The sequence below is a fragment of the Takifugu rubripes genome, chromosome 10, assembly GCF_901000725.2.
Source record: "Takifugu rubripes chromosome 10, fTakRub1.2, whole genome shotgun sequence".
Lineage (NCBI taxonomy): Eukaryota > Metazoa > Chordata > Actinopteri > Tetraodontiformes > Tetraodontidae > Takifugu > Takifugu rubripes.
Genome location: NC_042294.1, coordinates 2,706,377 through 2,766,944, shown reverse-complemented (window position 1 = coordinate 2,766,944; position 60,568 = coordinate 2,706,377). Strand labels below are relative to the sequence as shown.

General features: G+C 44.0%; 3 long non-coding RNA genes and 2 pseudogenes across 3 annotated transcripts; 2 read left to right on the top strand and 3 right to left on the bottom strand.

The window, feature by feature from the left end:
• Window positions 1-424: 424 nt before the first annotated feature.
• Window positions 425-5,091, bottom strand: LOC115251256 (uncharacterized). Its single transcript, XR_003889825.1, has 4 exons — window positions 5,053-5,091; window positions 3,311-3,424; window positions 739-840; window positions 425-468 (listed from the first exon to the last, which is right to left on the bottom strand). It is a non-coding gene; the product is annotated as an uncharacterized lncRNA (long non-coding RNA).
• A 3,374-nt stretch (window positions 5,092-8,465) lies between these two features.
• LOC115251251 (uncharacterized) lies at window positions 8,466-10,282 on the bottom strand. Its single transcript, XR_003889819.1, has 3 exons — window positions 10,222-10,282; window positions 9,917-10,090; window positions 8,466-9,724 (listed from the first exon to the last, which is right to left on the bottom strand). It is a non-coding gene; the product is annotated as an uncharacterized lncRNA (long non-coding RNA).
• A 2,901-nt stretch (window positions 10,283-13,183) lies between these two features.
• On the bottom strand, window positions 13,184-15,913 carry LOC115251247 (uncharacterized). The gene is made up of 3 exons (XR_003889813.1): window positions 15,854-15,913; window positions 14,089-14,256; window positions 13,184-13,245 (listed from the first exon to the last, which is right to left on the bottom strand). It is a non-coding gene; the product is annotated as an uncharacterized lncRNA (long non-coding RNA).
• A 4,360-nt stretch (window positions 15,914-20,273) lies between these two features.
• LOC115251334 (acetylcholine receptor subunit delta-like) lies at window positions 20,274-26,475 on the top strand (annotated as a pseudogene).
• Window positions 26,476-37,479: 11,004 nt separating this feature from the next.
• LOC115251238 (general transcription factor II-I repeat domain-containing protein 2-like) lies at window positions 37,480-39,229 on the top strand (annotated as a pseudogene).
• Window positions 39,230-60,568: the final 21,339 nt, after the last annotated feature.

Sequence of the window (60,568 nt, the reverse complement as noted above, 5' to 3'; positions counted from 1 at the left end):
GTTGCTCAGATAAGACTTTGAAGATGTCCTGGCACTTGATTGGAGTGTCCTGGATGTTCTTCTTGGAGGTTCTCTCAAGCTGTCTCACCTCATGTTGTGTGTCCACCTCCTCACTTTGTCCCTCAGTGATGTAGAGCTCAGTGTAGATCTTGTTCAGCAGGGTTCCACTTCCTGCTTCATTAGTTCCTTCAGTCACATGTTCACATCTGCTCTTCAGACTCATCTTATGACCTTCTCTCACCTCCTGCAGATCACCTCCTGAAAATAAGTAAACCAATGATTTCCATCTATAATAAATCATCAACACAACTACAAATTCATGACATCACTAGTTCATTTTTATATTTAACAATTTTACTTTGTTTGGGCATTTCAGCATCTCCAGATCTGCTTCCAGATTGTGAACAAGAGGAGTCTCCTGGTGGAGCTGACTGGTCCCAGTTTGATAGGATGTGCTCCCCCCTCTCACTATGAAACAGATCTCTATTAGTCCTTTGATTTATAGGATGAAAAAACCTGATCAAGACTCAATATTGTTCCAGCATTTATGTCTGAATTCATCTTTCAGTTTAAACATGATTCTTGTTTCTAATCAACAATATTCTCATTAAGTATGTAACTATATGACTGTCTGAGGTTTAAGTGTTAAACATCTCCAATAATAAACTCACAACCTGCTGCTGTTAATGTGACTAACAGCTGTCACACAAACACATCATCACGCTTTAGTTTTCTTACATTTTCTCTGAACTTCTGAAGGTTATTATTACACCTTTGGACCAGTCACTCTTCAGGGACACACAGCTGGGCACTGTGGACTCTGCTCTGTCCTCGTCCATCCTGAGGAAACATCAGAAATAGTGATGAGACTGTGATGAAGGTAAATAATCTGGAGAGGTTGTAGTTAAATAATCCCAATTCACTGCATTTTTATCAAACAGGAACATTTCAGATCAGGGGGGCCGTTCTTCCCAATCACACCTCTCCAGGTCTCACTGTCGCTGCCGACTTGAGCATTGAAGTCACCCAGGAGGAGGAGGGAGCCCCCAGGAGGAGCACTCTCCAGCACTCCCTCTAAGGACTCCAAAAAGGGTGGATACGCTGAACTGCTGTTTGGGCCACAGGATTCGTCCCCCCACCCGAAGGCGAAGGGAGGCTACCCTCTCATCCACCGGGGTAAACTCCAATATCCAGGCACTGAGCCGGGGAGCAACCAGAATTGCCACCCCTGCCCATCGCCTCTCACCATCGGCAACTCCAGAGTGGTAGAGAGTCCAACCCCTCTCGAGAAGACTGGTTCCAGAGCCCTTGCTGTGCGTCGAGGTGAGGCCGACTATATCTAGTCGGAACTTCTCAACCTCGCACACCAGCTCAGGCTCCTTTCCCACCAGAGAGGTGACATTCCATGTCCCTAGAGCCAGTTTATGCAGCCGGGGATCAGACCGCCAAGGTCCCTGCCTTCGGCCGCTACCCGACACACAATGCACCCGACCCCCCTGGCCCCTCCTGCAGGTGGTGAGCCCACGGGAAGGGGGTCCCATGTTGCCTCTTCGGGCTGTGCCCGGCTGGACTCCATGGGCAGAGGTCTGGCCACATGGGGCTCGCCAACGTGCCCCGCCCCCAGGCCTGGCTCCAGGAGGGGGCCCCGGTGACCCGCATACGGGCAAGGGAAACTTGGCACCAATGTTGTTTTTCTTCATTAGGGGGTCCTGGGCTACGCTTTGTCTGGTCCCTCACCTAGGACCTGTTTGCCATGGGTGGCCCTACCAGGGGCATAAAGCCCCAGACAACGGAGCTCCTAGGATCATTGGGACAGGCAAACCCCTCCACCACGATAGGGTGGTAGCCCAGGAGGGTATTGGACTTCTGTGCTCGTCTCAGATTGTCCATAACAAACATCTTGTTCAGGAATAAAGGCGTCCACATGTGCACTTGGCCCCAGGACGCCTTAGGCCGCAGATCGATGATCGACTTTGTGGTCGCGTCATTGGATTTGCGGCCGCATGTTCTGGACACTCGGGTGAAGAGAGGGGCGGAGCTGTCAACTGATCACCACCTGGTGGTGAGTTGGCTCCGATGGTGGGAAAGGATGCCAGACAGACCCGGCAGACCCAAACGTGTTGTGAGGGTCTGCTGGGAACGCCTGGCGGAGTCTCCCGTCAGAAGGAGCTTCAACTCACCCCTCCGGGACAGCTTTGACCATGTCCCGGGGGAGGCGGGGGACATCCGTATCTAAATGGAGAGCTGTAGCACTCTGCAATGATGGATATTGTTGGGAAACTTTAAAATATATGCCTAGGAATTTTTGTGAGATGATGTTAACCCATGTAGGAGAAATGACCAGTTAAAAACACAAGCAATTATCAGTTTTAAAAGATTTACCACACTAAAATTAACATGGGAGTTAATGGGAGCAAACGCCTGACATGTTGGTGCACCGTTTCATTTTAAGGACCTGATGAATTTCATTTTTCACGATAGTAGAGGCTAATACCCACAAAATGATGTTTTGTATGGTTGTGAAATGTTCTAAGGCAGAGTTATTGTTACGATACATGGTGGTAGCGGACCCGAACGCAGGCCAGGACACAGTGGTGGAGAAGTCAAGGGCTTTATTTACAGGGAAGGGGAGCACACAACAGAAACAGTCCTCCTGGACCGCATGGGGATCGGGAGGCAGCGTCCGCCCGTCCCAGGTCCATCGGCGAGTTCCCAAACCAGACGCAGTCCCCCTGGACTGCCGGGAACTCGGAACACCGGTGAGTCCTCCACACGCTGCAGTCCTCCTGGACCGGCGAGGACCCGGGAGTCCGGCGCGACACGCTCGCCTCACGAACGTGCCCCGAGACCCTGAGGGCAGAGGCAGTCCTCCTAGACTGCAGGGGAGCAGGAGCGGTCCTCCAGGAGACACGGAACAGGAACAGGAGAGGCCCTCCAGGAAAACCGGAAGCTCGGGGACAGGAGTGGCCCTCCAGGGCAACAGGAACACAGGAACAGGAGCGGTCCTCCAGGGAAACCGGAAGCACGGGAATAGGAGCGACCCTCCAAGGCAACAGGAACACAGGAACAGGAGCCAACACCAAGGAACCCAAACTAGCTCCCAACACGAACAGACACCACACACGAACAGACACCCCGGCACTGACAGGCAGGCACAACCTGCTTAAATAGGCAGCAAGATGTAAATTGCCTACAGGTGCGCCCACCTGCAGTGCCAGCTGCACCCAATTGTGCTCAACACCGCACCCTGCAGGCCAAAGACAGACACAACCCAGAAATCCCAACAGTTATGTGGTTCAGAAAACCTTACTTTAAAGGTGAGCCTTGAGGTCCGATACCGAACTTTAAAGGTTCGTCTTTGGACCGGTCACTCTTCAGGGACACACAGCTGGGCACTGTGGACTCTGCTCTGTCCTCGTCCATCCTGAGGAAACATCAGAAATAGTGATGAGACTGTGATGAAGGTAAATAATCTGTAGAGGTTGTAGTTAAATAATCCCAATTCACTGCATTTTTATCAAACAGGAACATTTCTAATACATTCTGGATAACAACTGAATCAATAAATCAATGATGTCTCTGTATAATTTTCATGTTTTCAGAGTTTAAGCTGCTTTTTTTAACTGTTCCCTGCAGTGAGAAAAGAACTGGCACCTTTTCCAGCCCCTCATCCTGCAGCACTGAATGTGCTCTAAAGTTCTTTCCAGAGCAAACGTCTCTGCACTTGCAGCAACATGTTGTAGTCATGGATCCGTGAGGAGAACCGGATACAGGAAACGCCCCCACTTTGATCCCAAAACCCAACTGGTGGCCAACGGTGGTCCGGCAACGACGGGGACGCTGGTCCATCGGGCCCACAACGCTGGTTTTCCACAGGCCAACATGGTGAAAGGACTGTCTTCAGCTCAGCCAATAAATTATCTGGTGCTACATAAACATACTAGTCAGGACTTTTTAACTTCCCTCATTTGTTCCCCTCTTCAATTATTTCTATGATCCAAGTCCTCAAAGATCACTGCTCTATTTAAAATAGATGAAAGCAATGACACCCACTCCTGCATTTCTTTCACAGTGGTTCCACAACATAGAACAATAAACCACTGTGAGAAAACGTGCAACATGAACCAAAATCCTGTTGGTGTCCTGTGATCCTGTGTGGATTTATTTATTTAGTTATTTTTAAAGTTTTCTGTCTTAAATAATACCAAAATATCCAGCTGTTACCTGGACTGTTGAACAACTCTAATAACTCAACGACGGGGACGCTGGTCCATCGGGCCCACAACGCTGGTTTTCCACAGGCCAACATGGTGAAAGGACTGTCTTCAGCTCAGCCAATAAATTATCTGGTGCTACATAAACATACTAGTCAGGACTTTTTAACTTCCCTCATTTGTTCCCCTCTTCAATTATTTCTATGATCCAAGTCCTCAAAGATCACTGCTCTATTTAAAATAGATGAAAGCAATGACACCCACTCCTGCATTTCTTTCACAGTGGTTCCACAACATAGAACAATAAACCACTGTGAGAAAACGTGCAACATGAACCAAAATCCTGTTGGTGTCCTGTGATCCTGTGTGGATTTATTTATTTAGTTATTTTTAAAGTTTTCTGTCTTAAATAATACCAAAATATCCAGCTGTTACCTGGACTGTTGAACAACTCTAATAACTCTAAGAGCTTTTCACCTGTCACATAATGTCACTCTTCCTGCTTCGTCTGAACAGAATACTTTCACTTTTAAAACCTAATCAACAGCTTTATGGCGTATATATTACTACCATTAAAGCATTCTGGGAGGGTTTAAAGTTCTTTTAGAATCAGTTGCAAAGAGCAGAAAAATAAACTAAACTTCACTTAGAAAGACTATTCAACTATAACTAAAGCCAGACTATAAGAAAGTTAAATAAGACCGATTCATTTATAATATATAACAATGTTTTGTGCTGAAACTCATTAACTCAGTGAAGTCTCATTAATTCAAATCTTGATTTTATCTCCAAACACAACTGTCAATTCTTTTCAATAATACTCTTCGTTTCCACTCACCTTGTCGGTCTTCAGTCTTCCTGCTTAGTCTGAAAGGAATACTTTTAAAAACTCGTTTGTTGGGTTCCCAGTTTCTGGGACCGTTGTTGCTGGTGTCTACCTGCAGGGGGCGTGGAGGAGCCGCTCATCAGCCACAGCTGGCCCCGCAGACACACGCACCTGCGGTCTCTCTTCAATCTCCCGTTAGATTTAAGGACAGAACTCCCGTCTGCCAGCGGCGGAGTGTTTTCGGCCTCATCGCCAAACCCTGACTTCTGTGGCTTGACTATTTTTGAGAGTTTTCCTCGCGGACTTGTTTTGGACTCTCTCGAGGTCTCTCCGCCTCTCTGTGAACGCGGACCGAACTGTTCTTGTTCACTTTAAAATAAAGACGCTTTTTGGACACCATTCTCCACCATTATTCAACCTGGTTAAATAAATAAGATTCATGATGCGTCACAGATTTTGAAAGACTTGTAAAAGCAGCACATTTCTGCAGCCCTGGAGTCCAGGAGGAGCAGCAGAGGTCAGAATGTGTCGGAGCGCGTTTAACTATTGTCTGCAGTTCCAGGCGTGTCCACCGGGTGGCGGTAAAGCACCACATGATATTTCTCCTTTTTGGAACTTCAGCTGCGTTGAGCTTTAAATCTTCACCTGTCGCTCCCTTTAAGCTCTAAACTTTGCGGTTCTGTGTGTAGTTTGTTGGTTTAAATATTTTTGATGAATCCTGATGACGACTGAAACTGTCAATGACCAATAGAAAGTTCGTCCATTTTTCTACTGCGTCACACATTTTCATTATTTATTGTCATTTTTGGGTCTGAACTGGACCAGTTCTGTGAGCTGTTTTGCATTTTCTGTGGACCAGATGTTCCAGGCAGGTTCCATCATCGGACACAGATGGAGACAGGTCACGTGACAACAGTCAGCCTTTAGTTCTTTATTACAGGAGGATCTGGTTTATAAACAGACACGTATCTGCAAAATACTAAAAAGTATATGAACCCAAAGTACTAAAAAGTCTACATACACGCACACGCGTGTATTAAGTGTTTATACACACGTTTGCGCGCACGTGCACTCTTTATATTCATATAATAACTGTTAGTTTCTAAAACACCAAAGTAGAGTCACTGAGGCACGGCTTCACCTCCTTTACACCGAGGTTTCCCTGAGCAGGTGTGATGAACTGTTGCAGAAGGAAAAGCATGGAACATGTTAATAATCGGACACAAAAACACTCAGGTTTATTGTCTGGACCTCGCCATCCCTTTGGGGAGGATCATCTCATTCTTCAGCTTTGAACTGTCAGAGTTCAAAGGTTTCTGACCTCTAGTGTCATATTTTCATCTCTTCAGAAATTATCATGTTGAACATTTTGTCTTCCAAATGGAAAAGAAAAAAAATTCTTCCCATCTGAAATTCGGGGCGAGACAATCCGAAAAAGGCAACTATCTCCAAATATGAGCTTTCTGAGCGACTGATGTGAAGCTGGTGAAACCAGTTTGACGACCATTGTGAAACCAGGAGCAGTGTAAATGAGGGGGGGGGGGGGGGGGGACAGTGAGTGGATGCTGCATTCATCAAACACACAATAGTCAGAAGAGAAGAAGGAAGAACAGAAGCCCGTGTTCCTCCGTGTTGGTGTGGAGACGCCTGTTTGGAGGAGCAGGAAGCAGGCTGGACTCTTCCAGCTGGCTTTAATGCCACTTCTCTTCTGAGAACCTCCCAGCAGCTTTCTCTCCACCATCTTTTTACGCTGAAGGTTTTTGATCATTTCAGGTCAGATGTTCTTGGACTGAGGTTAAAAATGTTTGTTCTTGTGCTCGGAGCGAACCGATGATCCTCTAAAGTCAGGCATCCTAAAGGTGGATGTTTTCTGAGGCGTGGAGGCTTTAAAGTGGCGCTTTTACCCACTTGTCCTCATTCTGTTGGAAACTTGATACAAAAACCTTTTCTGGAGCTTCATGTTCTGCTTTTTTGAAGGAATGAAGGAATTTCATCAGCGCTGCCGGGGGCTGAGCAGGCTTCATAAATCTGAAGCTCTGAGATCCTTTAAAGATCTCCTGGAATCAGCAGATGGGGTTTTGATCAAAAACTGTAAGAATCAGTCAAGCTATCAAATCTTGACTCAGTCCAAGCGTGAACCAGTCCATCCAGAGCTGATTATGGCTCAGCCAGGAGGAAAGCACGGCCTGGGGGGGTTCATATGGAGCAGGCACACTCTGGCTCTATTGCTACTGAAAACAGCCCTTCAGCACAGCAGCCTGGAATACAGTTCTGGAGAACACCTGTTCCCAACAGAACCTGTTTAAAACGGGACCAGTAAAGATGCCCGGCGTGACCACGACCACGGGGAGAGGGGGGGGGCAGAGACAGGCGGTAACGCCGCTGCCCACCGATTCACCTGAAAAAACAAAAACCCCAGCAGCTTGGACCCAATATGGCAGCGTGTTCCTCAAAAACGCTCCTCAAACTCTCCCCACAGCTTTATTTTTTTTGTCCGTGCTAAATGGAAAGTGTTTGTCCTTTGGTGGTCCAACAGGACCACGATTTGGATGGATGGATGATTTGATGTTATTGAGAATAAAAACAGCTGAAAATGGAAGCGGAGATGTTTCAGAGCACCAGAGCTCAGAAAGAGATCGGGAGACAGGTTCTACACTTCTCAGGTCCAGCAGACGGCGTGAAGACCTTAAACGTGCCGGGAAGACAGAGCAACAAAGCCGCAACCCTCTGGCCCTGATCGCCAGGCGCTCCCTCCTCCAGGTGTTAATTGCCCACAGGTGCGCCTGCCTCAGCACCAGCTGCCGCCAATTGAGCTCCTCACGCCCCCTGCAGGACAAACCAGACACAACCCTGGACCCCAACATTTAAGGGTCGTTTTCCTTCCACTTCTCAATCACCGACGTGTCCAACTTCACAGGACCTGCCCAAAGGTTCCCGTTTCTGTCATCCTCGCAAAAACGGACTAAAAGGACGCTTCTCCGGGTCATCCAGCTCACCTTGTCCAGGCAGCTCACTTTCTTTGTCGGGTAGACGATCTTCCCACAGCGGGCGCACTGAGGGTTCATCCTCGGAACCTCCTCCGCGGTCTCCTCCGCTTCTTTAAAACAGATATAGTTGCCGTCGCCGGCAGCCGAGCGCCACAAGTTCCAGCAAACGTTTGACAACCAGCAGCGACGACAAAATGTAGAGATACAAGTCAGTAGGAGACAGACGGAGCCTCTGTGGACGCACGAAGGAGCCGCGTCCGGGCTGGAGACTCGCTGATGCTGCGCTGACAACCACCGTCAGTGACAAGCTAGCGAGACTTAGCTCACGTGACCGCAAACTAGCGACAGCAACCGGAAGTAAACAAAGACAATTTTGCGTTAAAATTTCATTTAAATCTGTCAATAAAGAGTAAAATAACAAATACATTGAAACTTATCAGAAAATATAAGGACTCATCAACTTTATTTGTACCCAAAATGTAGTTTCTGTCATTACATAAACTTCCTCATGCAAATATTTTGACAGTATGATATTAAACTATTAGCATTACACAAATGTACTTTAAGTTATCCCATAATATGCATGTAAAAATGTTTCGATCCTAAGTCATATAACACAAAGCAGATAAACACGTAAGCAAACACAGTAAAGTTTCAAATTAAAATAATATCAAATCTAAGTTCACAAAAAAGAGCATTTAAATTGAGAATCTTTGACTGCGTACTGCACAATCCCTTGCTTATTCTAAGCTTATTCTTTTTGTTGTTTTAATTATTCCGTTTTTAGAATAGCTTATGTTTGAAGCCAGAACCTCAGAAAGGACGCAAAGCTTGACATGTGGAAAGAAAATGGGTGAGCTTCTTAATCACAGAAGAGGAATTTTAAAGTCCTGTTTAGAGTGAAGACAGATAAATAATTAAACTATTGGACTATTTTAGACACTTTCAGCCTCAGCTGTATTTTTTATTGTTATTTTATTTTTACAAAAAGCATCTTTACTCTTTGACCCCATCTACTGTCTGTTGTGTTTCTAATTTGATCAAGCTGGTTGTGTTAGCTTTACCTGTGCAGAGGTTCCTGCTACAATCAGGAATGAACTTCACTTGTTTATTCTCACAGTCTGCTGATAAAATCTATTCTTGTTCTCCTAAAGCTGCAGAAAGCAGCAGTGGGCCTGACTTCATGCTACACCTACAAACCTGAGAATGGAGCGGAGCTCCAGCAGGAATCACTGATCTCACTCAGTTGTGGGATTCGGAGTTACCACTGACACCACCTGGATAACAGCACATCCAGGGACACTGTGACCCTGACCTCAGTAATTCCAACATTCCTTGTGTTCTTGTCATCCTTCACACAGAGGAAACGTAACTGCTGATGATATAGACTAAAGAAGAATTACTTTCATAAATGATTTTATGGCAGTTATGATCTGATTGAGTTTTTTTTCTCAAAGATACGGGAAACACATTTATTTAATTGCGAGTTGATCCAAATCAAAACCGACTTAAATCATCTGCTGACCAGAGTCTCCAGTTTATAGATTGGACTCTCCACAAGATCAGACAGCGGCTTCACTCCCGAGTCCTCGAGATTGTTGTCATTCAGCTCCAGAACCCTCAGATGGGAGGGATTGGACCTCAGCGCCGAGGACAGACAGTCACAGCTGATCGCTGATAAACTGCAGTCAATCAAACTAAAAAGGAAAGTGAAACAAATAAATTATAGGCAGAAGAGAATGAGGGTGAAGGTTGGAAAACATTGGATGATCCAAATTAAATACGTTTGATTTCCAACCAACTATATCATGAGCTTGGACGTCTACAGGTGAATTAGAAATCCACAGATGAAACACAATGTTTGTGGTCAAAACAGACTCAGAGCTGACCTGAGAGTCTCCAGCCTACAGAGAGGATCCCGGAGAAAACCACAGAGCTGCTTCACTCCTGAATCCTTCAGCTGGTTCCAACTCAGGTCCAGAACCCTCAGATGGGAGGGATTGGACCTCAGTGCCGAGGCCAGAAAGTCACAGCTGATTTCTGATAAACTGCAGTCAATCAATCTAAAAACCACAATAAATCCCATTTGTTTCAGTCAGACGTGTTCAGATTTTGCTTTGCTCAGTTACAAATAAATCTGCTTGGAATCTTTGTTGATGAATGAAATACGGACTTTAGACACAGCTGAACTGACCTGAGAGTCTCCAGCTTACAGTTGAGACTCTCCAGTCCAGAACAGAGCAGCTTCACCCCTGAATCCTCGAGACTGTTGTAGCTCAGGTCCAGAACCCTCAGATGGGAGGGATTGGACCTCAGCGCCGAGGCCAGAGAGTCACAGCTGATCTCTGATAAACTGCAGCTGCTCAAACTGAATAAAGACAAAATACAACCTGTTAGATATGAGCAGATATGTTGAGTCGTGACACTCGTTTCTGAAAACCTGAACAGGAAAACAGTCGATAGAACATCTGGTGTTTCAGATAGTCACCCAAAAATAATCGGTCAGAAATGGAGATGTTCTTCAGGAGGTATAAAACAGAACAGAGATGGCTTTTAAGTTAAATTCTCAGCTGTAGCTGAGAACAAGATGACCTTTAACCTTCATAGTGAGACATAGAATTTAAAAGCTTTTAACACTGGACAACACGAAAAGAACAAAGTGTCTGGTGAGATCACTCAATGGAGGCTTTTCCTGACAGAGTCACTCATGTCTGCTGTTAACAGCCTGTGTTCTTAATCACATCTGGACTTACTCGGCCTTCCTGCAGTTCCTCACAGCTGGAATCAGGCGACGTCGTCCCTCCTCTGAGGTGTTGTACTGCTGCAGGTTCAGCTCATCCAGAACCTCCTCTGACATCTGCAGCAGGTAGGCCAGAGCTGAACAGTGGATCTCTGACAGTCTCCTCTCTGATTTCTTCTCTGACTTCAGGAACTCTTGGATCTCCTGATGGACTGACTGATCCTTCATCTCTGTCAGACAGTGGAAGATGTTGATGCTTCTATCTGGGGAGACTTTATCACTGTTCACCTCCTTCAGGTTGTTGAGGACCTTCTGGATGGTTTCTGGGTGGCTGTCCATCTGATCCAACAGTCCACCCAAGATCCTCTGATTGGACTCCAGAGAGAGACCATGAAGGAAGCGAACAAACAAGTCCAGGTGGCCATTTTTACTTTCAAGAGATTCCATTAGTGCTCTCCTGAGGAAGTCATCAAGAGATGTGACTGGATCGTTATTTGTGTACAACCATGTAAACCCGGAAATATATTTTAGGAACTGATTTATAACCACGGTGTCTTTCCTGGTGTAACAGTGGAACATGTAGACGGCAGCCAGAAACTCCTGAATGCTCAGATGAACAAAGCAGTAGACTGATTTCTGGAAGATCACACTCTCTCTCTTGAAGATCTCTGTACAAACTCCTGAGTACACCGACACCTCGGAGACGTCCAGTCCACATTGCTCCAGGTCTTCTGAGTAGAAAATGATGTTTCCTTTCTCCAGATGTTCAAACGCCAGCCGACCCAACTTCAGAAGGAGTTCTTTATCAGCCTCAGTCAGTTCCTCTGGTCTCTGCTTTCCTCCATACTTCTGCTTCTTCCTCTTTATCTGAACCATCAGGAAGTGTGAGTAGAGGTCAGTCAGGGTTTTGGGCAGCTCTCCTCTCTGGTCTCTGGTCATCATGTCCTCCAGAACTATAGCAGTGATGCAGCAGAAAACTGGGATCAGACACATGATGTGGAGGCTCCTGGAGGCCTTGATGTGTGAGATGATTCTCTTGGACAGATCTTCATCACTGAACCTCCTCCTGAAGTACTCCTCCTTCTGGGAGTCAGTGAAGCCTCGTACTTCTGTGATCCTGTCAACACACGAGGGAGGAATCTGATAGGCTGCTGCAGGTCTGGAGGTGATCCAGATGAGAGCTGAGGGAAGAAGGTTCCCCTGGATGAGGTTCACCAGGAGCACGTCAACTGACGATACTTGTGTGACATCAGAGATGACCTGATGGTTGTTGAAATCCAGTGAAAATCTGCTTTCATCCAGGCCATCAAAGATGAACAGAAGTTTCCAGACAGTCAGATCTTCTGCTCTGATCTTCTGTAATGTTGGATGGAAAACATGAAGCAGTGAGAGAAGACTGTGCTGCTCATCTCTGATCAAGTTCAGCTCCCTGCATGAGAGCGGAAGCACCAGACTGATGTCTTGGTTCTCCAAACCTTCTGCCCAGTCCAGACAGAACTTCTGCACTGAGAAGGTTTTTCCAACGCCGGCGACACCGTTGGTCAGAACCACTCTGATGTGTCTCTGTTGCTCAGATAAGACTTTGAAGATGTCCTGGCACTTGATTGGAGTGTCCTGGATGTTCTTCTTGGAGGTTCTCTCAAGCTGTCTCACCTCATGTTGTGTGTCCACCTCCTCACTTTGTCCCTCAGTGATGTAGAGCTCAGTGTAGATCTTGTTCAGCAGGGTTCCACTTCCTGCTTCATTAGTTCCTTCAGTCACATGTTCACATCTTCTCTTCAGACTGATCTTATGACCTTCTATCACCTCCTGCAGTTCACCACCCTCTAAAACAAACCATCTTTTAAATCATTTTACAATTGTCATCTACAGCAGGAACACAGATGTCCTCAACTGGAAAATATTCTGTCATGTTTGAATGATAGAAGCAACAGTCGGGTAATGACCCATCTTACTGTCAGTTTGAAATGTTATGTCTTCTTATGTAGACCTATTCTTTTATTTCATTGGGTTTCAATGTAATTTAGTACATAACAACCATTTCCATGTCTTCCAAGAGTTTGCTTGGACTAAACAGCTGGTAAAAGCTGGATGATATTTAGAAAAACACATCAAACCTTCTCCAAACACATCATACTCAGCAGACCCATTGTCCTGTAAAGGTCACCTGCCTTCAGCTCTTTAACACTTTCCAGAACTAAATGACTAAATGTTGCTAAATACTGTCTAAGCATTTAGGAAGGTCTTCAGAGGGTTTGGTTCCAGTGGAACCAAACAAGTGCTCTCTGGATCTTCTCTTGCACATTGTAAATACACAAGTTGTTCCTTTATTCCGACCCAAAAGTATCTTATAAATACAAATGTACGAGCTTACGCGAGACGCTGTTGTTCAGGTCGGCGGTCTGCAGTTCAGTTCTCCGTTTCTTTTCACCCTTGGGACAGGAGGAATCTCCAATGGAAGCAGACTGTTTCTGACACCTGTCAAAAATGGGAATAGTGGTTATACATGTCTACTGGGCGTTAGCAACACCTAAGAAAGGCTGCGTTCACTTCTACTTTCAGTTTGCTTTGACAGTTGAAGATTGAATGAACTCTGAGCAAAAAATATAAAGTTATTTACGTTCTAACAAGCTCGTTTAGTTGGAGAAAAGTGTAATTGATCTAAGTGTTTAGTGGCTTTTCTTCATTGTGAATTTATGTTAAAAATAAAAGTGCCAAATCAGGAATATAAACTCATAGAATAGAACAAAAGTTCTACATTTATGCTCCAAATACAGTAGTCTGGTCTCTGAAACTGATCATTAAATAGCACAGAGGTCACACGTATTCAAGCTTATTTCAACCATTTAGAAATGACTGATATTGTTGTCTATGGGTTTATTAGAACCAGGAGCCTTAAAAATAGACTTTTTAATGAATTTTCATGACATGTGGTGGAACAGTGTGGCAGAACAAGCTGCACAGACCTGCCATGTCTTACCCATCCGTATCTAAATGGAGAGCTGGAGCACTCTGCAATGATGGATATTGTTGGGAAACTTTAAAATATATGCCTCTGAGTTTTTGTGAGATGATGTTAACCCATGTAGGAGAAATGACCAGTTAAAAACAGAAGCAATTTTCAGTTTTAAAAGATTTACCACACTAAAATTAACATGGGAGTTAATGGGAGCGAACACCTGACATGTTGGTGCACCGTTTCATTTTAAGGACCTGATGAATTTCATTTTTCACGATAGTAGAGGCTAATACCTACAAAATGATGTTTTGTGTGGTTGTGAAATGTTCTAAGGCAGAGTTATGTGGTTCAGAAAACCTTACTTTAAAGGTGAGCCTTGAGGTCCAATACCGAAGTTTTCAGGGTAGCCTTTGGACTGGTCACTCTTCATGGACACACAGATGGACACTACGGACTTTGTGCGCTCTTCCTCTTCCATCACACATTCGCTCATTTTTAAATGTGAGTCTAAATGGTTAAGCAGGAACAGTCTGCTGACACAGAAAATAAGATTAAAGAACATGATTTTCAGTATGAAGACAAGCAGAGGTCTGTCCAATTGCGTATTGTCGGCTCATTCACATAAAAATCTATTATATGATGTAACCCTGTACATCATAGGTGTTAAACTCTGGCCTGTGGGCCAAATTTGGCCCGTAATGTAATTATATTTGGCCCGTAAGCCATACCAATTGACTATTAGAGCTGGCCCGCCGGTATTATCACTTAAAGCGCATGTGCTAATACTACAAATACCAGAATGCTCTGCTGGTGTTTTGGTGTGAAAATCCACACTCCACATCAGCTGGTGGTGGTAATGCACCAATTTGTGGCTTGCCAACCACCAAGAAAGAGAAAGTAGAAAGACCATACAGTATATGCTAATGCTAATTCTGGCACTATCCCTCTGAAAAATGATTAAAAGAGAGGCAGAAAATAGGACCTTTCTGAACATGTAGGAGGCAGAATATCTGTTTAGATGTGTAAAAGACGGACCTGACTGTCCTGTATGTGGAGCCAATGTTCATTACAAGGAGAACAACAACAGATGACACTATAAAACGCAACACCAAGACAAGCACAAACACCTGGAAATGACTCAAAGGTGCCAGAAAGTAGAAGAGATGAAAAGGCCTTACATTTACATTACATTCACTTACAATAGCAAAATATTGCTGTTGAAATTTAAAAGAGAAACAATGAATGCCCGTGATGTGTTTTTTTATTTGAATTTCAATTTTGCATGTGTGCAATAATAAATTATATATTGTATTGTGTTAATCTTTGCTTGTTCCATGTTCAGTTGTTGAGCAAAACTAGTTTGGGTCAATATCATAAAGTTCCCTGTTATAGCTGGAGGAAGAGTTTTTTCAATAAATATCAATGCTAGCCCGTGACTTTGTCCTAGTTTTAAATTTTGGCCCACTGGGCATTTGAGTTTGACACCTCTGCTGTACATCATACAGGCCACATATATATTGGAAAAACGTTTTGGGACATCTTAAAAGTTTACACCATGTTAAATATAACATAGTTGTGGAAAAAATGTTTCTCCTGGGTGTTTCAAAAGGTGCGGTGGCATTAGACGGACGCACACAAATACAAATGAAATAATTTTTTATCTGGTTATGGTTTACAAGAAAACCTAAATTCTTTCAAGATGTCAGTTCTCAACATTAAATTCAACAAATAAGATGAGAATGCATTCAAAACTAAACAGAAATACGTCATCACATCATCAAAGTCGGTCAAATGCAGCATCATCTTCTGTCTTCTGAGGCTAAAACTTCCGCGTTTGTGTCCCTCTTTCCGTGGATTTTTCCACTAACTGCAAATAATATTGTCGACTTATTGCGAGTATTAAAATGGGCTTCCTCAACCTCTAAAATGTTGGCTCAGGGTTAGCGGAAAACGCAGTTAGAGGAAACACGGTACAAAGTTTGATCATCCGTCACAACATTCCCGTCGACCAGCCGCAATGTGCGTCCGAAATACGCGCACGCTCATTGCGAACACGCAGCTTATTAAGCCGCATCTCGCAGCGGAACACTGATTCGAGACGACAGCAGTGAAAGAACCAAATGCTACCTGAATATTAGAGGTTTTCCATCAGGGCTCGGTCACTCAAGATGGAGCCCGAAGTTGAGAACTTTCACTTTCGCTTCTTCTTCCTCGACACGTCACGTGTTTGTGTTTTGATTGCGTCATATTCAGCACAAGCGCCTCTCTTCAGAACAATTTGGTCCACGTTTTAACTGAAATACTGGGAAACAACTGGAGTTCGTCTGACAGATGTTCGTTTTTGGGTGCGGAATCAAACTGGGTCAACTTTTTGATCTATAGGATCCCCTCTGGTTCAAAGTGTCCCTATAGGATATTGACAGTTCTGACCTTTTGGGGGCTGCACACACCTCTTAATGGTGACGGCACCAACGGAGCTGATCCAGTTGTCATCAGCTGGCCAGTCTGACTACAGCTCATTAGGGGAAATCTGCTGATCTGGAGGAGAAGCTTTCAAAACTTGACGGGCTGGGCGGAAAATGACTGTAATTTTGGAATCAGCGTGCCAATTTTATTTTTAATCAGAATAATTTAAAATAAAAAACCTCAAAAGGATATTTTCAAATTGTTCCCCAGTGGGGTGGTGTGGTGGTTAGCACTGTTGCCTCACAGCAAGAAGGCCCCGGGTTCGATCCCCGGTTGGGACTGAGCCTGGGGACTTTCTGTGTGGAGTTTGCATGTTCTCCCTGTGCCTGCGTGGGTTCTCTCCGGGTACTCCGGCTTCCTCCCACAGTCCAAAGACATGCATGATTGGGGATTAGGCTAATTGGAAATTCTAAATTGCCCGTGAGTGTGAGAGTGAATGGTTGTCTGTCTATATGTGTTAGCCCTGCGATTGACTGGCGTCCAGTCCAGGGTGTACCCTGCCTCCGCCCATTGTGCTGGGATAGGCTCCAGCCCCCCCGCGACCCTCAGAGGAGGAACAAGCGGTAGAAAATGAGTGAGTGAGAGTGTTCCCCAGTGTAACTTCACCTGAAATTGTCGACTCCAGAATATCACCATTAAATCCATTTAATCACTTAATAGCTGTGGAATTTGAGCCATGAGAAAAATATCTCTCCATCATGATTTCCAGAATTCTTCATCAATATCTGAGATTCTTCAAAACCTTCCCTCACTGTAAAATCCAATTAGTTATCATTACTTTAAAAAAGCATGCAAACCAATTGCACTTAAAAAAACAAGTAAAGAGAACTAGTTATTTTAAGGTGTACTAACTCAACTTCGTTGAGTACACTTAGAAATGAGTCTAAGCAACTAAAACAATCAAGTAGAGTGTACTTGATAACTTAGTTTAGAATACTCTTGACTTAGTAAAGACTACTTAGAGTTACAATTTTAATCTACTAAATGATTGCATGTTAAATTTACTCACTTCAGTCCATATAACACACTTATCTAAGTTGGACTGACTTAGCATTTCTAAGTTATATATTTACTTGAACAGCAATCTGACTTACTTGCTAAAACCATGCAAACTCGACTTCAGCAATCTAAGACTTCAAAAATATCTATACAGGAATGAAAAAGAGGCTCCAATCTCTTCTAAAATAATCTGAATTACAATTACATGATAAATCAAGGTAATAACACAGTTGAAAGTTCAAATATATCAATTGTTTTTTTATTTTTTAATGATTGCCTTTAATGACATCCACAAACACAGCTTTAGTACTGTACCATCAATAATACAGTAAACACAGCTTTAAAACTGTAATAACTAAGAATTTATAGACCACAAGAACCAACATGCTGACAAGTGCACTTCTATATTCCTGAATAATGTTACTCAAAAATCACTAAAAAGTATTTTTTTTAAAGTAATTTAGAAAAATTATTCTTCTCCTTAATAAAAAGTATTAAAAAAAAAAAAAAAAGCCATCAAGTGCAAAGTGGCTTCATTAAATGAGTCCAAAAACCTGAGAGGGTAATGACTGGCAATGGATCTCACCTGTCGATGAATGTATGTACATCTACAGCCTCTAACTTGCTGATGAACCCGTGGGCTGACAATTTTAGTGGACTGTCTTAAACTGAATCCACTCGTGCATTTGCATTCTAACTCAACAAGAGATTTTCAAGACTTTGCAATTTTGGCGGGAGCTCGCTCTCTCCCAGGCCAAGCATCACTCTTTGAATGAAGCCAAAAGTGTTTTTCATGGCGTTTGGGTAGTCTAAATGTAAAGCGTATGACAATCCAAACAAAAGGCAAAGTGCCTCAGGTAGGTTCTGGACATCATCCATTACAATAGCTCCCTCAACAATGATGGCAGTAGATATTGGCTGAAGGTGGAGCTGATTTGGAACCAGTTGCTCATCTTCAGGGACAACAGTCAGCACCCCGACAGATACTTGTGCCCAGGTCTCATCAGTGTCACAATCCTGTGATGGAACCAAACAAAAACATTACATTACAACAGGGAAATGTTGTAAATTGTCAATTCAAAATTGTCACCATTTCAACTGTCCTGCCGACACTGCCTTCCAGCCTCGTGCAGTAAAGGAATACTAGGACGATTAGTGACTGTGGAATCAGCTCTCTCCATGGGTCAGAGAGGCAGACACACGCTCTACATTTAAGTCGAGGCGTAAAACCTTCCTCTATGACAGAGCTTTTAGCCAGGGCTGGTTCAGGCAGCCCTCTCGCCCTCTCTTTCTCCTCTCCTCTCCTTCTCCTCTCTTTCATCTCCTCTTCTCATCTCCTTCTCATCTCCCCATCTCCTACTACTCTGCTCTGCCCCTCTCCTTGTCTTTTCCTCTCCCCCTCTTTCTCTTCTCTCCCCCTCATAACTGTGTGTGCTCCTTTAGGAGGCTCATAATATAACTTACAAAGCAGGTGTTGTAGAAGTCACTGGGATCATCACCAAGTAGAACAGGGAGGCCTCGGAGTACCATGGTGCGCATTGCCGTCACATCTGGATTCTAGAAGTGGATGATGAACAAATTAAGCTCAAGATAATGCAGCATTCAAACACTACAGCACAAAACAATTTTTGAAAAAAATAAATAAAGCAGCAAAACAGCAATCACTATTTGAAGTCACCTTACCATGAGAAATAAAGAGACAAAGCCTTTCATAGACTTACCCCGGCATGAACTTGCTGCACCAACCCTGCCAGGGTCTGCCCCACACTTCCCTTCTTTGCCCTGAAGATCTCGACCAAGCGTGGTGTGTGGCGGTCCAGGGCCTCAAATAAGTCCCCCTGTAGGTTCTTGGTGACTTCCCTGTTGAACTCTGCATACACCTGCAACACACAGCAAAAAAGCATGGTGAGTAAATAGGCTTGGGCCAGTGTGGGAAAATACATTCACAATCGTTAGTTTCATTTTATTACAACAGTAATTAGCAGACTGCCATTTTGTATTTAGTCACGAGGCAGAATGACAGAACTACAGAAGATGGGAAGAGTTTTAGAGCCACTGAACAAAAAAAAAACAACCAATAATACAGGCGTAAAAAAAATATGTTCTGGGAAAAAGTCAGAATTCTGAGGATATTATAATGTCAGTACTTACTTGTCTCTCCGTAAAAAGAGCTGGCCACCGCTCCTTCAAAGTTTTCACTGGAGGTCCGGCCTCTACAATCTCTCTTCTCCGCAATGGGAAGGTCTGGTCCATCTCTGAGGCGATGACCGCTCCACTGGGGTTCCGTTTTTTCATTTCTTCAACCAGGAGTTTTCTCTCAGCCTCCAGGCTATCCTCACTCTGCCCCTCAGGAATGTCCGGTAGGTAATTAACCTCATACCTTTTGGGTCTTTTGAGGCCTTTCGAAGCCATTTGTGGTCTTCCTCCTTTCACAGCATTTATCGCAACCTCTGTACATCCTGCTCTTTTTAGTTTACCACCATAGTTCCCCATTTTGAATTTCAAACTATGCTTCCAGCCAGAACACCCATCTGGTGAACCTGGCTCCCTCAAACAGGGATGTTTACTGATGAGTGCAAGTGCCCCAGATTGGAGCCGCTCAACACTTGGGTAGGTATCAAACTTGTAAATTGTTTCAGCAAGCTTTTCCAGAATGCCATGCTTCGCGTCTTTTGGTGGATTCCAGTGCGTTTTGTCTCGTAGATATGCAAGATTGGCTTATCTCAGTCTAAATTCCACATCAACAGAGAAATTTGGAATATCAAAAAACTCTGGCCGTGGCTCTTGTCTCATTGATGAAGTTGAGCTTGGTGAGGACAGAATCTCTGTGTCATCGGAGGCACAGGAGGCATCAGATGTGCTGCTGGTGGTGGCAGTCACCACCGTTTCTGGTTTTTCATCTAGTGACACTTTCTGTATGTCCTGTTCTGTTCTGATGACTCTCAGTTTGTAGCGTTCCATGGTCCTAGAAAAAGTGAACATAATTTAAGTCCATAGTCTACATGCTGTCATTCAGCATGATATGTAACACTTAAGTGTCACATATACGTTGCCTTTCACTCGATAGGAGGATAAGGCGAAAATGTCATTCAGCTCAGATAACTGGGTGAGAGTGAGAGAACCTGCCCCACGGGGGCACAACTCATAGGAACGTAAATGTTCAACGTAGCACGCAGTCAAAAGCCTGCACACAAACAGGATTTCTGTGTTGATGACAACAATTTGTGTTATTTTCCTGAACTCAGGGAGACCAGAGCAACTACCAACTGAAATGATCATATCTGTGCTGTATTTAACACCATGAACATTAGCCGAAGATGCAACTCGCACTGTACTTTGCTTGGCATTTCGCTGATGTAACAAACTCTGAACATTGTCAGGGAAAGATGCGACCATAACTGACTTCACTTTATCAATTTCCAAAGGAGGCTCGAAGAATGTTGAGGAGTCTAAATGAAAGGCCATCATCTTCTGGTGTCTTACAGCCAAGGTTTGTGCCACATTCTTGAAATTGCGAGTGTCGTGCACCACTTTTTAAAAAAAATTATGCTTCCCCTCAAAACGCATCGTCCACACATCTACTAGCGGGCCAAAGATTTTTATCATTTGAGGGCAGTGCTCAATGAAATGATGCTCTGGACAAAGTTTGTAGTTGGGAAAGGTTTCCCGCAGCAACCCTCTGTGTTCTGAGATTGGTCCCCCTCGGGGATATCGTGGCCTATCATCAATGGAAGCAGCCTCAGAAGGGACCAATTTTCATGGCCATTTCCGCCAGTAGTTCCCTTGGAGATGAAGGTCTTTGGAATGATCTGTGGTTGGTCAGTTTTATCAGAAAATGGATAAGCAAACTGCCTAATAGCCTTATTCAAGGAGTCTAAAGAAACATACTTCTTGGTAATCAAATCCTTTAGACACAGTGACAGTTCTGCTGGTATTATACCCTTCAAAAAATCGTGGAGAATGTCAGGTGGGAAACCATCCACCACATGGAAGTGTGTCAGGTTTTCATTTAATGGACACGCTCTTTTAACACCATGATGTCTGGCCGTAGTAGGGTCATGTATAACCTCTTGCACATGTAAATCATGGTCCTCTCTTGTCCTTAGCTGGTGTAGACCTGATTGGACCTCCTAATCCTGTGTCATCTCGCTTACACAGACAAAACCGACAAAACTGATCTGCTCCAAAACTCTCCTGGAATCCTGCCAGAGAGTGAGCCCCCAAGTTGTCTGCTGCTACATACAATACAGTGCCTCTGACACTTTGGGCTAGCTGTTCTATATAAACACCATGTTCCTCAAGAGTTGCAAGATCTTGAAGGAGTGGACGAAGAACCTCTGCATAGCCATGTTCTGTCACAGTGTTGACCTTACATAACAGTGCTAGTTGAATGGAGTGAAGAGCTGATCGATATTTGGAGTCAAGATTAGCAAGTACCCAATATACGGCACATAGTTTATGTTTTTTCTTGGAAGTTCCCAGTGGATTAGCCACTTCAAAATCATCAATATACAGCCCAAGAGCAATCCTAAATTGTTCCACATTCAAAAGAACATTTTCTTTGAAATGAGAGCCATCTCTGAATGAGTGGTATCCTTCTGATGAATACATCTCTCCACACAGCACCTTGTCCTAAATATCCTTATTGCTTAACAAAGCCTGTAGCATTTTCAGTATGGGGACATATACAATGGACTGACTATCTCTCTCAAGAAGAAACTCAACTGGCATTACAACTGGAAATTCTCGCAGTATATAAGATGCTCTCCTGGCAGCTGTTGATAGGGATCCTCCTTTATTGGTGTACTCCAGCAGGACATGACTTTGTGAAACTACACCTAAAATCTCACTCACTATGGAATCATCCACATCACCACAATGTTGACTGATCATCCTCTTGACTGCACTTTGTAGTAATGGCTGTGAAAGTAAATGAATCTGGTTGAGCTGCTGAATTACTTCTTGTGCAGCACTTTCAGATATGTGCAAGATTGCTTGCATTTTCAAAAAAAGTGCAGCCAGGTTACGTTCCAGTTGGATTTCCAAGTCCTGTATGTCATCTTCAGACTCAAACTCACCCTCAATGTCATCCTGTAAAGGGTTTTCTTCCTCTACTTCAGTCAGCTGATCTGGACCTTCAATGTTTGACATTATTGCAGTTTTAAACTGTGATGTAGCACTCGACTTTTATGTGCATTAAATGTTGCATATACACTGCTCTGAAATGTGCAGCCTTCGTATGGACATAGAACTCTTTGTTTAAGTTTTAAATGAGTGCGTAAATGTTTGAAAAACTCATCTTCAGTGCAGGGCTCTATGAATTCACATAACTGGCAATGAAACGCAACTGTGGGTTTACTTGCTTGTCCAATGTCTGATTGAGAATGCCAAACAGATAAATGAACTTTGAGTGCATTAAAAGATTTGAAAACGCACAAGCAATCCATATGAAGGCATGGTGTTGGTTGTTGCCGAGTAAAACCTCCATGTTTTAGGCGACAGTGTTTTAACAACTTTCCTCTTTTGTCTGCGGAGAAGAGGCACTGCTTAATAAATACCAGTAACATATGCATATTTTTGATAACCTAGTAAAGTTAACTAATGTTTGCATGTCAGGGCAGCTGTTGGATTTTACAGCGGTCTTCACTCTTCCTGCTCAGTCTGAACGGAATACTTTTATCTTTCCTTTTTCCTCTGTTAATGAACAACTTTATAGCTGTTGATTAATATTCCACTACTATAAAAGCATTCTGGGAGGGTTCAAGATTAAAAGTTTTGCTATTTTAATGCCTTAAATATGTTTTTGCATTTAAATTAAAACTGACTATGCAACTGAATTAGTTAAATAAACCTAGTTAAATAAATAAGATTTATGAAGCTTTACAGATTTTAAAAGACTTGTAAAAGCAGCATATTAATGCAGCCCTGGAGTCCAGGAGGAGCAGCAGAGGTCAGAATGTGTCGGAGCGCGTTTAACTATTGTCTGCAGTTCCACGCGTGACCACCGGGTGGCGGCAAAGCACCACATGATATTTCTCCTTTTTGGAACTTCTTCAGCTGCGTTGAGCTTTAAATCTTCACCTGTCGCTCCCTTTAAGCTCTAAACTTTGCGGTTCTGTGTGTAGTTTGTGGGTTTAAATATTTTGGATGAATTTGACTGAAACTATAATTGACCAATAGGAAGTTCGTCCATTTTTCTACTGTGTCACACATTTTCATTATTTATTGTCATTTTTGGGTCTGAACTGGACCAGTTCTGTGAGCTGTTTTGCTTTTTCTGTGGACCAGATGTTCCCGGCAGGTTCCATCATCGGACACAGACGGAGACAGGTCACGTGACAACAGTCAGCCTTTAGTTCTTTATTACAGGAGGATCTGGTTTATATACAGACACGAATCTGCGAAATACTAAAAAGTATATGAACCCAAAGTACTAAAAAGTGTATTAAGTGTTTATACACACGTTTGAATGAAATGGTTTCATCAGCGCTGCCGGGGGCTGAGCAGGCTTCATAAATCTGAAGCTCTGAGATCCTTTAAAGATCTCCTGGAATCAGCAGATGGGGGTTTGATCAAAAACTGGAAGAATCAGTCAAGCTATCAAATCTTGACTCAGTCCAAGCGTGAACCAGTCCATCCAGAGCTGATTATGGCTCAGCCAGGAGGAAAGCACGGCCTGGGGGGGTTCATATGAAGCAGGCACACTCTGGCTCTATTGCTACTGAAAACAGCCCTTCAGCACAGCAGCCTGAAATACAGTTCTGGAGAACACCTGTTCCCAACAGAACCTGTTTAAAACGGGACCAGTAAAGATGCCCGGCGTGACCACGACCACGGGGAGAGAGGGGGGGGGGGCAGAGACAGGCGGTAACGCCGCTGCCTACCGATTCACCTGGAAACAACAAAAACCCCAGCAGCTTGGACCCAATATGGCAGCGTGTTCTTCAAAAACACTCCTCAAACTCTCCCCACAGCTTTATTGCTAAACAGGATTTGGGTTTTTTTTGTCCGTGCTAAATGGAAAGTGTTTGTCCTTTGGTGACAGGGGAACACTCAAAGAAGACAGAAGCAGTCCTCCTGGACTGCAGGGTGCTCAGGTTCTGCACTTCTCAGGTCCAGCAGACGGCGTGAAGACCTTAAACCTGCCGGGAAGACAGAGCAACAAAGCCGCAACACTCTGGCCCTGATCGCCAGGCGCTCCCTCCTCCAGGTGTTAATTGCCCACAGGTGCGCCTGCCTCAGCACCAGCTGCCGCCAATTGAGCTCCTCACGCCCCCTGCAGGACAAACCAGACACAACCCTGGACCCCAACATTTAAGGGTCGTTTTCCTTCCACTTATCACCGACGTGTCCAACTTCACAGGACCTGCCCAAAGGTTCCCGTTTCTGTCATCCTCGCAAAAACGGACTAAAAGGACGCTTCTCCGGGTCATCCAGCTCACCTTGTCCAGGCAGCTCACTTTCTGTCGGGTAGACGATCTTCCCACAGCGGGCGCACTGAGGGTTCATCCTCGGAACCTCCTCCGCGGTCTCCTCCGCTTCTTTAAAACAGATATAGTTGCCGTCGCCGGCAGCCGAGCGCCACAAGTTCCAGCAAACGTTTGACAACCAGCAGCGACGACAAAATGTAGAGATACAAGTCAGTAGGAGACAGACGGAGCCTCTGTGGACGCACGAAGGAGCCGCGTCCGGGCTGGAGACTCGCTGATGCTGCGCTGACAACCACCGTCAGTGACAAGCTAGCGAGAGTTAGCTCACGAGACCGGAAATTAGCGACAGCAACCGGAAGTAAACAAAGGAGCAGACAACTTTGCGTTAAAATTTCATTCAAATATGCAAATAAAAAAAGAGTCAAATAACAAATGCATTTAAACTTAACAGAAAATATTAGGACTCATCAACTTTATTTGTACCCAAAATTATTACATAAACTTCCTCATGCAAATATTTACAGTGTATGATATTAAACTATTAGCATTACACAAATGTAATTTAAGTTATGCTCAAAAATACATGTAAAATGTTTCGATCCTCAGTCACGACCGAACCACAACAAATAACATATGAAAGAGGATATATGAACATATGACTTAATAACATATGAAAGAGGATATATGAACATGTGACTTAATAACATATGAAAGAGGATATATGAACCTATGACTTAATAACATATGAAAGAGGATATATGAACATGTGACTTAATAACATGAAAGAGGATACATGAACATGTGACTTAATAACATATGAAAGAGGGTATATGAACATGTGACTTAATAACATATGAAAGAGGATATATGAACATGTGACTTAATAACATATGAAAGAGGATATATGAACCTATGACTTAATAACATATGAAAGAGGATATATGAACATGTGACTTAATAACATATGAAAGAGGGTATATGAAAATGTGACTTAATAACATATGAAAGAGGATATATGAACATGTGACTTAATAACATATGAAAGAGGATATATGAACCTATGACTTAATAACATATGAAAGAGGATATATGAACATGTGATTTACCCACTATAACACACAGACATACACACATCAGTATCAGTGTTCCAAATCCTGTTTTCTTTTTCTGCCAGCTCTTCCTCCAGCGATTACCCCGCATCTTGCGCATGTCCCGCCCTGCTGAGGCAGAGCCGTACTGGGATGGAGCGTTACCGGGGCGACCCAGCTCAGTGGGCTACATTGCCTCGGCTGAGGAGTACTACAGTGTGAAGTCCCGCAGTGAGCTGATGTTTGAGAAACAGTCTGGGAGACAGGGACTGGTGACCCGAGTCACACACGCTGACAGTACGTTTCCAGAAACATTTAAACACATGAGATATAGAAGCATAAGTAGCTTCATTTGAGTTCTGAGCTTTGGTGTCTGTGTGGAGCTGTGAAACCACAAGAAGAGGGAGGAGCGAGCCATCAGCTGTACGCAGAGATCAAGCCGGCTGTGGATGGAGCCACTACATCATTAAACACATGCGCAACAAGAACAACTACAATGAGGTCAGATGGTTCAAACAGAGTCCTCAACCCAAAGTCTGATTTAAAAAAGATCAAAAGTGGCGTAAATGTCTCGTCCTTACAGGAGAAGGATAACTGGAGCGGCATCGCTCATACAGTAGACCGACTCTGCCTCTTCCTGGTTACCCCGGTGATGACCTTTGGCACCGTAATCATCTTTCTGAGGGGAATCTGTAACCAACCTCCTCATCTGCCCTTCAAAGGAGCCCCGCATGACTCCAGAGAGGAGAACCCACGCCTGCTGTGATGCACACACACAGCCAGGGCTTTTTCCATCGCCATCGTTTCTCTTGGGGAAATGTTGCATTTCTTTATCTTAATAACAGCAAATCTTTAGTTTGTTCTATAGGAGCTCCATATGTTTAGTGTCAAAGACTTCTTAGATTGTGTTCATTGCTGGCACATAAAGAAAAATGCTTTGATTTTACTAAAGTGACACAAACCCGAAAGATTCTGAAGGCATGATGTAAAATAGTAAAGTATAATACATAAATTTAAAGAGACAATTAAGAGTTTTCATGCTTATAAGAGTGGTCGAGGAGCCATTTAGAACTTTATAAAGATGCATTGTGTGATACCAGGAACTAATTTAACTTCAAGGCGAAGCTGCTTCTGCTTTGTCGACCATCGACTGATCTCCTGAAAGTCCACCACCGCTTTTTAAAAACCGAATTTTTCATCTATGGACGGAGTAGACGGCAGATGTTTCCACAGATGCTCTTCACCAGTGGTCAGTGAGTGATGCAGCAGATGAGCAGGAGTTGACTGGCTTCAACCAGCTACTGTCTCAATGTCTCCAACCCATAGTCTGGATTCTCTACGAGAGCAGACAGCAACTTCACTCCTGAATCCTGCAGCTGGTTGTTGAACCTGAGGTCCAGTTCTCTGAGATGGGAGGGATTGGACCTCAGCGCCGAGGCCAGAGAGTCACAGCTGATCTGTGATAAGCTGCAGTCCCTTAATCTAAATAAAGAAGGGAAACTTTTATAAGGTTATAAGTGAAACCAGCATTAATTTGAAAGGTTAATCAAAGGCATGATCTGTAAATATTTAATTTAGTTACATCTTAAAAAATGATAGTAATATGTAATTACCACAATTCCAACCTCTCAGGTTTGCACTGTTCCAAAGGAGAATATATATTGTTCTGGCCCTCACTCTTCCCAGGTTCTCCCACCTCTTTCCCTCCCATCTCATCATGGAGATCCATCTCACCTGGCTCATCTTTAAAGGCACAACCTGTCTTAGATGACTTCCTGTCCCCCTCACCATCTACCTCCTCGTTGGCTGGTGTCTACCAGGCACCCTCACCTAGTTTTGTCTAATTTTGGTTACCATCTGTCGGCTTTTTCATTGTCCTTAAATCAATTTATCATGAATAAGTGGTCACAGTGTGGCCCTCCCTCCTGAAGGAACTGGGCACAACACACACACTCAGAACGTGTGAGGACTCTCGGATGGAATAATGGACATTTTTGAGAATGGTGTTTACCTCAGAGTTTCCAGTCGGCAGTTTGGAAAGTGGAGAAAACCACAGAGCAGCTTCACTCCTGGATCCTGCAGCTGGTTCTCACTCAGGTCCAGTTCTCTGAGATGGGAGGGATTGGACCTCAGCGCCGAGGCCAGAGAGTCACAGCTGATCTCTGATAAGCTGCACTTAATCAATCTGAAAAATGCAGGATGAGGTTATACGGTGCAGGTCTGCATGTTATCTGTGTCAGTACTAAACCTACGTTAGTTCTTAGTTGGGTCAGACCTGAGTTCACGATATTACAAGGAATTTTTTTAATGTGGTGCATCACAGCAGTATTGAGAACAGCCTCACTTCACCATCTTAGCAGCTGGTATATAGGTAGAAAAATGAAGACTGACCTGAGCCTCTCCAGTTTACAGTTTGGACTCTCCAGTCCAGAACAGAGCCGCTTCACTCCTGAATCCTGCAACGTGTTGGAGCTCAGGTCCAGAACCCTCAGATGGGAGAGGTTGGACTTCAGAGCTGAGGCCACAGAATCACAGCTGGTCTTGGATAAACTGCAGCCACTTAGTCTAAAATAACAATTATTTTGAGAGAAGACAAATAAAAATCAACATGTACCAGAGCAAAACACAGCTTACAAGCAACAAACCTCTCGTCCTGCACCGGCTTATCTGCCGTATGTTCGTATTTTGGGTTCTTTCAGGTCGGTTGGACAAGATCTACACCATATGTAAAGTGTGTGTAGGTCAAAATACCTTCCAAGTTTGTGAAACCACATTTCTCAGTAGCACTCAACTCTTGTCAGGAGTTGGGACAAAGCGACCCACTCCTGATTTTGTTGACTAAGAGCAGGTTTTTCTTCAATAACATAGAAAGATTTGATTAGAAGAGAAAATGTATTATTTTATGAACTACTTCCACTACTATTATATACACATACTTCCATATTGTCTTAGATTGCAAGCTGCATTTATTGCATCGTTCATAGAAAGTCATATTTGTGAGGAGAAAAACTCAAATAAGGTCATTTTCTTTAATGATCATTACAAAAGAAGGAGGTGATGAACAAACAGATTTATATAAAAATGTGTAAAAACGTATGTATGGAAACATTTTTAAAATGGTTGCATTGTGTAGAATCGGTGTAGAATCAACTTGTTGACTTCTGATTTGGACTTCAATGGAAGTGAGGTGCAACAATTGTGGATGCTGAAAGCTTCAGATCTTCATGAAGGTTTCTGTGGTTGGACTGACCTGCTGCCCCTTTAAGAGGGAGGCAGGTTTGGGCTTCTGGCTGGAATGAAGCCACCTAAGATGAGAATGACTGCAGGCTTTCGGTACCAAGGTTTAACAGGGTGCTCACTTCACACTTGGGCTTTTCTCTTTTTTGGGATGGCTTTTCTCAGTAGAGAAGGGGCATGGCACACTGCAGCAGCTTTCTTTTTGGGTCTAGTTTTCCTTCTGATCTTTAAAAGACAGGAAGAACCATTTTTGATTGGTCTGAATGTTTGGGCGGTTTTGTGGCCAGCCTAAAATAAAACAAGACAAATCTACAACTGATACTTCCTTTCTAGTCATTGATGACCATCCTCACATGGGACAGATTTCCACAACCAATTTAATACTGCAAATCTGTCCTATGTGGTCTTTTTTCCGAGAACTGTAACACTACGTTTATAACAAAGATCAAACATATAAACATTTATTGTCTAACTAGTTACACCTGGGAAAGTACTGGATCATCTCTGACTGACCTGAGAGTCTCCAGCTTACAGAGAGGATCCTGGAGAAAACCACAGAGCTGCTTCACTGCTGGATCCTTCAGCTGGTTCCCACTCAGCTCCAGAACCCTCAGATGGGAGGGATTGGACCTCAGCACCGAGGCCAGAGAGTCAAAGCTGATCTCTGATAAACTACAGTGTGACAACCTGACCAAAAAAAATGTAATTTTATATTTGGCACTTTCACATGATCTTAATTCCAGAACTGAATGGAGGGTGACTGACCTGAGAGTCTCCAGCTTACAGAGAGGATCCTGGAGAAAACCACAGAGCTGCTTCACTCCTGGATCCTTCAGCTTGTTGTAATTCAAGTCCAGAACCCTCAGATGGGAGGGATTGGACCACAGCGCCGAGGTCAGAGAGTTACAGCTGATCTCTGATAAACTGCAGTGGTTTAATCTGAATGACAGATAAAAGATGCCATTTTACAGTTCTTGCACATACAGTCATCATTTAGTGTTGGTTTAGAAAAGCCGGCAGTTCCTTCTGCCACCATAAAGCAGATCAGCTTTAAGTCTTTTTCATTTCAGTATTTAATTTACTGCATACCTGAGAGTCTCCAGCTCACAGAGAGGATCCTGGAGAAAACCACAGAGCCGCTTCACTCCTGGATGCTTCAGCTGGTTCCAACTCAGGTCCAGAACCCTCAGATGGGAGGGATTGGACCTCAGTGCCGAGGCCAGAGAGTCACAGCTGATCTCTGATAACCAGCAGCCACTCAGTCTGGATAAGGAATCATGGCAAGAAATGATCTCTTATTGGAGGAAAAGTCATATTACACTTGCTCAAAATCATTATTTCATTTTATTTCATTATTTAATCAGGGCCCTTGGAGTCAGGAGAGCTCTGGCCCCCCACTGATTAACTGGGATATTACAGCAACAACATAGTTAAAAAGTATCTATAAAATTAACTTTCAATGGCTCATTTGAATTCATACTACACTTCTCTTCTCCAAAAGTCAATGGAGTTTATTTTGAAGCCTTTTATTGTTTAGTTGTTATGTCGAAGATAAAAGAAAGCTGACCTGAGAGTTTCCAGCTTACAGTTTAGACTCTCCAGTCCAGAACAGAGCAGCTTCATCCCAGAATCCTCGAGACTGATGTAGCTCAGGTCCAGAACCCTCAGATGGCAGGGATTGGACCTCAGCGCCGAGGCCAGAGAGTCACAGCTGGTCTTTGATAAACTGCAGTGTGACAACCTGGAAAACCAATAAATGGTGGAAATAAAATCACATTTCTAAATATGAAAATGAAGAGAAAAGCAGAAAATGTAAAGAAATTTAGAAAAGACCAGCAGAGGTCTCCTGACCTGAGCGTCTTCAGTCTGCAGTTTGGATGCATCATTGCAGGAGACAGTAACTTTACTCCGGCATCCGTCAGGTTTTGGTTCTTGCTGAAGCTCAGCTCCCGTAGATGAGAAGGGTTTGACGTCATTGCTGAGGCCACAACTTCCCAATGACTCTTTGAAAGAAAACTATCAGACAGTCTGTTGTGTATGAAACAAAAATAGTGAGTCAAACTTTGGGATTTCTAATCAACTTATCTGAGAATCTACCTCAACACAAATGTAGCTCATTTCCTGGAAAAGCTAAATTCAACACCGTAGAGCAACAGTTTGAACGACCATCAGATCTGAAATGCAACTGAATTATTCTTAACATTTGTCTTATTTTAGAACAGCTCATAATTACTCAATATTTAAAATGATTACAGCAAATGGTTCAAAGAAAAGTGCATCTTTTTATCTATCTATCGGTTCTTTGGATATTTTGCAAACAAACAAGACTTATTTAATTACATGACAGTAATTTCATGATAGTCAGTTAACTTGTGGCTCCTATTATTCCTGCCTTATGTTGGTTTGTCTGGATTGACCTTTGAACTTATATCCAGCCAGTGTTGAACATTTCTGAATGAATTGGTGTTTTTTTCATTTATGGACGCTGCAATGGAAATAAAGAATTGAAGGAATGACCACTGGAGGGGGTATTGCTACCTGACATGATCCACTCGGTTGATTTAAACGCCGATGTCCGGCCCCAGAAATCTTTACTTACTCGAACTTCCTGCAGTTCCTCACAGCTGGAATCAGGCGACGTCGTCCCTCATCTGAGGTGTTGTACTGCTCCAGGTTCAGCTCATCCAGAACCTGCTCTGACATCTGCAGCAGGTAGGCCAGAGCTGAACAGTGGATCTCTGACAGTCTCCTGTCTGATTTCTTCTCTGACTTCAGGAACTCTTGGATCTCCTGATGGACTGACTGATCCTTCATCTCCATCAGACAGTGGAAGATGTTGATGCTTCTGTCTGGGGAGATTTTATCACTGTTCACCTCCTTCAGGTTGTTGAGGACCTTCTGGATGGTTTCTGGGTGGTTCTCCATCTGATCCAACAGTCCACCCAAGATCCTCTGATTGGACTCCAGAGAGAGACCATGAAGGAAGCGAACAAACAAGTCCAGGTGGCCATTTTCACTTTCAAGAGATTTCATTAGTGCTCTCCTGAGGAAGTCATCAAGAGATGTGACTGGATCGTTATTTAACAACCCAACAAACCAGGAAAAAGGGTTTGGTTCCAAATATTTTGAGAAAGACTCCATAATCCTTTTATTGATGGTGTAACGGTGGAACATGTAGACGGCAGCCAGAAACTCCTGAATGCTCAGATGAACAAAGCAGTAGACTGATTTCTGGAAGATCACACTCTCTCTTTTGAAGATCTCTGTACAAACTCCTGAGTACACCGACACCTCGGAGACGTCCAGTCCACATTGCTCCAGGTCTTCTGAGTAGAACATGATGTTTCCTTTCTCCAGATGTTCAAACGCCAGCCGACCCAACTTCAGAAGGAGTTCTTTGTCAGCCTCAGTCAGTTCCTCTGGTCTCTGCTTTCCTCCATACTTCTGCTTCTTCCTCTTTATCTGAACCATCAGGAAGTGTGAGTAGAGGTCAGTCAGGGTTTTGGGCAGCTCTCCTTTCTGGTTTCTGGTCATCCTGTCCTCCAGAACTATAGCAGTGATCCAGCAGAAAACTGGGATCAGACACATGATGTGGAGGGTCCTGGAGGCCTTGATGTGTGAGATGATTCTCTTGGACAGATCTTCATCACTGAACCTCCTCCTGAAGTACTCCTCCTTCTGGGAGTCAGTGAAGCCTCGTACTTCTGTGATCCTGTCAACACACGAGGGAGGAATCTGATAGGCTGCTGCAGGTCTGGAGGTGATCCAGATGAGAGCTGAGGGAAGCAGGTTCCCCTGGATGAGGTTCACCAGGAGCACCTCAACTGACGATACCTGTGTGACATCAGAGATGACCTGATGCTTGTTGAAATCCAGTGAAAATCTGCTTTCATCCAGGCCATCAAAGATGAACAGAAGTTTCCAGACAGTCAGATCTTCTGCTCTGATCTTCTGTAATGTTGGATGGAAAACATGAAGCAGTGAGAGAAGACTGTGCTGCTCATCTCTGATCAAGTTCAGCTCCCTGCATGAGAGCGGAAGCACCAGACTGATGTCTTGGTTCTCCAAACCTTCTGCCCAGTCCAGACTGAACTTCTGCACTGAGAAGGTTTTTCCAACGCCGGCGACACCGTTGGTCAGAACCACTCTGATGTGTCTCTGTTGCTCAGATAAGACTTTGAAGATCTCCTGGCACTTGATTGGAGTGTCCTGGATGTTCTTCTTGGAGGTCTCTCAAGCTGTCTCACCTCATGTTGTGTGTCCACCTCCTCACTTTGTCCCTCAGTGATGTAGAGCTCAGCGTAGATCTTGTTCAGCAGGGTTCCACTTCCTGCTTCGTTAGTTCCTTCAGTCACATGTTCACATCTTCTCTTCAGACTCATCTTATGGCCTTCTATCACCTCCTGCAGATCACTTCCTGAACATAAGTAAACCAGTGATTTCCATCTGTAATAAATCATCAACACAACTACAAATTCATGACATCACAAGTTAATTTTATATTGAACAATTTTACTTTGTTTGGGCTTCATTTCAGCATCTCCAGATCTGCTTCCAGATTGTGAACAAGAGGACTCTCCTGGTGGAGCTGACTGGTCCCAGTTTGATAGGATGTGCTCCCCCCTCTCACTATGAAACACATCTCTATTAGTCCTTTGATTTATAGGATGAAAAAACCTGATCAAGACTCAATATTGTTCCAGCATTTATGTCTGAATTCATCTTTCAGTTTTAAACATGATTCTTGTTTCTAATCAACAATATTCACATTAAGTATGTAACTATATGACTGTCTGAGGTTTAAGTGTTAAACATCTCCAATAATAAACTCACAACCTGCTGCTGTTAATGTGACTAAATGCTGGCACACAAACACATCATCATGCTTTAGTTTTCTTACATTTGGTCTGAACTTCTGAAGTCTATTAGTCCATGTTTGGACCGGTCACTGTTCAGGGACACACAGCTGGACACTGTGGACTCTGCTCTGTCCTCGTCCATCCTGAGGAAACATCAGAAATAGTGATGAGACTGTGATGAAGGTAAATAATCTGTAGAGGTTGTAGTTAAATAATCCCAATTCACTGCATTTTTATCAAACAGGAACATTTCTAATACATTCTGAATAACAACTGAATCAATAAATCAATGATGTCTCTGTATAATTTTCATGTTTTCAGAGTTTAAGCTGCTTTTTTTAACTGTTCCCTGCAGTGAGAAAAGAACTGGCACCTTTTCCAGCCCCTCATCCTGCAGCACTGAATGTGCTCTAAAGTTCTTTCCAGAGCAAACATCTCTGCACTTGCAGCAACATGTTGTAGTCATGGATCCGTGAGGAGAACCGGATACAGGAAACGCCCCCACTTTGATCCCAAAAACCCAACTGGTGGCCAACGGTGGTCCGGCAACGACGGGGACGCTGGTCCATCGGCCCGACAACACTGGTTTTCCACAGGCCAACATGGTGAAAGGACTGTCTTCAGCTCAGCCACTAAATTATTTGGTGCTACATAAACATACTAGTCAGGACTTTTTAACTTCCCTCACTTGTTCCCCTCTTCAATTATTTCTATAATCCAAGTCCTGTGATCCTGTGTGGATGTATTTACTTAGTTATTTTTAAAGTTTTTTGTCTTAAATGATACCAAAATATCCAGCTGTAACCTGGACTGTTGAACAACTCAAATAACTCTAAGAGCTTTTCACCTGTCACAAAAATGTCGCTCTTCCTGCTTCGTCTGAAGAGAATACTTTCACTTTTAAAACCTAATCAACAGCTTTATGGCGTATATATCACTACCATTAAAGCATTCTGGGAGGGTTTAAAGTTCTTTTAGAATCAGTAGCAAAGAGCAGAAAAATAAACTAAACTTCACTTAGAAAGACTATTCAACTATAACTAAAGCCAAACTATAAGAAAGTTAAATAAGACCTATTCATTTATAATATATAACAATGTTTTGTGCTAAAACTCATTAACTCAAATAAGTCTCATTAATTCAAATCTTGATTTTATCTCCAAACACAACTGTCAATTCTTTTCAATAATGCTCTTCGTTTACACTCACCTTGTCGGTCTTCAGTCTTCCTGCTTAGTCTGAAAGGAATACTTTTAAAAACTGGTTTGTTGGGTTCCCAGTTTCTGGGACCGTTGTTGCTGGTGTCTACCTGCAGGGGGCGTGGAGGAGCCGCTCATCAGCCACAGCTGGCCCCGCAGACACACGCACCTGCGGTCTCTCTTCAATCTGCCGTTAGATTTAAGGACAGAACTCCCGTCTGCCAGCGGCGGAGTGTTTTCGTCCTCATCGCCAAACCCTGACTTCTGTGGTTTGACTATTTTTGAGAGTTTTCCGAGCGGACGTGTTTTGGACTCTCTCGAGGTCTCTCCGCCTCTCTGTGAACGCGGACCGAACTGTTCTTGTTCACTTTAAAATAAAGACGCTTTTCGGACACCATTCTCCACCATTATTTAACCTAGTTAACTAAATAAGATTTATGATGTTTCAGATTTTGAAAGACTTGTAAAAGCAGCATATTTCTGCAGCCCTGGAGTCCAGGAGGAGCAGCAGAGGTCAGAATGTGTCGGAGCGCGTTTAACTATTGTCTGCAGTTCCAGGCGTGTCCACCGGGTGGCGGTAAAGCACCACATGATATTTCTCCTTTTTGGAACTTCTTCAGCTGCGTTGAGCTTTAAATCTTCACCTGTCGCTCCCTTTAAGCTCTAAACTTTGCGGTTCTGTGTGTAGTTTGTTGGTTTAAATATTTCTGATTAATTCTGATGGCTGAAACTGTCAATGACCAATAGAAAGTTCGTCCATTTTTCTACTGCATCACACATTTTCATTATTTATTGTCATTTTTGGGTCTAAACTGGACCAGTTCTGTGAGCTGTTTTGCATTTTCTGTGGACCAGATGTTCCAGGCAGGTTCCATCATGGGGCACAGACGGAGACAGGTCACGTGACAACAGTCAGCCTTTAGTTCTTTATTACAGGAGGATCTGGTTTATATACAGACACGTATCTGCAAAATACTAAAAAGTCTATGAACCCAAAGTACTAAAAAGTCTACATCCAGGCACACCCGTGTATTAAGTGTTTATACACACGTGTGCGCGTACGTGCACACTGTATATTCATATAATAACTGTTAGTTTCTAAAACACCAAAGTAGAGTCACTGAGGCACGGCTTCACCTCCTTTACACCGAGGTTTCACTGAGCAGGTGTGATGAACTGTTGCAGAAGGAAAAGCATGGAACATGTTAATAATCGGACACAAAAACACTCAGGTTTATTGTCTGGACCTCGCCATCCCTTTGGGGAGGATCATCTCATTCTTCAGCTTTGAGCTGTCAGAGTTAAAAGGTTTCATCCTTCCACAAGACCAGAAAACTTCCGCCCAACCTTCTGACCTCTCGTGTCGTATTTTCATCTCTTCAAAAATTATCATGTTGAACATTTCGTCTTCCAAATGAAAAAGAAAAAAAATTCTTCCCATCTGAAATTTGGGGCGAGACAATCCGAAAAAGGGAACTATCTCCAAATCTGAGCTTTCTGAGCGACTGATGTGAAGCTGGTGAAACCAGTTTGACGACCACTGTGAAACCAGGAGCAGTGTAAATGAGGGGGGGGGCAGTGAGTGGATGCTGCATTCATCAAACACACAATAGTCAGAAGAGAAGAAGGAAGAACAGAAGCCCGTGTTCCTCAGTGTTGGTGTGGAGACGCCTGTTTGGAGGAGCAGGAAGCAGGCTGGACTCTTCCAGCTGGCTTTAATGCCACTTCTCTTCTGAGAACCTCCCAGCAGCTTTCTCTCCACCATCTTTTTACGCTGAAGGTTTTTGATCATCAGAGACAGGCGGTAACGCCGCTGCCCACCGATTCACCTGGAAACAACAAAAACCCCAGCAGCTTGGACCCAATATGGCAGCGTGTTCCTCAAAAACGCTCCTCAAACTCTCCCCACAGCTTCATTGCTAAACAGGATTTGGGTTTTTTTGTCCGTGCTAAATGGAAAGTGTTTGTCCTTTGGTGGTCCAACAGGACCACGACTTGGATGGATGGATGATTTGATGTTATTGAGAATAAAAACAGCTGAAAATGGAAGCGGAGATGTTTCAGAGCACCTGAGGTCAGAAAGAGTTTCTAATCAAACACCGCCTGTTGGGAATGATGAATGGATGCATTTTTATTTAATTTAGATTAATTTTAACATCCTTTATGCCAGTTCCACAGAGCGTGCACGTACACACACACTAGCAAAGATGATATCCAAACAGCCAAATAAATGGGAGTCAAAAGAAATCATTTAAAGCTCATATGTCAGAGTCAAGGTCGAGGGTTTTCTATGGCCCCCGGGATGATATTGATTTATTATTAGAACCGGCCCACAGGCCGCAGATGTTTTACACAGGCCAATACTACATTTCCCACAACGCAACGGTGACAGTCTGAGCGGGAAGTGGCTTCATTTCATTATTTATCAGTAGTCATTAGCATAACAGCAAAAGTTAACTTTCAGATACCCATAAAATGGCAAAACGGAAGGTGGACACTGAGAACCGGGGGTTCAAACAAGGTGGGAGTGGGAGTACATGTTCACGGAGGCAGCTGGGAAACCTGGGTGTCTTCTGTGTGGAGAAAGGGTGGCGGTAATGAAGGAATATCATCTGAGACGGCATCATGAAGCTAAACACGTGGACAAAGACAAGAATATGGACATGGAACAAAAGCTACAGAAGGTTGAGGAATTAAAACCAGGCCTCAAATCTGGACAGGCTCTGTTCAGAAAAGCCAAATCTCAAAGCGAGGCTGCTGTCAAGGCCAGTTTGATTCTGGCAGAAGAGATCGCTCAATCAGCCCGGCCATTTCCAGAGGGGGATTCCATCAAACACTGCATGCTTAAAGTTTGTGAGCAAGTTTGCCCAGACAAAAGGCAACTCTTTTGAAATGGGAGCCTGAGCAGAAACACCATTGTTGTCCCTCAATCTAAAAGAGCAGCTGGAGAAAAAGGGGAAAGATTTCATGGCATCTTCCCTGGCTGTGGATGAGAGCAGCGACATTAGAGGGGACTCCAGCCTCAACGTGACAGAGGAGTTTCTGGCGTTACGTCCTGTGCACGGCACAACCACAGGACAGGATTTGTATGAAGAGGTGTCAAGATGTGGAAATGAGATGGAGCTGCCTCGGGAAAAACTGGTGGGTTGGACAACAGACGGAGCACCTGCCATGTGTGGACACAGGAGTGGACTGGTGGCCAAGATACGGGAGAAGATGCAGGAGGAAAACGTTACGGCTGAACTGACAGCTCATCATTGCATCATACACCTGGAATCGTTGTGTGCTGAAGCCCTGAACATGGAACATGGAATGTTCACCATCACGCACGCAGGGAACTTTTATCAGAGCCAAAGGTTTAATTCAGCGCCAGTTCAAGGCGTTTCTGAGCCAGTGGCAAACGCAGCGTGGTGATTTGCCCCCTCACACTGAGGTGCGATGGCTAAGCCAGGGAAAGGTGCTGCAAAGATGTTTCCAGCTTCCTGAGGAGATCGGATGTTCTTGGACAGCAAAGGGAAAGACACGACTCAACTCCCAGACCAAAGGTTCTTGTGTGAAACGGCTTTTCTGTGGGACATTCCGAGTCATCTGAATGCAATGAAGCTGCAGCTGCAGGGTCGGGGTGGTGTCCCCTCTGATATGTACAGTACAGTGAAGGCCTTTAGAACCAAACGGACTGTGTGGGAGGCACAGATGCACAAAGGAAACTTGAGCCACTTTCCCAGCTGTCCGACCCTGAAAGAGAAGCTCTCTACCAGTGTGTTCCCGAGCGCACAGTTTGCTGATTAAATGAGTGTTCTCGCCGCTGACTTCCCACGCCGAGTCACTGACTTAAAAGCACCAAAAAGCAGGTTTGAACTGCTCAGCCGTCCGTTTGAGGTTGAGGTGGAAAGCTCAGCACCAAAGCTCCAAATGGAGGTGATTGAGCTCCAATGCAGTGATGCCCTGAAGGCAACACATGGGGCAGTGGGTGCTGCGGAGTTTGCCCGTTTCCTCCCCGACACACATCCAGGCTGCTCCAACGTTGCCTGTGTTTGGCAGCACAGACCTGCGGGAACAACTGCTTTCTTTGATGAAGCTGAACACAACATCACACAGAAGTGGACTTCCTGCTGAACACCTTCACTCAACTGTGAGGAGTTCCTCAGCTCAGAGCCGGACCCCCAACATTGATGAACTCGTCCAAAAGATGAGACACCACCAAGTATCAGCCTCAAACAAGTGAACATTAAGCTGCAATAACACATTTACAATTATTACTCAGCTCAAGGTAAATATTTTTCACTGCACATGTGCCTTTTCCTTGAAGAAAGTGTTGTTTTTGGTTCATAGATTTTTGCACTTTATGTTATTGTGTTTCAATCCAATTATGTTCTAAAAATATTTCAGTTGAGTGAATGATAGAAAATTGCTGTTATAATTTTTTTCTTTGAAGTAAATTTAGCCCACTTTTGCTAAATGAGAAAATCTACTGATGGTGCCTTGAATAATACCACTTCATTCATTTAATGTTCATGTTATGGGGATTTTTATAGAAAGCAAATTTGTCTTTTGTGCCTCTTGAAAATTAAAAATGACTGACAGAGCCATAAGGAACTATTGCTTTATTTATCTGATCATATTATAAAATATTTGTTAGGTTTTCAGTTGGTTCAATTTGGTTCACTAGACTACATGCGGTCATTTTAAAGTTTTCCAATGAACATTAGATCAGTCTGGCCCTCGGCTTGGAGCTACATTTTTTATTTGGCCCTCCGTCCATTTGACTTTGACACCCCTGATTTAAATGAATCAGGATGTTTCCATCAGTGGTTAAAAATCCGATGAATGTGATCATCAAAATGCATAAATTCTGTCGTAAATCAGTATCAGCCGTCTTTGTTCATTTAAATATATGGAGCAGTGATCCAGGATTAAACGTTGCTGTTGTCCAAGATTACTGACTGATCCATGATGTGTAACAGATTTCTATTATATCGATTAACCTGAATGTTTGCATTGAAATTTGACAGAAATCTGCAGAATGTAAACTGTATAAAAGTTCACTTTCACAGAAACAGTTGCAGTCTCATTATGGGCTGTAACTGTAGGAGCTCCAGCTTATGTCATTAGAATCTACATGATTCAGTTTATTCATGCATTTAGTGCTCTTTTGTCTGAATTTTACCAGATAAAAATGTACCTTTTCTGCCCCCAATAAAAGAGTTCCTCTGTGTTCTAAGAGTTTAAAGAAATGCATTTAAAAAACTTAAAAGGAGGCCAGATTCCCTACAAAAGCCTGGTTTGACCAGCAAGTCTGGCTCATTTACAGTTATTGATGAGCTCTTTTTCTGTGATCTGCCATTTAAGTCCTAAAAAGCTATTTAAGGGTCGTTTTCCTTCCACTTCTCAGTCACCGACGTGTCCAACTTCACAGGACCTGCCCAAAGGTTCCCGTTTCTGTCATCCTCGCAAAAACGGACTAAAAGGACGCTTCTCCGGGTCATCCAGCTCACCTTGTCCAGGCAGCTCACTTTCTCTGTCGGGTAGACGATCTTCCCACAGCGGGCGCACTGAGGGTTCATCCTCGGAACCTCCTCCGCGGTCTCCTCCGCTTCTTTAAAACAGATATAGTTGCCGTCGCCGGCAGCCGAGCGCCACAAGTTCCAGCAAACGTTTGACAACCAGCAGCGACGACAAAATGTAGAGATACAAGTCAGTAGGAGACAGACGGAGCCTCTGTGGACGCACGAAGGAGCCGCGTCCGGGCTGGAGACTCGCTGATGCTGCGCTGACAAGCTAGCGAGAGTTAGCTCACGAGACCGGAAATTAGCGACAGTAACCGGAAGTAAACAAAGGAGCAGACAATTTTGCGTTAAAATTTCATTCAAATATGCAAATAAAGAGTAAAATAAAAAATACATTTAAACTTAACAGAAAATATAAGGACTCATCAACTTTATTTCTACCCAAAATGTCATTTCGACAGTATGATATTAAACTATTAGAATTACACAAATGTATTTTTTACCTTTTGCCAAAAAATACATGTAAAAATGTTTTGATCCTCAGTCACATAACACAAAGCAGATAAACACACACTGTGTTACAAGTAAACACAGTAAAGTTTCAAATTAAGAAAATATCAAATCTAAAATCACAAAAAAAGTATAAAAATTAAATTGAGAATTTGTGACTGTGTACTGCGCAATCCCTTGCTTATTCTGAGCTTAATCTTTTTATTTTAATTATTTCGTTTGCTGTTAACTATTGTCTTCCTGATTTAGGCGTAACGAGCTGCAGGTGCACTGGAGGCTCAGCGCTGCGAGTACGTTTCCAGAAACATTTAAACACATGAGATATAGAAGCATCAGTAGCTTCATTTGAGTTCTGAGCTTTGGTGTCTGTGTGGAGCTGTGAAACCACAAGAAGAGGGAGGAGCCATCAGCTGTACGCAGAGATCAAGCCGGCTGTGGATGGAGCCACTACATCATTAAACACATGCGCAACAAGAATAACGGCTACCTAATCAGTAATAGTATAATAGTAATAGTAACGGTAAATAGTAACGTATAATAAATACATTTGAAGAGACAATTAAGAGAATGTTTTCATGCTTATAAGAGTGGCCAAGGAGCCATTTAGAACTTTATAAAGATGCATTGTGTGATACCAGGAACTAATTTAACTTCAAGGCGAAGCTGCTTCTGCTTTGTCGACCATCAACTGATCTCCTGAAAGTCCACCACCGCTTTTTAAAAAATGAATTTTTCATCTATGGAGGGAGTAGACGGCAGATGTTAGAGAAGAAATGGACCACTTCTTGTCAAAGTGACAGGTTGACCTTTCCCTGAACCCGCCCACATCTGTCCCCCCCCCCCACCTCCCTTTCTCCCTCCCGCCTCCCGCCATTCTCCCTTGCCCACCTGTTTTTAATAAGGATGGGCGGGAGTTACAAAACAGTTACAAATCAGTTTTGCCATAGTCCTGGCATATCCATCTGTGGGCAACATGAGTAGTTCTACATCCGTGATTGGTGAGACGGCTGTGACCGTTATAAGAGAATTGTGTGGAAAAGTAGTTGAAAAATCCACGGTGTTTGTACAGCGTTCTCAGGCGTCACCTTCTGAGCCTTTGCAGCAAGAATGGTCTTTGGAGCCTTATAGTCAAACAGGGAGTTTTGGGTATGTGTTCCGTTACAAGACGGGGGAGTTGATTCTCTATCAGCGGGAAGAATCTTCCACTGAGGGGCCTATGTTGTCGGCTACGATGTCTTCCAATGACTGGGGTGTGTTGAAACTGATCAAACCGGGAATGGTGTGTGTGACTGAAGAAGGCTGTGAAGAAAGAAACAACACAGAACAGAAACCTTCCACAGAACAAACATTTTGTGAAACATTTGTGAAAACTAGAGAAGAGAAAACTATTGGAGAAAGTTAGACTGTTAGAACCCTAACACTGTGGTTCAGAAGAAAAGAGAAAAGAGTTGGTGGCCTCAAGTAAGAAATTTAGGGGCCTACGTTGTCTTCCGGTGTCCGAGGTGTGTAACTGAAGAAGCTTAAATCCCCTGGAGACCTGGAGGCCCTCCTGGAGAAAAACATTCTTAACATGAGTTATATCGCCTGAACCTGTTGTTTGGTAGAGTTCCCGTGTAGGGACTTATCCCCATGGGAGCTACATCACCACCAGTTGGTCCACCGGGGCAGTCGTCAATATCAGACTTTTCGGCGCCAATCAACTTTTTTTTTTTTTTCCTTCTCGCCAAGCATTGTAAAGCGAATATATACATGATCATCTCACAGTCATTAGCTCAGTCCTCCAGAACTTCATCGGAAGCTTCACCGTCTGCGAGCGCGTGTAACAAACAAAGATGGCTGCAAAGATGACTACCGGTAAGCCTCAAATTCTTCCCAAACTTTTTCTCTGTAGTTTTCTAAATAGTTTTAGAAAACTATTAATGAATGAACTATTAATGATTAACTACTATTTACGAATAACTGTGTTTTAGAAGTTACAGTAGAGGTTCACCATATGCCAATTTATCCTGGTAAGCAATCCGTGATCTTTTTAACCTGAAAGTTGTTCTATTTTTATTCTAGATTTTTAAGTGTAACTTTCTGTATCTTTAAAGTCAGCGCCGATGAGTTTGAAGGAATAACCCTCACGCAAACAGACATTGGTATTTTACATACAGTTTTTTTGTTTTGTTTTGTTTTGTTTTTTATGAACAGCTCAGTTGTTCATAGATTGCTGAAATATAACTTTTTATGATACATTTTTCAGATCTGTTAGCCAGGGCTGAAAGATTGGTATCCGAAGACAACCAAGAAACTGAAAAAGCAGTAAAAGCATTGCTGTGTTCTGAAACCCCACCCCCCGTGCAGGGGACAAATTGCTGTGTAACTGAAATTGGTGAAATAGGGGGGTCAGAGAGCAGACCCTCGGCACTTCAACATGGGACTGACTCAAGTAAGCAGACGAACAAACTCTCCAGAAGACGTGTGAGACAGCCAGGAGGACCGAAGTCGACTGTACAAGGTAATATATTTATCTGTGATTAGAAGTATATACAAAATATGTGCCGTTTTGATGATTTGTATTTTAACGATTTTCCCCTCTGTCTAAACAGAACCATCAAAACAGAACCTTCAAACGTGCGCCTCTCTGAGCACTGTGACTCCCACGGCAGCTCCACTCTCCCGTGAACCTTCTGCCCCTGCGAGGAGACGTAGAATACGGCAAGCGTGTACCACTCTGACCCCTGTACTTACAGCGGCACCAGATCCTTTCGAACCTGCGAGGCCGATAAGGAGACGTAGGAACCAGAGACACAAGTCTAACATTGTTAGGAGATTGTTTGATGGTATATTTTATACTATATCTTCTTGACTAATAATAATAATAATATATAAAAAAAAATAATAACTCATCTCTCATCTAATTACAGATTCAGGGTTGAGATTAAACGAGAGCGTTCCTGAACCGTCCTTCATCAGGGTCGAGGGGGATACGGGGGGCAACGATCATCCCCAACAACAGCACAAGCACCACGAGAGCGTTCGTCAACCATCCTTCAACAGGGTGGACGGGGATACAGACGGATACAATCATCCCCAACAACAGCACGAGCACCACGAGAGCGTTCCTGATCCGCTCTTTGACAGGGCTGAGGATACAGGCTGCTACATTCATTCCCAACACCCCCAAGACAAGGTAGTGCTGGAGATTTTCAATAATGTCATACGGTATATTGTTTCCTCCAATTGTAACCAAAGGTGTACTAAAACAGTGTTGAAAAAGCTGTAATTTTTTTTTTTTCCTTTTTCTGTCTTTTGTTTAAGATATGGATGAGGATTTCAATGTTGAATATTTTAATCAAGTACCGATTGTTTTACAAATAGCTGTTGATCAATTAAGTGATGAGGATTTCAATGTTGAATATTTTAATCAAGTACCGAATGCTTTACAAATAGCTATTGATCAATTAAGTGAAATTCCAATCTCCATTCCAATAAATTTACATTTTACAGAGCAAAATGAAAACGTCCTAGAACTTGACACCTTACAACTCATAAATGATGCCCTCGAAAACCTTAATGCAGTTAATGCAGTAGAGTTTGAAAATCATTCTCCTTCATCAGCTCTCCACACGCAAAGTGATCATGTCTTACACGCGGTAACAATCAGATCAGAGACGGATTCAGCCGAGACACAATCGGCTCTTCCTAACCCCCCTCCTGAACAGGATGAGAGGCCAGGAGAAGGGGGGTCAGAGAGCTGCCCCTCAGCCCATCTTTCTCCTCAGCAAGGGGGAGGAGGGCTAGGAGAAAATCCATCCGATCTCTCTCCTGAGCGGGGTGAGAGGTTTTTTAATGATTTTATCACATGGAGAACAAGACGCTCCTTTAACATTCCCACTCGGGGAAATGTGCCTGACATTGCAACATTCTATCGAGATGTAACAGGGGTTATCAGCGAATTGGTGGATGTTGCCAGACGACATAGTAGTCGCAATGATTTAATACAGTTGGAGGTGGTGGGTGAAAACGTACACAATCATGTTACAGTTGCTGTGGATGAACAAGGTGAAAATATTCTACCGGCTTTTAATGGAATGCTAGATCGGATTGTGCAGTCAAACGGTATCATTTCATCGGATGAGAATATAGAATTCATCCTTCACGTGGTGCAGAACCCAGGAGGAGGTGCCAAACGTAAGATGGAGAAAACTCTAGACTGTGAAATCATTGACAAAAAAAGACGTCACTTATTTATCGTAGACAACAGAGACAACCAGCTTTGCTTCGCCATCAGTCTAGCTCACGTTATCTACCCGAAACTTACTGAAAGAGAATGCCTTGATATTGCGAGGAAGTTGCAGCATCAGGCTGGTTTAAATGATGAGACCCCCGTCACTTTCAGTGACATTGGTAAATTTGAAAATATTCTGGGGCGTAAAATTGTTGTGTTTTACAGAACATGCCACAGTAAACCCCTCTCACATTATGAGACAAAATTCTCTGATCGTTCCAATCAGTTGTTTCTCTTTTTACTACAAAATCACTATTATGGGATAAAAAATCTCAAAGCCTTCCTGGGGTCGTCAGTCTGTAATTATTGTTACAAGACTTTTAAGCACCCCTATACCCACTTTTGTAAAGGTTACTGCGCAGTGTGCAACGATCCTGCCTGCCCCACAGAGGGGTTCAACACAGTGGTTTGCTCTGACTGTAACAGAACGTGTCGCTCACCCTCTTGTTTCACCAGACACAAATTGGTCGGTTCAAGCAGAAAGTCCAGCCTCTGCGACCAAATCAAAAAATGCGCACGATGCGAACTATACTACAGTGTCAATTTGTCGTTAGACGATGCAAAGCATCGCTGTGCGGTGAAAAAATGTAAAATCTGTGGTGAAAAACTGCAGAGCGACTCTAAAGTCGATCATAGTTGTTACATTCCTACCCTCCAACCAGACATCTCACATCCTGATTTGGTTTTTTATGATTTTGAAACATTTGTGGGTCAAAATGGAGAGCATGTTCCTTTTTTAGTGCATACAAAAACATCCAAAGGTGAAGAGAAGGCGTTTTATGGTCTTGACTGTGCTAAAATGTTTATTTTGCATTTCAGGAAGCCACGATACAAACAGAACATCTTTATAGCCCATAATGCCAAGGGGTTTGACAGTTATCTGGTGTTAAAAGGTATGTTGGAACTGGATGTGACGCCACAACAGATTCTGATGAACGGGAGTAAAATCCTCAGTTTTGAGGAATCCCATTATGGTCTCAAATTCATAGATTCCCTGTCATTTCTCCCCATGCGTCTCAGCGCTATGCCCAAAGCCTTAGGATTCACTGACAAGACCAAGGGGTATTTCCCACACAAATTTAGCTCAGAAATTCACCTCAATTACGTGGGGCCCTATCCCGTTCCGTCCGACTACGACGTAGATCGCATGACGGTGCGCGAACGGGAAGAATTTGACCCGTGGTACAACGAGGTCAGCCGCGGTACCTTTGACTTCAAAAAGGAGGCCTCGCTGTACTGCAAAAATGATGTTGACATTCTCACCCAGGGCAGTCTTAAATTTAGAGATCAGTTCCTAGGTGAGACGGGGGTAGACCCTTTTGGTTCTATCGCCATAGCCGGAGCCTGTATGAAGGTGTTTTGCACCAATTATCTGACTCCTAACACTCTGGCTATCCCCTGCCCGCACAACTATTTGAATCAGAGCAAAAGATTCTCTAGCGCATCGGTTCAATGGTTAGAATGGTTGATGCACAAAGAAAAAATCTTTATACAGCATGCTCTAAACATGGGTGAAAAACAGATTGGTGCATTTTTCGTAGACGGATATGCTGAGATTGACGGTGTAAAACATGTCTGGGAATTTCATGGATGTTTTTACCACGGCTGTCCCAGTTGCTTTGATCCCACAGTACAGTGCGATATGAGAGGCGTCACCTTTGGTGAACTGCACTACAAAAGTGAGAAGAGGGTGAGTGAGCTACAGACCACACATGGGGTTCGTGTTGTAGTCATGAGAGAACACACGTGGAACCAGATGAAAACAACATGCACGGAGGTTAAAGAATTTCTCCGTTGCTTTAACGCTCCTGAGCCTCTCAACCCCCGAAAAGCACTTTTCGGAGGTAGAACGAGCGCTTTAAAACTGCGACACACGGCAGCGCCCGATGAAACCATCCACTATGTTGATGTCACCTCACTGTACCCGTTTGTCAACAGTACTTGCTCTTACCCCTTTGGTCACCCCGTGATCATCTACAAAGATTTCGAGGACCCACGCAGCTACTACGGCTTCATCAGAGCCACTGTGTATCCTCCTCGAGGTCTTTTATTCCCCGTGTTACCGCACAAAAGTGAGGGAGGTAAATTACTCTTTACACTGTGTCGCACCTGTGCCAAAACTAACAATGAGGGTGGCCCCTGCGAACACGACGATGAGGGCAGAGCTCTGACGGGGGTCTGGGTCACCGTTGAATTCATCAAAGCTCTGGATGTGGGGTACAGGGTGGGTAAAATTACAGAAGTCTGGCACTTTGACAAGAGCAGCGACACTGTGTTTACCGATTACATACACACCTTTTTGAAAGGAAAGCAGGAAGCCTCGGGTTACCCCGCTGAGGCGACGGACCGAGAGAGCAGGGAAAAATACATCAGGGACTATCAGGAGCATCAGGGCATTCTTTTAGATGCTGGCAAAATCGAGACCAATCCTGTGAAAAGACAGGTTGCTAAATTGTGTCTCAACAGTTTGTGGGGAAAGTTTGCACAGAGAGATAATTTGTTTAAAACCACCATTGTCTCAGATCCTAAAGAATTCTTTAGTTACATGTTTTCAGGTAAATACAAAGTCGAATACTTTACCGTTCTCCACAGCAACAGAGCTCTCATCAGGTGGAAATACACCGACAGGTACGTTCAACCCCCAGGTAAACAGAGTAATGTTTTTATTGCAGCATTCACCACAGCACACGCACGACTGAAGCTGTACAGTTATCTGGAAAAACTACAAGACAGAGTGTTTTACATCGACACAGATAGTTTAATCTATCTGGTCAAAGAGGGTGAGAAACCTCTAGAGCTGGGTAACTATTTAGGTGACCTGACGGATGAACTGGATGGTGACAGCATTCAAGAGTTTGCAGCGGCGGGTCCCAAGAGTTACGCGTACCAAACACGAAATAAAAAGAAAGTCGTCATGCGTGTGAAAGGTATCACTCAGACCCGGGAATTTTGTGAGCGTGTGAGCTTTGACAGTGTCAGAGAGCTGGTGGAGGGTTACCTGAGTAATAAACAAGAGGGAAACACGATCGAGATCCGTCAACACAGCATCAGACGTGATAAAAAGGGTTTCGCATTGAGAAATGTGTCATTTGATAAAAAATTTAGGGTGGTGTATGACAAAAGACGACTCTTTGCTGACGGAACAACTCTGCCTTTCGGGTATTAGAAATGCAGGAAATTGAATTTGATCCTAGGTTTATCTTTCCTTTTTCTTGTTTAATCGCGGGTCCGAGCGGGTGTGGAAAGACCTATTTTGTAAAAAATGTATTGGAAAACTGTGACCGTGTAATAAATGTTGTACCTGACAATATCGTGTGGATTTATACCTCTTTTCAACCTATGTACGCTGAACTGCAAAAGATGATTAAAAACATTAAATTTGTCAAAGGTCTGCCTGATTCTTTTGAAGATGAAACACTGTTTCCTCCTGATCAAAAGCATTTGATTATTTTGGACGATGTTATTTTTCAAGCCTCTGACCATCCTGAAGTGGTAAAGATTTTTACACAGTATCGCCACCACAGAAACATGAGTGTTATGATGTTGACTCAAAACGTGTTTCACCAGGGTAAACACAGTCGCACCATCAGTTTGAACAGCAATTATTTGGTCATGTTTAAAAACCCACGGGATAAACTACAAATGAATATATTGGCTCATCAGATTTTTCCATCACAAAAGACATTTTTCTTGGAGAGTTTTGAAGACGCCACAAAAGACCCTCACGGGTATTTAATAGTGGATCTCACCCCCGTCTGCCCAGATCCGTACAGACTGAGGACGGGTGTGCTTCCTCACCAGCAAGCGGCCGTTTACATCCCCAGAGCGTCGACGTAGATCATCATGTCAGCGCGTATAAAAAGAAACGCACCCCTGCTGAAGGCCCTGTACCGTGCCACACCCAAGAAACGTAGAGACATTCTTATTCACAGCTCCCCGGATTTTATCCAGACACTGTGTGAGATTTCTTTAAATCTTCTAAAAGGAAACCTCCCCCTGACTCCTTCTCAATTTAAAAAACTGAAGAGACAGAAAAAAATTATCAAACTGTTGGCTGATAAAAGAACCAGTTTAAAGAGGAAGCAACAGGTTCTAAAGAAGCAGACGGGCGGATTTCTTTTACCTCTCCTCTCAGCGGTGGTACCTTTGATCGGGAACCTCGTCGGAGGATTGATACGAAAATGACTTTGAAAAAGGCCCAAAAAATGTTTCTCGTCACCCCTCATCAACTCAACCGCCTGACGCGGCCCTCCCAGTCCATCAGAGATGTCGCGGAGGACGATTTGGATGCTAGGATGAGAGCCATCTTAAACGAGCAGGGGCTGAGCTCTCATGAAAAAATTAAAAAATATAACGCGTTACTGCAAAGATATCTGACCTTTGTGAAGCAGGATCAGACAGAGAATCTGACAGAGAATCTGACAAAGACGGAGGCAGAGGCAGATTCTGGGACGGACGTACGGACGTCCGATAGCATCATCGACGACGTGTTGCAGAGCCTCCCACCGCGAGATCGCAAGAACGCCGAATACGTCTTAAAGAAATTATCCGACCGTCACGATGTTTGGAATACAAAAGGGGAATTTGTGTACCGGGGCAACGTTGTAAAAGGGTCTCACATGATCGATCTATTCAAACGACTCTTGTTTCCTTTTAAAAAGAAAAAATCAGAGGGTTCTGAACCTCCCGGATGGACACATTTTTTAAATACTCTCTCAGAATTAAACATCCCTTTGTCTTCTATAAGTAACCCAAAAGCGCGTAATCAATACCGACTCCTCAAGATGGATGCGATCGGATCTCAAGACTCTGAAACACCTGCGGATCTACCGTCAAAAACTAGAAGACGAACAAATGACCCCCCGCGTTGGATTAACATTTCATCGTGAATAAATGTAATACACAAAGTTTTGTCTTTTACCAATAAAGCGTTTATTAAACATTTTTTCGAGCGTACAGTCATTCATTCAAAAACTTTAAAAATCTTTAAAACATTGCAAAAAACAACACCCCTGCTTGGAGGGACCATTGATTTTATTTCTAATACAGTGCTGATATTTCCTCACATAGTCATACACCATGAAGTCATTCTTTATTACATCACCATTGTACAAAGACAGTACTTGATCAAAAGATAGCCCGCACGCGCGGTGACAGAGGTAATAGATGCAATGTTGTCCGCAGACCGTCGACATGTGGTGCTGCAACTGAACGTCGTGGTACTCAATGTTTTTAGAACGTTTTTCCAGAAACTGTAAGATGCTCGGGGGGTAGTGATCAAAGTCCGGCGGAAATCCATAAGAATCAAAAAAGGTGGCTATGCCACCATTTTCCAGCGTCAAAGCTAACCAGTGCTCCCCCGGCATGTGAGCCGGATGTGTGTTGACGATAAAGTAGGCCGGGGTTCTAAAAGAGGGATTCAGCATGGGCAGTTGATCGGACGCCCACACCCCGCAAAACACATCTCCCAGCAGGCTATGCAGAAGGTTCTCTAGTTGAACGTTGTCCATCTTTTAATAATAGTCCACCAGCACCTGCCTCTTGGCGTTGATCTCCAGAATAGAATCGTAACAGGCGTAGACGATAAGGGTCGCGGTGTGCTGCAGGGGTGTTCTAAATCTCAACTCCAGCCTGAGGTTTCCGTTTGAGACGGTAGACAGTGCGTCGTTGTCATCGCTCGGATTGAGATTAAACACAGAGAGTAGCCGTCATTAAAGTCATCACGGCTGATACTCAGGGGTAAATCTTTGAGATGTCTCCCGGTAGCCAGGAACATGTTGTAGAATTCTCTGACGGACACCCCGTTGTTAAAATCGGGTTGGAAAGCTTTAGCCGGAACTTGCCGGCCGTCCTGACAGAGAGCCAGGTATTCGATGTCATAGTGTCTGAAATTAAAAGGCGACAGGTCTCGTCTTCCTGTGAAAGCCTCGTGGTGTACCATACCCAGAACCACGTACTTTGGTATGCTACCCAGAAACAGATTCTCCTGGTTGCAAACCCTAGAGTTTGCCGGAATAGAGTAAGTTTTCACATTAACGCGTGAAAGGGGGTAGAGAGCGTTGCCCTTCATTAAGGCGGCGGCGTGACCTAACCTGACTGCAGGGGACACGGCTACTTTTTTAACAAATAGGGAAGCCCCCAGTACTTTTAGGCTAAAAGTAGAGTCGCGCGCCCCCATGAGGCAGAAAGCATCGTTGGCTCGCATCAGTTTAATTCTCAAATCGACAGAGTTGAGCAATAGTCTCTCGCAGAAAAAGATGTCCCCGTGGAGAGGACCGAGCAGGTGTACTTCTCTGGAACGGGCTGTGGACGCGGCTCTCCTCGTTAACCCTTTATTTGGACCGTTCACGAGCACGATAGAGTCCACTGACCCGGCGGTATCTTTGTAAAAAAGACCCCCGGTAAACTGACTGGAGAGCGTGTCCGGTGAAAAGTTGAGCAGGGTCTCAATCATGCAGCGATAGGGGTGGGTAGCGCTCGACTGAGAGATGAGTCGATCCCCCAGGGTCACGTCGCATTGACTGAAAATTGTATTTAGAGGATAATTGATAAGACCCACCGCTGCGTCATTAGCTAGGTTCGATCCGTTAGCGTTGGTGATTTTTACACGGAGATGCAACAGAGTGTCGTTCAGATCCAGATACCGGTCCCCGTCTCCGGGGATGAAAAACTCAATGGGTCCCCCGTCGGTGATGGCTGACAGGGGAGAAATTTCCGTGTAGGTTTTTTCATCGATAGACAGCTGCGTCATAGGTGCTGAAAATAAATCCAATTCGGCCAGAGTACACTCTGGAGATTTCTGATGTACTAGAGCCATTTTCTTTTTTCTCAAAGAAAAGATATTCTTAAAAAATATCAGAGCTCCGGACGGACTTCTTCTTCACACGACGGCCTTTTGCAACTGATTTCTTCCTTTTACCGAACGGCTGTTTATTAAAGCTCGAGGGGATGCGTTCTCCGGGGGGTCGTCTTCTCTTCCTACGCGACAACACCATAATGCCCCCGGATCCTTCTTGCTTCATCTCTTGATCATCTTCTTGATCACCGGCGAACCGTTCCATCACGTGTTTGACGGCGTTGGAGGCGATGTTACTCGCAGCGGCTTTAAGATGAGGTTTAGCTATTTCGAAACCTTTCTTGGCCAAAGGGCTGATGAAACGAAATAATTTAGAAAATAAAGATCCTATCCCCCGACCGTACATGACCGGTGCACCGTAAAACCCCGGCAAATTCCCCCCTACTTGACTCTCATAATATTGTACAAATCGGTGAGGATCTTCTCTCAAACCTACCCGAGCCATTTTCTTTTTCTCTATTTTTCTCTTAGCCTTGAACACTTTGTGTGTGGATAGCTGATCAGCCTCCTGAAAATGAATGATGAGGACGCGGGCGATTGGAATATATATAACCCTGGGGTTCAAGTTCTAGGTCTAAAGTGGAGAGTCGCGATAGTCTTGCCGTATGAAAATTTTACCGGTTTGTTTTGATCCGTTTTTATCTCCACCTGAATGTTTTCAATGTGGTTTTTGGACACCGGTAAATAGTAAGCAGGATTGAAATACTGTGTGACGATTTCACCGAACGTTCCTTTTACATCAATCGTTCTCAAAAGTGGCGCATAAACGTCGCCGACCATCTGCGGTGCAACTACGTCGCTGTAACAATACATGTGATAAACCCAGCTCGTAAATCGCAGGGATAGTACGCATACCTTTGGTCAAACGTAAACCATTCCCCTGATTTCATACCCATCAAATATGCCAGGGGTCCTTCGAAGAGTACGTGGGTTTTACCTCCCGATTGGAAATCAAATCTTTTCAGAAGACTGTCATAGACGAGGTAAATATCAGACTTTATTCTTCTAAATTGTCCGTCCATCTCGAATCTAAAGGCTGAGAAGCCGTTGAAATATGATTGTTTCATCTCTTGACGATGCACCTTGCTCTCCGTGGCCGGTTCTTGAGGGTTTTCCCTCCAGTAAAAGTAGGCATCCTCCTGAGAAAGGTGATAAAAGGTGTGCGGGTATGAAATCTGCGTTAAAGCTACTTCCCAGCTTCCCTCTAAATCGATATGTTGAGGCAAATCCACGCGGTAACTGGAACTCGTGTTTTCTTTAAAAACATCGACGCTGGCGTTGGAGGGTAGGGTAATAAAAAAACCCTCGTCCTTCGGACCGTACATGATGAAATGATATCCGTTGCGATCGCGAGTTGATTTTTATACGTTCTTTAAATCTGCGGCTTTGATCCAGCTGTTGAATTTCTCCGGCCAGTTTTTCCAACTTACAAAGACTTGCTTTTCACCCCTGACGACGCGATGCTTCAGAATCTTTTCTACGTGGAAAAGTCTGTCTTCCCCCATCGTTACCTTTTGTAGCTCTGGCTCATAAAATGACCCTTGGATGGGTTCTCCATCGTAATCTTTTAACTTGTACACTGGAGGGTCGCGAGGGATGCGTTCAGATACCGTAAACACCTCGTTCGTAAAACTCTGTTCATATTTTTTATCAAACACTCCTCTCAGTTTTGAAATTCTAACTAGGTCCCCCTTCTTGAAATTCATCTTGGTTTCAACCTTCCGTCGGTTTTCAGATTTACCGTACAAGTTTTGAAACACTTTAAAAGTGTTCTCCGAGGTTACCTCAGCGGGTTTCATCTTGATACTGCTGTGATAACTGTGATTATAGCTTTTCACCAAGTCTTGTAAGACGTCGGTGTATCGCAGAGTGTTGTTTGCTGTAAAATATCTCCACATTCTACCTTTTAATGTACGATTAAATCTTTCAATCACAGAGGCCTTAAGGTGGCTGGCGGTGGAAAAATGAACGATATTGTGTTTTCTCATCAAAGCTTCAAAACTCTTGTTAAAAAATTCTTTCCCCGCATCAGTTTGTATTTTTTCAGGCGTCTGACTTGACTCAAAAATGGATTCAAACGCCTTTACCACCTCAGCCGCTGATTTTCTCTTCAGAGCCCTGACGTAAGCTTTTTTGGAAAATATGTCTATGACCGTTAATAAATAATTATATCCGTCATTATGCTCCGACAGGGCTTGCATATCGCACAGGTCCGCTTGAAATTGGTTTAAAGGGCGGGGGGCGAAAACCCTGTTTCTTGGAAAATGTATCCTGGCCGGTTTGTGTAGAGTGTAAGCGTCCTGTCCCTGTAGAAATGTTTTAACATTTTCTCGAGGAACCGTCTTTCCCATTTCTTCTTGCACCCCCTTATGGAGCCGCTCTACACCACCGAGGCTACCGGGATGCGCGGGATCATAGTACACTTTTTCCATGAAGCGTGTCTCAGACATGTTGAAAACAGAATGAGAAGGGATGCTCGTTTGAGAGGTATTTATTTTTTTATTAGCTGTTAAGAAATCTTTAGCATACACATTTTGTGAGTAACATGAGTAAATACATTTTGTGAGTAACATGAGCAAATACATTTGTAACATTTGTAATGTGAAAGTACAGATAGTCAAAAACTAGTCTAAGACCAATGCGTTATCATCAATAGAGTTTGAGTTAAGACTTTATGATCTAGACTGAGGCAGATATCATCGTGAAATTTTCCAAGTTCTTCCAAGATGCTTACAGAATGGTTGTTTTGCACAAGTCTGCTGGTCACATCAATGAGCAAAGCATAAAAGGCTATCATATGACATGGTTTTACAACATCGTTGGACAGTTCTTTAAAAATTACTTTAAAACAATCCGACAATCCAGATTTGCTCATAAGCATCGTGTCATTTACCATCTCTTCCCAAAGTGCGGGTCCTGCACACGTTCTGGTTTTTTCCAGCAAGATGTTTTTGTTTGAAGCCGTTTTGTTCTCAATAGCCTGGTACAAGATGTTTATTATCTGACCCCTGATCAATTGGATCTTGACACCTTCTACATCGTTTACAACTTTTCCCCAGAAGCTCCCCATTTTATATCTGAAAATGGTGTTTTCAGATATAAGTGTTTTCAGTCCAGTACTGAGTCACCGTGTCCAGATGTTCCTGTTTAATCTCGCTGTCGTTGTCGTCGATACTCTCGTACATTTGTTGGATGGGAGTGTAGATTAATTCGCTGGATTTCAGCTCGAGCAAAAGGCTCTCTGCGGCGATCTTGACTTTCACGTAGTCAGCGTTGACACCGCACGCTTTCAGGAAATTTTGAATAGCAGGAATGAACTTGGGTGTGTAGAGTCTTTTCATCAACATGTAAAAGTTGTTGCGGTAGAAACCCGGTTCGATCACATCCAAACACTGGTGTTGCCGCTGGCTGGGGTGGTCGATCCGACATCCGTTGCAAACCTCACCCTTGTACAGGTCCAGGACGACGCTAAGTAGATGAAGAACGCCTTTTTTTACCAGACCAAAGAATTCAGATGCCCAGCCGTCAAGCTGGTCAGCACCGTTACATACAGCCCCGGGGAGATCCGATGCGTCGTCGGGCAAAGGCGGATCAGGGGTTGTTGAGCGTGAAAGACTCTCCACACCGCTCACAGAGATTGGAGAACCTGGACATGAAGAAGCCGGAGACGGCGCAGGATCTCTGCCTTGGAGAAGAGACTCGGACAGCTCTGGAAGTGATGCCGAGTCTCTGACGGGTGGTGTCAGTGAGGGTGAGTGAGGACTGGACACCCCAGGATCCGATGCCGTGCGTCCGAGGGGTGGGGTTGGTGGAGGGCTTAGCCAAGGAGTGAGAGACTCGTTAGAATCCGTGGGATCCGAGCGTTGGATGAGTGAGTCAAAGTCCAGCCTGCGAGGCCGAAGCCGACGTTGACGGCATTCCGCTTGTGTCTCATCCTCATCCCACAGATAGGAATTGCTCGGATTGTCAGATCCGCTCTTGACGCTTCTGTTGGTAGACATGCTCTCCTTAGTGTTTCACTCCGGTAGTGGGTAACGTATGGTTCAGACGAACGTCTTTTATACATTTGAGATATGGGTGTGGGGTTACACGAGGGAGGACTCTTTTTTTCGTCACCACAGTGTTGTTCCAAAGACGACAATGGTGAAAAAATTTTGTGATTTTATCATCCATTTCATGCATCTTTTCGATCCATGCTGCAAGAGGTAGAGTCAACACGTTGCTGAAAACCCCACAGTTAAACCCCAGAGTTAAAAAGATCCAAGACAAAATACTGTCTCGGTTTCCCTGACATCTCTTCCATCTGCATCTTGTAGCTAGCACGATAGAACCATCTTCCCGTACCCGAGGTTTTCGTCAACCAAATGCTCACAAATGTTTGTTCTGTGGAAGGTTTCTGTTCTGTGTTGTTTCTTTCTTCACAGCCTTCTTCAGTCACACACACCATTCCCGGTTTGATCAGTTTCAACACACCCCAGTCATTGGAAGACATCGTAGCCGACAACATAGGCCCCCCAGTGGAAGATTCTTCCCGCTGATAGAGAATCAACTCCCCCGTCTTGTAACGGAACACATACCCAAAACTCCCTGTTTGACTATAAGGCTCCAAAGACCATTCTTGCTGCAAAGGCTCAGAAGGTGATGCCTGAGAACGCTGTACAAACACCGTGGATTTTTCAACTACTTTTCCACACAATTCTCTTATAACGGTCACAGCCGTCTCACCAATCACGGATGTAGAACTACTCATGTTGCCCACAGATGGATATGCCAGGACTATGGCAAAACTGATTTGTAACTGTTTTGTAACTCCCGCCCATCCTTATTAAAAACAGGTGGGCAAGGGAGAATGGCAGGAGGCGGGAGGCGGGAGGGAGAAAGGGAGGTGGAGGGGGGGGGGGGGGGGGGGGGGGAACAGATGTGGGCGGGTTCAGGGAAAGGTCAACCTGTCACTTTGACAAGAAGTGGTCCATTTCTTCTCTGATGTTTCCACAGATGCTCTTCACCAGTGGTCAGTGAGTGATGCAGCAGATGAGCGGGAGTTGACTGGCTTCAACCAGCTACTGAATCAATGTCTCCAGCCCATAGTCTGGATTCTCTATGAGATCAGACAGCAGCTTCACTCCTGAATCCTGCAGCTGGTTCTGACTCAGGTCCAGTTCTCTGAGATGGGAGGGATTGGACCTCAGCGCCCAGGCCAGAGAGTCACAGCTGATCTCTGATAAACTGCAGCGGCTTAATCTAAATAAAGAAGGGAAACTTTTATAAGGTTATAAGTGAAACCAGTATTAATCTGAAAGGTTAATCAAAGGCATGATCTGTAAATATTTAATTTAGTTACAGGTTAAAAATGATAGTAATATGTAATTACCACAATTCCAACCTCTCAGCTTTGCACTGTTCCAAAGGAGAATATATATTGTTCTGGCCCTCACTCTTCCCAGGTTCTCCCACCTCTTTCCCTCCCATCTCATCATGGAGATCCATCTCACCTGTGGCTCATCTTTAAAGGCACAACGGCTGTTTCCGCCTCCACACCCTCACTGTTACGCTCGAGAGGACTGGCGGTCAAGTGTGGCGGAACCCCAAAGAAGGCAGACAGACACGGGAATTAAAAGTAAACTCTGAAGGTTTAATGAAGCAAAAAAAAAACCAGGAGGGAAGAAACTAAATGAGAGAGGCCGAGACAAACTATTGGTGCGTGATGCGGCAGACGAACCAAGTTCGAGATCCAGGGGCGAGAGTCTGTGGGGGAGTCCAAGTGTCCAGAGGATAGGAGAAATCCGTCCGAGGAAGGGGAAGAGGAAGAGGTCAGAGGAAGAGGGGCTAGGAAGGTTGCAGAGGAGTCGCTGGAAGACGCAGGGAGTCGCTGGGGAGCCTGGAGAGATGCTGGGTCCACGGGACGTGTTGCCAAAAACATCAGTAAGATCAAGCACTGGCCTGAGTGCATAGGGGCCTTTTATGGGTGCAGAGTCGTTTGGGCGGATTGGGTGCAGCTGCAGGAGAGGGCCCAGGTGGTGGTGGTTGAGCTGATTGCCCAGGAGGAGGTGGGGCCAGAGTAGGAGTCACAACACTCACTCCCTGTTCACTACTCACTACATGGGGGACATGGATTGAGTGAACTACGTAGCTCACTCAATTTAAAGTTAGTATTCAGACAACGGCGTCATTTACGGTGCACGTAAAGTTATGTCATGGTGTCGCATAATAATTACGAACTGGTCGCCGGGAAAAGTGGCCAGGTCCATTTAATTATTTTAACCCGTCAGAAATACATTCAGCGATCATTTTTTTGAAAATGCAATATTTTACCCTATAATTAACTTTATATAATAAAATGAAATATTAATGTCAATAATAATACAATAATAATTACTTATTACCTAAAATAATTAGTGTCCCTTGACATTTTCAAGCCAAGACGTGATGGAACATTCTCAAGTCATATTCTGCTATAGTGAAAACATTTAATAAAGCAATTTTTCATCAAAAAATGGATCAAAGCTACTTTTCATCTTTGTAAATATTCTTTTACTGAGATTCTGTCGCCTGGTGAGGAACAGACGATTCTGAAGAACAATTTTAAGTGAGGGGGGGATCAGTGAAGATTGATTGATTTGTTTTTACACATTTATGTTGTAATATTTTAAGATGATCATATTGGACCCCTACTGAAAAAAAAATCTTATTTCCAAAAATGTCATATATCAAACCGCACAGTAGAAATTACGTTAAAAAATGTATCCCATCAGCCTTTACGGCTGGGGGCTAGGGTGGATACATTTTCCGAGTTAGGGTGCTCGCTTGTACTTTTCGCAGTGCATTGTGGGATACATTGAGTGCACTACATAGGGTACAGCGATGCTCACTAACAATTCGGATACTATTTCAAAATGGCGTCCACACTATTGAGAACACTATGTAGGGTATAGGGGGTGGTTTCAGAAACAGCCAACCTGTCTTAGATGACTTCCTGTCTCCCTCACCATCTCCCTCCTCGTTGGCTGGTGTCTACCAGGCACCCTCACCTAGTTTTGTCTAATTTTGGTTACCATCTGTCAGCTTTTTCATTGTCCTTAAATCAATTTATCATGAATAAGTGGTCCCCGTGTGGCCCTCCCTCCTGAAGGAACTGGGCACAACACACACACTCAGAAAGTGTGAGGACCCTCGGATGGAATAATGGACATTTTTGAGAATGGTGTTTACCTCAGAGTTTCCAGTCGGCAGTTTGGAAAGTGGAGAAAACCACAGAGCAGCTTCACTCCTGAATCCTGCAGCTTGTTCTCACTCAGGTCCAGTTCTCTGAGATGGGAGGGATTGGACCTGAGCGCTGAGGCCAGAGAGCCACAGCTGATCTCTGATAAACTCCAGCTGCTCAATCTGAAAAATGCAGGATAAGGTTATACGGTGCAGGTCTGCATGTTATCTGCGTCAGTACTAAACCTACGTTAGTTCTTAGTTGGGTCGGACCTGAATTCACGATATTACAAGGAATTTCTTTAATGTGGTGCATCACAGCAGTGTTGAGAACAGCCTCACCATCTTAGCAGCTGGTATATAGGTAGAAAAATGAAGACTGACCTGAGCCTCTCCAGTTTACAGTTTGGACTCTCCAGTCCAGAACAGAGCCGCTTCACTCCTGAATCCTGCAACGTGTTGTGGCTCAGGTCCAGAACCCGCAGATGGGAGCGGTTGGACTTCAGAGCTGAGGCCACAGAATCACAGCTGGTCTTGGATAAACTGCAGCCTCTTAGTCTAAAATAACAATTATTTTGAGAGAAACAAATAAAAATCAACATGTACCAGAGCAAAACAAAGCTTACAAGCAACAAACCTCTGGTCCTGCACCGCTTATCTGCCGTATGTTCGTATTTTGGGTTCTTTCAGGGCGGTTGGAAAAGATCTACACCGTATGTAAAGTGTGTCTAGGTCAAAATACCTTCCAAGTTTGTGAAGCCACATTTCTCAATAGCACTCAACTCTTGTCAGGAGTTGGGGACAAAGCGACCCACTCCTGATAGCTTGTGGCGATGCTGCAGCGACCCTGCAATCCCTACACTCTCTGGTGAACCAAATCAAAGGTTTTAGACACTGCTGGATGCTGGAAGGGTGGCTATAGTCTGGACGCAGAGTTCCCCTGACTGCACATTTCTCCAACAATGATTGGCAAGCTGGTGTCACTTGTTCTCCAGATGAGAGTAGAGCTTGTTTGTTGGAGGCTCTTCTGGGCGATACCTGGTGCCACAGCTCCAGCTCAGCCCGTCTCTGGAGCTGAGGTGGAGCTTAGCAATTTCATGGTTCTCTACCACTTCCTCTCGCTGAGGACCTTCTCAGCTGGTGGTTTATGCTCCACCTTCCAAGTTGAGCAGGTGATACTTCTGCATTCCTGCCACCAGTGTCTCTGCAGAAAGAGTC